This window comes from Diceros bicornis, chromosome 17, assembly GCF_020826845.1.
Source record: "Diceros bicornis minor isolate mBicDic1 chromosome 17, mDicBic1.mat.cur, whole genome shotgun sequence".
Classification (NCBI taxonomy): Eukaryota; Metazoa; Chordata; class Mammalia; order Perissodactyla; family Rhinocerotidae; genus Diceros; species Diceros bicornis.
The window spans coordinates 56,772,726-56,844,814 of NC_080756.1; the positions used below are offsets into that span (position 1 = coordinate 56,772,726).

The following is a 72,089-nucleotide window of genomic DNA, read 5'->3' on the forward strand; positions in this document are numbered from 1 at the left end:
AGGGCCAAGGAAGCACATCAACACCTTCCTTGTCATAAGTAACAGGCAGCCCTGCAGATCAGAGCAGCTGGAGGAAGCTTGGAACCTCTGGGGAAATGAGGGAGCCCAAGGTGCTTTCTGCCATCCTAACTATGAGTGTGAGAGAATTACACATTTCCCTTAAAGAGTAAGGAATACCACGTTAGATTAAGCAGCTATTGCTGATAGCTGCAGGTTAGCAGGAAGAGATATCAATGCATATCTAGATCAGTATTTTTTGTTTGAGCTTGTTTTAAATCTTTTTATTTTGAAACAATTTCAGACTTCCAGAAAAGTTGCAAACATAGTACAGAGAATTCTTGTATACAGTTTACCCTTCATCCAGAGTCACTTCACCACATTTGTTTTATCATTTCCTGCTCCACCCACCTCTCTGCTCCATCTGTCTATCTCTGTCTGTCTGTCTGTCCATCTGTCCATCCTTCCATCCACTGCTCTGTCTGTCCATCTGGCTATCTATCTATCTATCTATCTAATCTCAGAGATAATGTCCCATCCCCCAACCCACGCAGTGTATATTTTGTAAAATTAAGGACATTCTCTAATATTCTTATATTGCCAGAGTACAATGATCAAAATCAGAAACATAACATTGATACAGTCCTATTATTTAATCAACAAACCTTATTCAAATTCCTCCAGTTGTCCCCTGCTGTCTTTTAAAACCAAAGGAGAAAAATTTCCCCTCAGGCCTAGATTCCAAGCCGGGATCACATACTGCATTTAGTTGTCGTGTCTCTTTGGTCTCCCTGAGTCTGGGGCAGTTCCTCAGTCTTTTTTATTGTCTTTTATGACTTTGACATTTTTGAAGCGTACAGACCATTTTATTTTGAAGAATGTCCCTCAGTTTGGGTTTAATTGATGTTTCCTCAAGATTATAGACTCAGATTCTGTATTTGGGGCAGGAATGCCGTAGAAATGATGTATTCTTCTCAGTGCATCGTACCAGGAGCCACACGACGTCCATTTGTCCAGAAACTGGTGACGTTAACGTTGATCACTGGTTGAGATGTTATCTGACAGGTTTTTCCACCATGAAATTACAATTTTCCCTTTGTAGTTAATAAATATCTTCTGGGAGTTACTTTGATATTATGAATATAGCCTGTTCCTCATCAACCATTAGTTTCAGCACCCATTGATGATCCTTGCCTGAAACAATTTTAACTATGTGGGTTGCCGAATACTTTTCTAATTCCATAATTCTTCCTACATTTTTTCACTTGGCATTCTACTATAAAAAAGAGCTTTCCCTTCTCCCTATCTGTTCATTCATTCATTCATCCATGCGTCCATCCATTCGTTTATTGGTATGGACTCATGGATTCTTATTTTATTTTATGGCTTATAATCTATATAATGAAATCATTACTTATTTTAATGCTCAAATTGGCCCAGATTTGGCCGGATGGAGCCCCTTGAACCTGGCTAATGTAGTTTGTGACACGTCCCCATGGTTCTTTGAGCAGTTCCTTATTTTCTAGCATAAGAAAATGTCCCAGCTCTCCAGCCTTAGAATCAGCTCTTTCTCCAAGGAGCCCTAATTTCTTTTACTGGAAAATATTTAGAAACCAAGATCTGAATGCTGGATGCTAAGTGTGCTCGGAGTGAGTGTGTACTCATTTAAAATAGAGAAATAGGGCCAGCCCCATGGCGTAGCAGTTAAGTGCGTGCTCTCTGCTACTGGCAGCCCAGGGTTCGGATCCCGGGCGCACACTGACGCACCGCTTCTCTGGCCATGCTGAGGCCGCGTCCCACATACAGCAACTAGAAGGATGTGCAGCTGTGACATACAACTATCTACTGGGGCTTTGGGGGTAAAAAAAGAAAAGAGGAGGCTTGACAATAGATGCTAGCTCAGAGCCGGTCTTCCTCAGCAAAAAGAGGAGGATTAGCATGGATGTTAGCTCAGGGCTGATCTTCCTCACAAAAAAAAAAATAAAAAAATAAAATAAAATAGAGAAATATAGTTAGGTTCACTTATCTTTGTATTCCATTTTGAGTTTCCCTCTATCCTTGTGGGTTTTTTGTTTTTATGTTTTGAGCACATGAAATATAACATGGTTCCAAAAGTCTAAATTATAGAAAAAATGTATATTTTCAGAAACGTCCCCCTGTATCACTTCTATCCTCTTCCTATACCCAATTCTTTTCACCCTGTTCCTCACCACCACTACCTGTTGGTAACCAATCTATTAGTTTCTGGTTTATCCTTATGTTTCATTTTGCAGAAATGAACAAATACATATATATCTTCCCCTTATTTCTTACCTAAAAGTTGCATAGCATAGATGTTATTTTCCTTTTTTCACACTGGAAATCACTCCATATCAGTTCAAAGAAATGGTCCTCATTCTTTTTTATAGCTGCATAGTACTCCATTGTGTGGATGTATTCAGGCACTCCCTGATGTCTAAGCATATAGTTTGTTTCCAACATTTTACTATTACAATAAATACTGCAAGTAATTACTTTCTATATACTATTTTCTTATTTTTCGAGTTGTAAATTCCTAGAGGTGAAATTACTGGCACAAATAGAAAATGCACATACAGTATTTTTAGAGGGATATTTGCCAAATATCTCTCCAAAAGGACTCCACCAGTTTACATCCCTACGTCAAAGTATGAGATTGCCTGTTTCCCACAACCTTGCCAACAGAATGTGCTGTCATATTTTTTAATTTTCAACAGTTTAAGTGAAAAATGATTTCAGTACAGTTTTAATTTGTACTTCTCTAACTATGAATGAGGTTAAACATCTTTTCATATGTTTAAGAATATTGTGTCTTTTGCCCAATTTTCCACTGGGTACATGCTTTTTTAAAAACTTTGCTATGAATTGCTTTTTCCCTTTAATTTGCTAGGCAGAAGCTAGAAGTCATACATTTGCTTAATATTTATCCTGTTCCTTAATTTTTTCATCATAAAATCTTATCTGTGGTAATGTTTTAGTTCTTGATTGGGAGGATTCACTGTGAAAATTTTATCAAGCTGTAACTTACAACTTGTACACTTCTAAATGCTTATTTTAAAAATTCTTAGCCAATTTAATTCTGTGCTAAATTATTAGTGTCTTGCCTGCCTAACGCCTAAAGGACGCCTAATGATTCCCAGAATTATACCCAAGCAGCCCTGATGTGAGATTAAGAGGAAGAAGTGGCCCTCTGGAGAAGGAGCCCTGTGAGCACATACTTGAAAGGTGAGCCCACAACACACACACACACACAACACACAGGGTCATCCTGCCTCTGCTCCCACCATAGTGCCCACTCTCACCAACCTCCAAGACCTTGTCAAATCTGGCAGCCCCAGACATCTCTTCCCAACTCACCAAGTAGGGGAAAGGATTTGTCCAGCGGACAGCAGTAAGGACCTCTTTTAAGTTTTTGCCTAGAATCCCTTTTTGTGTCCCAATAAATGATGCCCTTCTGTTTCAAGCCTCATTTTCTCCATAATTTTCAGGATAGTAGAAGGAAATATGTAATCAAGTCTATTAAATGTTATAAGCTACTTAGAGAAAGATTCAGCTGGACCTGGACTTTTCTACCATTCTCTGTTCGGTGTGAGGAGCTCTGATTAGTTGACATGTGTTCTCTCTTACCCTCAGCCTCTGCAGTCTCTTGGGTAAGGGATACATTGGGCAATCCAAATAAAACTGCTGTGGGGGGATGAATGGAGGAATTTTTTTTTAAATGACTTATCTATTTGCTGCATCTTTCAGGATAGTCCAGAAAGGAGAAGTAGGAGCAGCGACACGCCTACAGAGAATTGGTGCCTCCTAATGGTTGTCATACTGCCAGCCTGATGATGACCCAGCCTCTCCCGTGGAGCAGCCCCAAAGCAGTCTGGAGAGTCTCAGAGCAGATGAGCTGGGGGAGGAGGTGTGGGGCAGATGGCAATGGTAGTTGTCAGGAATGAGACTAAACAGCGTTGGCAGAAGTTAAACTTCCATCCTCCTGGTTCTCTCCCCACGTAACAGCCGGATGATGGTGGTTATTTCAAGGAGTTTCCAAGAACGGCATTTGATATATATCATGACCTTCCAAGGGAAGCTGGGACGAAGCATCGTAGTCTCCTCACCTCTCCCCAGCGGGGGCACCCCGACACAGGCACAGACCTCACCTCCCCACATCCTGTGTGTTGCAGGCTGAAGTCACGTAAACACATGCACGCATCCTTTCTTTCTCTCACCCTCTCCCACTTTGAGCAGCATTGAGAGTAGAAGCCATTCCTGTGGCAAGAACTGGTGTCCCAAATCCAGGCTCTCTGGGGATCACTGGATGTTAGTTTGACCCCCAGTTTCGGACGGTATACTGTATTGTCCACACTTGTGAGGTGCAGGTCTGTAGTACAAGCCTATAGACACCTGAAGTGTCCTTCTTCATCTCCAGACATCGTTTAGTGGCTCTGTTTATGACAGCTCTTCCCTGGATGGGAGGAGACACAGAGTCAAGGTACTGAAATGCCCTTGTAGTGCATCACCTCCCCTGCTCCTACTCGCCCTGCTGTGCTCAGAGACATGCTTGACGGGTCTCTCATTCCTCTGCATCCAGAGGAGAAAATGAAGCAAAGTGTAAAATTAGATCACCAGTGCTTTCTCTACGTAGCCCCCTGGCAAACTAACCACAGATCTGGGACTAAGTGATGCTGTGCTGAGTTCCTATGATATCATCTGCCTCTCCTGAGACTGAAGCATCAAGTCAGCATTGACTGGCAAGACATAATGCATCTTGAAAGAGCCGTGGCCCTTCTCTACTTGGCCTTCCTTTCCACGTCTTCACCCCTGAGCCCATGAGACCCATGAGGATTCTCCCTCCCTCCTCAGTGAGGTGCTGTGGTGGGACTGAGCAGAAGCTACATTCAGGAATCTCAGCCTACTTTCTCCACGACTCTGGGGCACAGTTCCTACCTCTCCTGTTGTGGGGGCTTCACCAAGTTTACTACTGGGAATGTTATGGGCTTTAGAGCTAGAGTCTGGGTTGTATCCCTGTTCCACTACACACAAACAGAGAGGCCTTGGGCAAATTATCTAACGTCTCAATTTTCTCATCCATAAAATGGGTTTAGAGTTAATATTACAGTTAAAAGTAATGTTGATATTTATTAAGGATCTTGTGCTGACATGAAAGATGTGCAGAAAATGTGAGTTCATCTCTGCCTCTCCCCATTCTAATGGGGGAAGAGGGAGGAAGGGTCATCCTTCTCTTTGTTCTCATGTGTCATCTCCAACCCTCCTGAGCTCTTCCTCCTTATCTCCTCAGCTCAACATCAGAGGCTCATGCCATCTGTCCTGGGTCTGTCCTCCTCTCCGAGCCCTCCCACTCCCCACATCCCTCTCCATTCTTTGCAGATCACTTGCCTAATGGAGTTTAGTGCCTGGATGAAGTTGTTTTCCCTTTACAGCCCGCCCTCCGGTATCATCCTGAGTTCACAGCCTCCACTTGGACGTCTAGAGAGAAACCCTGATCTCACTGTTCCACTTCAGAAAACCTGCCACCAAGTGTTTTCACACCAAGCAGGGCTGCAAGTCCATGTCCAAATCCCCGCTCCCCCTCTAATCATCGCCCCCTCACCTCTCATCTCTTCCAATCACAAACTGCCCCCACAACCCTGCTCCCCCAAATTCGCCTGCCCCTGGCCACACTGCACTCCCTCTGCCCCCACCTCCCCGGGTCCGCCCATCCAGCGTTTTTAGTCATTCAAGGCACCCTCCCACTCCTTGAACTTCTCCTGTCACCCCCACTGCTCCTCTCTTGGCCCCACTTCCAGACCACAGAGCGCTCCTGGAAAGGGTCCACCCACAGAGCAGGCCTGGCCCACAAACGTGCCTGCAGCAGCCTGGCTGCAGAATTGGCCCACTCCTCAGGGTTCCTCGTCCAGGTCTCCTCAGCACGCTTTATCCTTCGGTCCCCACCTTTGACGCTCACTTTCACTAAATGCCTTTAGTTTTCACTTTGTCAAGAAGACCACGCTTCCAGTCAATCTAGCCCCTCACCTGAATGCCACGAGCAATGCTCGGGACACGGTTCATGGATGGGCTCAACAGAGCTGCCCTGGTTTTGCCTCTACTGCCAGCAGCCCCCTGGGCTCTGAGCCCAGCCATCCTTGATGCTGAGAAACACTCTTCCTGTCTAATATCCTTCTTTTATTTCTCCCTCTTGGCAGATTCCTTTTCTATTGGCTTTAAACATATCCAAATGTCCCAATATTAGAGCGGGAAAAATCCCTTAACTCTACCATTCTCTTCAACCAACATTCAGTGTTTTTCTCCCTTTCAGAATCAAACTTCTCAAGCAGAGAGGCAATAACAAATAGTGGATAAGATTCTGTGTTTGAATTCTGGACATTTTCTATGCTGTGTGACCTTGAGAATACTATTTGACTTCTCTATGCTTTAATTACTTCATAGGTGAGGTAGAGCTAATGATAATACCTCTCTTATAAGATTTATGTAAGAACTAGATTAGATAATGTTTAACCCAGTGCCTGGTACATAATATGTACTCAATAAATCTTGACTATTATAATTTGTTGTGACCTTCTGGACAAAGTCGATTTTCTCTCCACTTCCGTGTAACACGTGTGCTAGCAGTATTCCTCTTCAGACTCCTCTCCTCTGGTGTCTTTTACATTGTGTTCATCTGGATCTTATATATTTTTGGCTTGGTCTTTATTTGAGGGGTGTTGTCTGCCAGTTTTTAAAGGATTTTTGTTTTTGTTTCTTTTTCCCTTTTATAAAAGGAATATGTGCTCATTTTATTAACTTGGAAAACATATTTTAAAAGTCAGAAGCACTCATAATGAGATAACATTGTATATACAGTTTTTGTATCCTGCTTTTTAAATTTAACATTATATCATGTGCATTTTCCAATTTCATTAATTTTTTGAAAATACATTTTTGATAATATAATTTGAATGGCTATATAATATTCAGTTCAAAGGATGAATGAAAATCGCCCCTCCTGTTGGACATTTAAAATTTCCTAATATTTTGTTATGATAAAAATTAAGATATTTTCTATATTATCTTGACCTACATTCTATACTATTTCTTAAATTAAGATATTATCTTAAAAGAGAATTAGTACCTTAAAAACAGGCATAATCAGTTGTGGGGTTTTGATTAGTGTCAGGGTTTTTCCTATAGAGAGCTAAATTGCTTTCTGGAACTATGCCCACCAGCAACGTATTTGGTCGTATTTGGTCTCATCCAAAATGTCCATGGAGACATTGGGTCCATGCCAAAAGGTCCTTGATATTTGGTCCTGTTCCAAACCATTTGGTATGGACCAAATATGCTCATGGATGTTTTGGACAGGACCAAATGTCAAGGACATTTAGAGATGGACCAAATGTCTTATGGACATTTTGGACACTACCAAATGTCCTGCAAGGCTGCAATTGCTACTCTCAATTCTATGTTCCTCATCTCAAAATCTAGATGTCGCCAATAGGCCTTCTCTCTTCAAATTGGGTCCCTTCTCAGTCACTGGTACTATCTCTCTTGTGGTCTTCAGAGGTCATAACCTCTTCTGGTTGACTCAAAATATTAATCATGAAATTGAAAGAAAACAAAGGGATTATCTAGTCTTACATCTTTATCAATTCTGGAAAATATCTTTGGTAATTTTTTAGTATAGTGAATGTTAAGTTGTGTCTACAAAGTAAATAGAGCACCAAAGGGACCCAACATTCAACTGAATATTATTTTCATATCTGAAAGAATTGTGGTCCTAAGAGAAAAGATGAATATGAAAGGCTTAGATAGAATGAATTGACTTAAAACTGACTTAAAATCAGGTAATACACCATGAGCTACATGATCACCTCCCTCTTTAACTTTTGGAATTCTTGACATAGTGACCACAAAAAGAGACCCAGCCTGGACATCAGAGTGGTGGGTACAATTCCCCTGGTGTCCTGCAGCTCCAGATCTCACGTCCAGCCAAAATCCATATTCTATCAGCAACTTCACCCAGTTGAGAAAACAATCTTCCCAAATTCTCTTGGAAAGGCAACCTTCAAAATGTTTGGGATGTCATAATTGTTTCTTTAGCATAAGTAGTATCTTTCATTCCCTGGAGATTTAGGACAAAGTATAGATTTTAAGGGAATCAAACACATGTATTTGTTAAAGATTCTGCATATATTTACTATTTTTAAGTACTTGCTATGTTTAAGAAAAATTTTCTTACAGATTAACCTTGTGATACCAATTTAAAAATGTGTAATTGAATAATTAAATTTGTGATTTTATGTCAAAAGTTTACTAGATTGCAAACACTTTTGAGACATTTAAGAGAACTTAAGAATCATTCAATTTAAAGTGAGATAATTGAGTTCTTAAGAAACAAAATTTAATGTATTGAATTTATAAATACAGTATGTAATGTTTAAGAAAATTTATTAAATTGTAAAATCCCCTTTAAAGTTGCTAAGAGAGTAGATCTTCAAAGTTCTCACCACAAGAAACAAAAATTCTATAACTATGTGTGGTGATGGATGCTAGCTAGACTTATTGTGGTGATCATTTTCAATATATACATAAATTATGTATATTAAATTCTGTATCTGAAAGTCATATAATGTTATATGTCAATTATATCTCAATATAAATAAATGCAGACATAAGTAAATAATAAATAAATAAAATACTACAAATAACTTTATACTCATAAATTTGAAGAAATGGACCAATTCCTCAAAACCATAAACCACTAAAATGCAATCAACATGACATAAATAATCTGAATAGCCCTGGACCATTAAAAACATGTTTCAATTCATGATTTAAAAGCTCCTGAAAAGGAAATCTCCAGGCCCATATGGTTTCACTAGAGAATTATACCAGTCATTTAAAGAAGGATGAACATTAATTTAAGACAATCTCTTCTGAAAATCTCTTCCAGAAAATGCCTCTTCCAGAAATTGGTCTATTCTGTAATTTTTGTCAACCAGACAAATTTTATCAACAGGAAGAGAGAACACTTCCTAACTCACTTTATGGGTCAATGTTACCCTGATACTAAAACCAAAGATAGCATCGGGAAAAAAAAAAAAATAAAAGCTGCAGACCATTATCTCTAATGAACTTAGACAGAAAAATCCTCAACAAAGAACTAGGAAATCAAATCCAAAAAAATATGAAAAGAAGTATACACCATGACTAAGTGTGATTTCTTTCTGGTATGCAAGGCTGGTTCAACATTTGAAAATTAATCAATGTAATCCATCATATCAACAAGCTAAAGAAGAAAAAATATAATCATATCAATTGACAGAGAAAAATGATTTGACAAAAATCCAACTCACATTCATGATAAAAAAAATTCTTAGCGAGTGAGAAATATAGGGAAAATACTTCAATTTGATAAGAAGCATCTACAAAAAAATCTACAACTAATATTATACTTAATAGTGAAAGATTCAATGCTTTCCTCCTACATTTGGGAGCCAGGCAAGGACGTCCACTCTCACCACTCTTATTCAATGTAGTACTGAAATTCTAGCCAATGTAATAAAGCAAGAAAAATAAATAAAAGTCATACAGATTAGAAACAAAAAAAAGACTGTTAAAACTTGCTACGTTTATAGATAAAATAAGATTTGTAAGCGGAACATAAAAGCTTAAAGAAAAACTAGAGTTCTTTACTTATAACTTTAATAAATTGAATATTAAATTTTTAAACCAAAGTAAAGTTGTAATCATATTTTCTGCACACAAAAGATACCATTAAGGACACCAAAAACTCACATTTAGCACACTAGGCCTGCCAGATGCTCAAACACACTATGCTTGGTGACTACCATTGACAGAGAGCTCACTGCCTGCTAGGTAGCCCATTCCTTTGTAGGACAGCTTAAGCTGTTAGACTATTAGAAATTCCTCCCCCTGCCCCTTGCGTTAAGTCAGTCTGCCTCCTTGATCTCCAACCACAGTCTCAGTTCTGCCCTCCAGTAGACACTGAACAAGTCTACCCCCTCTTCCTTATGAAGGCAACATCGTCTTTTCTCTAGGTCTACCTCTCCAAGCTAGGCCTCCAGGTAGACCTCCAGGTCTACCAATCTTTCATTTGCTCTGCAACCATTTACTGCATGCCTGCAATATTCCAGGCACTGTGCTAGATACTAGAGAGAAAACAACAAACAAAACCCAGGCCCTGCCCTTCAGCACACAGTCTAGGGATGAAAAGAAGCAAGTGAGGAGGCAATTAGAAGAGAGAGTGAGACAAGGCCTTTAGGAGGGACCCTGAGAACGCACAGAAGAATCACCCATCCTAGTCCTGTAGAGTCACAGATGGCTTCTCGAAGAAGACAATATCTAAGGCCAGAGGAATACTTTATAGTTGGCCTGGTGAAGAGGTGGGAAGAGAGGGAACAACATGTACAAAAGGGCCTAAGATAAGAGGGAGCATGACTTTTCATAGAATTACATGTAGTTCCCTATACCTGGAGCTTAGAGCAGGGAGACAGGACTTACCCTCCTCCTTCTTCTCACTGACATTGTCTAGTTCAAAAAGGCTTAATCTATGATCCAAAAACCCTCTGAAATTGTAAGCAAAATAGTGCACATAGGTGTATATACATGTTTTCCTGGAGAGGGTCCATAGCTAGCAGCAGACTCTCAAAGGGGTTATTAGCTTTAAGTTAGGAATTACTGAGCTATATTGCCCACATCTCTAAAAATGTGGCTTCTGAACCTGACACACAACAACATGCTCAGAGATATGTTCACAGACAAAGCATCACTTCCCTCCATTAAGACACAACATTCCTGTCAATGTGGCTTAAGAATGCAGCCCCATCACAGGGCAAAATCACGTAGACTGTGGTCAGAAAAAACCCTCACATCATTGTCACGTGAATTCTGCGATATTCCTTCCACCCTGTTCCTAGCCAATTGATGTTGAAGTTAAAGTCAGGGCTTTTATACTAGTCTCTGCCAAATTTTAGCCCAATGCTCCAGACTCTCTGATTATCATTAATAATAAAGCTAATTGCAATGGCTAATATTTATTGAACATTTTCCATGTGCCAGGCACTGTGCTAAATGCTTTACATGCATTATCTCATTTAATCCTCTCAACAGAGTCCTAAAGTAGATAATATCATCTCCATTTTACAGATGAGGAAACTGAGTCTCAGAGAGGGGAAGAAAATTGCTGAGGGTAACTTGAGCTAGGATTTGAACTCAAACCCTTAACTGTTAAGCAATAACAGATTCCGATATTTCTTTCTCTTAACCACCTCACCTTAGTCAACAGACTCAGTGTTTCCTGCCCAGTTCCCTGTTTCCAGTCTTTTCCCTACACGCTGCCACAAAATTAATCTTTCTAAAACACTATCAAATCAAATCTGAACCTCTCAGACTATATTTGAATATACCTATCCTTTAAAATCACATCACTTACTGGCTTAAAATCCCAATATATGTGCAGGTTATTTTTGGCTGCCTTGGAACATGGCTTTAACATGGCCTTCTCCCCATAACCAGGGTCTGTGAGGCAGCGATCATCAGTATATGCTTCTGCAATCAGTGGTCCCACATAGAATTCCCCTGTTAGGTGGTAGTAGACATTCTGAAAGAGAGCAAAGGGACCTGCCATAGACACAGTCAGTGAGGAGGCCCTTGACCTTATAGAGGGCATGGAGACTGCTCTTGGGTCCCCTAGACACTCAATTGCCCAGAGGAGCATGGAACTTTCCTGGGTAACGAGGAGGTGCCTCTTCTTCTTTCTCCCCAACCCCCACTTGATTCTAGGAAGAAGACCAGACACGAGGAGGGGGCACTATTCTGCTTCCTTCTGTGCAAGGGCTCCACCAGAACCATGACTTGCGTGGATGATGGAGCTTATCTTTGAAAAAAAAGAAAAAACCACAGCTGAACTTCAGAAGCTGTCACTATAGACCCTAGCTATGGGTCTATTGTCAGGAAACATTTCAAATCTGACACTGCCTTGCTCAGCGAGCTTGGGCAACTAGGTTGTTTTTGTATCTCAGTTTTTCATCTGTCAAGTGGAAATGCTATCTATCCTGCACACCTCAAAAGGTTCCTGTGAGGGCAACATGCAAAGTAACATGATAGATGTGAATAGTCTCAGGGAAAAAAAGTCCCCTGGCTGCACCCTCCAGTGGTGCTGGGTCTCTTCTATCTCATAGAAGGACTTCCATTCAGCCTCTCTCTTCTCTAGCCCTGTTTCCTTCTCTACAGAAGAAGCCACAGGTAACGTCACCCGTCCACATTCCAGGGCATACAAGGGGCAGTGGGAGGAGGAGAAGAGGAAGGGATTGGAGGTTATTGCATGGAAGTGTTTGGTTACAAGTACAGGTTTGGGTTTCATCCTTACCCATTACCCAGGATGCTCAGCTCCTGCCCCCACATCATCTAACACTGAGTCCCAATCTGGCAAAGGTTGCCCAGGGCTGAGTCACAATAGACTCACTCTGTCCGGGCAGGGAAGATTGTGGAAGATACCTGTGTATTGTATTCATGACAGTGATACATGATGGGGGTGTTGTCTGAAATAGGTCCCTGATCCAGGCAGACATTTTCATCCAATGAGTTTTTCAGCTGAAGGGGAAAAACAGATGACAACGCTATTAGAAAGAGGCAGAGAAAGAGGGCCTTCAAGCCTCCCCAGGCCTTGTATCTTCCCAGTACTACAAGGGTGCCAGAAATTACCAGCCAAAAGGGAGCAGGGGGTTGGGATCCTGCCAGCCATTTTCCAAGCACTACACAAATGCTGAAGTGACGTGCTACTACGATATCCACTTCCTGGGAACACCCACCTCCTCAGACCACCACAGCACACACAGAGAAGGGGCACCTATGCCCCCATTCAGGTGAGAAAGGCCAAACACCCTGGTTGGCTGAGAAACGAGAGGGTGAGAGCAAGGGCTGCCGTTTGCAATAAGGAACCAGAGGCACAGAGAAGAAAAAGAGATGGGGACTGGGGAGCAGGAGACGAGAGGAAACCAAGGGGGTCCAAGGGCAAAAAGTCGAGGAAGGAGGGTAGGAAGGGCATCTTGGGCAGGATGGGTTTTGGGAACCCTTGTTTGGGCAGTCACGTGATTCAGGTCTCATTTGTCTTTTATAGTCAAACATTTAAAATTGCAATTTCATAATACATACTCTTCCGTAGCCCACAATGTTGTGGATTGGCTTCAGGATTGGATAAACATTTTTCAGATACCAGTCAAAACTTTGACATTTCAGTTTCCCCCGGAGCGCCATTCTGGAAGAAATGTCTCCATAATCAATTCCAGAGTTCTGTGAATAAAACATGGAGAGTTTCTCTGTCTTGAAATGTCCTTGACTCCACCAAAGGGTATGGACGACGCAAGAGGGAACTGAGTGTTCTCCTGACAGCTTGTAAGGTAACCTTGATAATTTACAGTTTTCCAGGGAAAGTGGAAAAAGCTTGACCTTAGAAATCTCTGCTTGTTTCAAAGGTACTTGCAAGGCCTGTGTAGTGGGGTCACTCAGGTTTATTTCTTGTCATTAGCAAGCTGATGCAGACGGCTCCTGTTTGAGATAGTATTTCCATCAATAAGGCACAAAATACTCCTCATGCTGGCCAGAAAAGGCTTTAAAAAGGACTATTCTCGCAGCAAGATTTGGAGGTTAAAGGAGATTTTCTAGAAGTGATATCCGTGTGGAATCAAAGTGAAAGAACGCTTGAGCCCAGAGCCACAGTTCAGAAACAGAAGACAGCATATCAGCCACCTCGGGCAGCTGGGGCAAAAGATGTGGCCTTAACCAAGAAGGCCATCCTCATTCATGTGTGTCCAACAGGATTACAGTCACTACTCCTACATCCCACATCCCACTTGCCATGTTTACATTCTCTTCAGAGAGTGAATTCCTGATGTCCAACCCTCCCCTGCAAGGAATCTCCCAGTATAGATGATGAATGAAGAACATGGAACCTAGAAGATTCCTTGGTTTGAATCTTATCTCTGATGCTTACTACCTTGTTACCTTAAACGAGTTCCTTTCAACTCTCTGTGCTTCTGTTTCTTCTTCTGTAAACTTAGAATAGTAAAAATAAAACCCACCCCATAGTTACGTTGTAATGATTAATGAGTGCCTGGAACACAGTATTGCTACCTAAATGCTAAGCGTCCTTATCATTACACCATCAAGACTTTACTCTAATTCTTTAGGGCTGGGATGGCACTTTTGCTCTATCCTTCTCATTTCCCACCATTACCACCACCTCCCCCGCCTTTGTTCTTCTCTGCTTCTGTTCATTTCCATGACGGACCTGGAGAGGTATGTTCCAGGCGAAGTAGACCATATCTTTGTACTCATCCATCCAGATTTCAGCCACTCGCAGAGCATTGCGCTTCAAGACAAGACTCAGATCCAAGGCATAGGGCTTGTGGTGTCTTTCTAGGTGAGCAACCCGGCAGCAAGGCAAGACCTCGATTCTCCCTCCACACTGCCACACCTGCAAGAGAAGAAAAAAAAATCACCTGGGCAGCTGGGCCCCATGGCCAATAAGTGGCATAGCTTCTTGACTCACAGAGGCCACATTTTGGAACCATTTTTTAAAGAAAGTAAATTCAGTCCTCCCACTCCCATCTCTATGTTGCCTCCCAATCTACTTATCTAAAACAATTTTCCATAGAAGTCTACCAAACTGCTTCTTTCCTGTCATTCAGACAGTTCCAGAAATCCTACCTCCTTCAAGAAGTCCTCCTGAATGGACCAAAGGAGGGGCTCCCCTGCTCCTTTATCCCCAAGGAAAGTGCCAAAATCCTGAGGCACCATGTCCTGAGCCAATCTCACTGGACTTAGCTTCCCATCACTCCTCTCTGTCCTGCATGCTAGATGTAAAGCAACGTGGTAGACAGATTCTTAGGTGGCACCCTGCCTCCTGATGTTCACACCCTTCGCTGATCCCATCCCCTTGAGTGTGGGCTTGTCATCTCCATCTAACCAATAGACTATGACAGAGGTAGCAGTATATACACGATTATGTGAGTGTGATTACATTACATAAGATTGCAGTGTCCATCTTTCTAGGAGACAGGCTGTCTTGCTGGCTTTGAAGAAGCAAGCCACTATGATGTGAGCCACCACATGGAGAGGGCAAGAAACTAAGGGCAGCTTCCAACTGATAGCCAGCAAAAACCTGAATGCTTCTTCAGTCTGGAAGACGTCAAAGGACTGAATGCTGTCAACAACCACATGATCTTGGAAGCAGATCCTTCCCCAGTCAATCCTAGACAGAACCCAGCCCTGGCCAACACTTTGACTACAGAGACCCAACTAAGAGAGGCATGGACTCCCGACCCACAGAAACTGTGAGATAATAAATGTGTCTTGCTTTAAGCCACTAAGTGATAATATTGTTACACAGCAATAGATAACTAATATAGGTAATGTTTTGTTTTTGTGTGTGTGTGAGGAAGACTGGCTCTGAGCTAACATCTATTGCCAATCCTCCTCTTTTTGCTGAGGAAGATTAACCCTGAGCTAACATCTGTGCCCATCTTCCCCTATTTTGTATGTTGGATGCTGCCACAGCATGGCTTGATGAGCGGTGCATAGGTCCACGCCCAGGATCCAAACCTGTGAGCCCCGGGCTGGGCTGGCCCCAAACACAGGTAATTTTTGACCAAGAGATACCATGACTTATGATTTAATTATAAATATTCTCCCTTGTCATCCTAATGAGTACAAACATACTTATCAGACCATACATTCTAATATTTGGCTTAAAAATACGGTCTTTATCCCAATAGATGATAGAACTATCTAATGACATTATTGTAAAATATAATGGCTCCAGTGTCTTCTCTTCATAGTTGCCCAAGTGAGTTGCAGTTCCTGGGAGATAATTAGTTCATCTGGTGGTGATTAGCAACCTATTGCACTCATGCCCAGGTGAGCCCATGAGATGAGGGTAAGCAACTTATGTCCTGCTGGTTCAGTTAACCACCTGAGCGGTCAGTCCCCTTATCTGACTTTCAAAATTTTTTCATTCCTTCCTCCACTTCTGAATGCACAGATTCCCCTCCCTCACCACCTCCACAAAATCCAAAATAGCAGAGTGACAAAAAGCCAAGCTCTGAAGTCGAACACAGGAGTAACCTGTGTTCGAATGTTGACTCTATCACTGCACACCTGGCAACTAGGGCAAAACCCTCCCCGTCGCTGAACCTCAACCGGCTCATCCACAAAAGGGCACACCTGTCATTCGGGCTGTCAGGAGGACTAAATGGCATAACAAGTATCATAAACGGCAGCTTCCACAATTATGAACTTGAAGCGAAGCTTTTCTTCCATTAGCCTCCTCCATTTCTCCTCGTTAGTTCTCAGAATCATGTGGAGGCTACATCTAATTTGTTTTCAGATTTTATTTTCTGCAGCCCAGCATTTAAAAATCCAAATACAATGTTACTTCAATTTTCCTAGTTGATGGATATTTCCAACCCACAGGAATTTAGAGGAGAAAAATTAACTCTTGGCACAAGAAACCTTAAATTTGAGTGAAAAGATAAAGTCAGGATTGTCATTTGTAAAATAATGTTAACTGCTATCCTTGACCAGCAGTTTTCAAATTTTACTCTCTCAATTTATTCCCACTTGCCAAATGACCCCCCATTCTCTCTCTCTCACTCTGTCTCTCTCTTTCTCTCTCTCTCTCTGAAACACACACAGAAAGAAGTTTCTGCTTACAATAACAGCGACTTACTTTGTGCCACACACTATCCTAATATTTTTCATGAATTTCACCCTCACCGTGTAGGTATTATTATTATCCACATTTAAGTAACTTGCCCATGTTTGCCAGCTAGTAAATGACAGAGCTGGATTCTGAAGCCAGGCAGTCCACGTGTTAAGCTCTGACAGTGCCAGGAATACACAAGGTGCCCAACAAATGCTGGTTTCTCCTTCTCAGCCATCAGCCCCAACACTCCCTCTCCATTTATACACACCCATGCACACCATCACTGCCGTGGCCTCTAGATGTCAGAATAAAACACTCCATGCAGCTCCGACGTTCTCCAAGATCTATTATTGGAGAAAGATAGATCCTAACAGGGGCTTAGAGGTTTCAAAGGGCAAACATCCACACACACAAATCAAGGAACCTGGTCATGGGTAGAACTGTTTTATCCGAGAAAAGAGAAGGAATGACCCTTCCCCAACACTCCCTACATTTCTAGCAAAGTCTATTTTAAAAAAATCACAAAATGTTAAAAGAAAGGATTTCTTGTGAAAATTGAAATGGCAGAGTTCACATGCGGGGCGGGGGAATGGAAACAGAGAGAGACAGCTTAGATGCAGAAGACGAGAACAGAGAAAAGTGCAAGGAACTCAGAAATGGTGAGAAGAACTTTGGGTCCGAAGTTAGGGAATTGGGGTTCCAGCCAAATTCATGGGAAGCTCTGGTAGGTGGGAAAACTCCAGCCACAATGTAACTAGGGTCATCTTAGGACTTTGGTAAATACTATGCATAAAATAATTATTTCTGCATTTATATTTTGGCGTTAGAGACTAATTGCACCCCCAATATCTATTCCCCTCTATATCTATAGTTATGGAAGGAATAATTGCTTACATAACCCACTAGCTGAAATCTACATTTCCCAGATTCTTCTGCACGTAGATTTGGCCATATGACCAGTAGTAGAATGTGAGGGGAAATGATATAAACAACTTTCAGGTTAAGCCCTCAAAAAGAAAGAGCATGCTCTCTCTCTCCCCCTTGTCTCTTCCTACTGACTAGAATACAGGGGTGGTGTTGAGTGTGGCAGAACCACAAGACGGAAGAGTCCTGGGCCCCATCGCCCTGGAGCTGTCTTCTCAATCCTGAACTGCTTATGTTCAAACTGTTACGGAAGAGAGAAATTAACTTCTATCTTGTTTAAATCTGTTATTCTGGCCTCTGTCACAGAAGCCAAACAAGGATTCTAATTAATATTTTTATAAATCATTTCAAATTACTTACTACATTTTAATTGCACCATCATCCTTATGACGCAGATAAAACAAGGATGCTTCTCTTCCGTTTCACAAATGGGAAAACTGATTAAGACCACTACGAAAAAAAAAGTTTTCTCTTCCAAAGAATGACTGTGGCTTAAGGTATAACCCAGACAAGAACTCAAAGTCCTTGTTAACATATAAATGTGGGGTCCTGGGTGGGTCCTAAGTGGGTATAATACACGGCTTTAGGGTCATCAGTCTCAGTTGGAAAGAAATTGAAGAGAGTAGGCCTGAATAAGTTTTAGACAGAAAATTATCTTGTTCTTCCAGACTCTGCAACGGACCAGCGATCGCCAGGTCTTAAACAGAATTTCAGAGCTGGGAGGGGGAAAAAAGCCATTTTGTAGAAGCTCAGTCCACAAGGAGTTAGCAGAGCCAGGATTAGAACCCAGGTCCAGCATTTTTTGCAGTGCTACCCCACATCCTTATTATGGTTATTTTAATCATTAACCATCTACTGAGTGTAAGCCATGTTTCAATCACCATACTAGTGCTTGATATAGCAGGTATGACTTAGAGGGCTTGTATGTTGCCCAAGATAATACAAACTTTCGAGTGGTGTAGTAGGATTTGGACTGTCTGTCTCCAATACCTGTGTAGTTTTCACTACTTTCTGCTGCCTCTTTTAAGACTTCAGCCTTAGGATAGAAGATGAAAGAAAGACAAATTAACAAGAACAACCACAAACCCAAGGTCCAGGGCCTTCTAATGAAGGCCTTGTTGATTACACGGAAGAGGCTTAAAGGGATACTATGGAAGGGATCTTTTATACATGAAACCTGCTTGAAACTGATTGTGATGGGTTGAATTTATTGGCCCCAATTCTTCATACATCTCTTCATGGCTTCATTGTAGACTGAAGATATCCCACCACCCCTTGACTTTGGGCTTGACCACATGACTGACTTCAACAAATGATATAGGGCAGAAGAAATAATGTGCTAGTTCCAAACCTTAAAAAGCCTCACATGGTCCCACTTGCCCTCTATTGCGTTATAAGAAGAGCTTTACCAAGGTAGCTGCTGTCTCATCAGCATGGGCCTCAGAATGAACATGTGTGGAACAGAGCCGCCCCATGCAAGCCCAGCTGGACCAGCAGATCTTTGAAAATAAATTATTGTTGTTTGTAGTCACTGAGTTTGGGGTGGTTTGCTACACAGCATTTTTGTGGCAATATCTAACTGATACACTGATGTAATGGGAACCTGCACTTGGGATTTCTCCAGGTGTCTTAGTTTGCACCCTGAATTCCCTTACAGAGCACAAAAATTCAGGCTGTTCATTTGACCTGGGAAAGCATGAGAAGCTGTCAGGGGCAGAGAAGAACGATCATTGCTGAGTATGAAGCCGGTGTTGTTCCAGACAGACAGGAAGTTGGTCAGAACTAGAACTGGTTTGAGGATTTCATTTCTGTACAACACGTCACTAGCTATTTGTCTTAGACTAGACTATATCTCAGCAAGAATTTATGTCATCATGTCAGCTGCTCTAGCCATCCATACAGGAGCAGGCTGGCTGCCCATACATCTGTGTCCCCTGGTCCCTCTGCTCATTCCAGTTTCTCTTTGACTGGTCTTGAGGACAGCTATCTGCCCCAAAGTTGATTTATCCCAGGAGATGCTTGGAAAATGCCAGGAGTCCTCAACAGAAATAGGGTCACTCTCTGCTGAGCTTTAATTCTACCCTCCCCACCCATATCTCCCAGATTATATAGACCTGTACCAGAAAGCTCTACTACAGAGGTCCTATTGCCTGCCCCTAGGGACATGGAAACATGAGAATTTGTCCACCACTTGAGCCAATGACACTTAGCTTTGTTCCAGGATTCCAGAGATCCTGCTACCCTTCTATTATTTCCCCTTCTGCTTTGTCCCATGACGAGAATGGAAGCATACCCACCCGCAAGCTAAGTTCCACATTCTCTCCTCCGTAGACCAGCATCCCACCATCCAGAGACCCGATCTCTCCCAAGAAGAGCCTGTTGGCAGCCAGGATGCCCATGATGGAAGGACTCCTGCAGAGCACACAGCAAGAGTCACTAACCCCTCAATGAAGAATGGGTCAGCGTGGAGGTGAGGGGTAGGAAGCCCAATGATGGTTTGGCCTTCGAAACTCTACCCAAGCCTCTTCTTATCCTGAAGACTTTCCCTAAATTCTCGTTGTGGACTAAGTGCAAGTAGTCTTCCCTCACCCACTGTGCTGTTACAACCCTTCTCAAATTTTACTGCGATTACACATTCTTCATGTTGGTATCCCTACTTCATAGCCTGATAAACGTTTAAAATGGCCCAAATGTTTTCTAAAACATTATATACTTTGCTTTATTTTACTTGAAAGCCTTTAAATAGCGCAAAGCTTCTGTGATTTCTTATCTGGGATCAGCTTTTTTTTCCCTCTATCCTCTGTCCTTCACCTCATCTCCTCCACTTCTCCCACCCCCCTCCCATTACTATCACCAAAGATAAACAAAGCCCACAACTTCCATTCCCGACTTCCTGTGTGCTAGTCAAGTTTCCTGAGCCCACTCAGACTTACTTCACTGGAGCGGTGACGTCATGCAGATCAATCCAGGCCTTTGGCAGTGGATCATAGCGGCACCATAGTTCCCAGTTAAACCCATCAACTGCCAGTTCATACTTAGTCAGTTCAAAAGTGTCAAAACGAATGTTGTCAAACACAGGAGACACAATCACAGTGCGGTCTTCCTGAATCCGAGCCAAAATAGGTTCTGCCCTAGAAGAAGAGTGTGTGACAAGCCCAGGTTGGATATGAGGGTAAGCAGCAGAAGAAAGCAGACAAAGGTGCTCCAAGCTCCTTGCCCTGACACAGAGCACATTCTTCATTTGGGCTATGCTGTGTTGTGAGCAGGACTCTCCCGAGTCCAGAGAATCTCTGCAGCTTTCAGGATAGCTGGGGCTGCTAGCAGCTGACCCAAGTCAAGAGCAGATTTGAAATTAATTCCTCAAAATTAGTACCCACCCCTAAGCTATTGTGAACACGGACTATCAGTATTCAGCCTGAATTTACAATATCTCTTGGCTTTCCCTGTTTCCAAAATGATATCTCTTTACTACCTGATTCTCCACATTCTCCAAAGAACACAGCTCTCTTTGTATCCTGTAATTCAGGGCTGAGAAAAACCTTAGGAAAGACCAAGAAGATGATCTCTTCATTTTACAGATAAGGACATAAATGTCTAGTTAGGTGAAGTGACTTATTCAAAGTCACAAAGTATTGGCAAAGTCAGGGCTGAGATCCAGTTGTCAATACTCCAAGCCCATTGCTTTTTCTCTAGCACTAGACTACTTTCCTTAGCCAACCAAAATCCCTGAGTAAAATCATTCTGTCTTTGGAGCTTCCCTTTGTTTAAGGTTTGGTGTTGACTTTCCCTATTTCCACAATATCCTGCCATGTATTCGGTACAAGTACTGTGTACGATGTCTCCTTTCTCCCCTTTCCCAGAAGAGAAAACCTCCTGGAGCCTTACCACCCAACGTTCACTTCAATATGAGCATCCAAGATGGCGACCACATCAGCCGTGGCCGCTTCCCTGCCAGCATTGCGTGCTTGAGCCAGACCTTTTCTCTCGGTGTGCCGTATTATTTTCAGTAGTCCTGGATACTTCTGGTTGTAAAGCTTAATCTTCTCTTCCAAGTATGCCTTTAGTTCTTCTGCCAACCAAACACACATCTATAGGAATTCTGAGTGCAATAATCAACGTAGTACAATAATTTCACATTATTATACAGTAGTGGTTGGACTACCTCCAGTTTAGGATGAACAATTCTACAGCCTTGACTGAGAAAATACCTAGCGTTTCCACTGCATACTTGTCTTTTCCCTTCCATCCTTAGGCTTAACGTTACCATTCCTAATCTCCTTTCCCTCGAAGTTAAACTATCTTAGAATAATAATACTGTTTACAATGTGCCAGGCACTGTTACACTTGTTTTATGTATATTGAAAAATTTTTACGAGAATGAGTAGGACAGACCTAACTGAACTAAGGTGGAAGTGCTGTTGGACGGACATTGCAGAGACAGCATGGAATGTCTTCTCCACACGTAACTCTCAAGATTTTCTGGAGAATCCATAAGCAACTGAAATTGTGTCTTATTTTAGATATTCCTACTTGGTCAACTCAAGGACAATTGAGACAGAATGCAGAGACTAATCTCTTTGCCAGTGTCTGGCTAATGAGTTTATCCCCAAATTATGCAAACAGTATTCACTCTTCCCAGATTGTATACAGTTCTTTTCTTCCCTCTCTCCCCTCTCTTTTATGAAGTCTGTCTATGTATTTGTTCTTTGACTCAGCCTACCAGTTGACTTCCTCATATATTTGAAAACAACTTGAAGGCAAATTTCTAAGCAGTGTTTAAAATATCTAACCAAATAACTCTGGGTTATTCATTGATAATATTAATTCATTTAATTCTCAAAGAATCCTATCAGGGAGGCACTTCAGTATCCCCTCTTTACAAATGAAAAACTGAGGCACAGAGAGGTCAAGAAACTTTCCAAGTCACACATCTAGTAAGTGGCACACCCTGGATGTGAACCCATTTTGTGCTTACCCACCATGCCATGCTGCCTCAAGAGCTATGTGTGTACTTGATTGGATTTATCAAGACCTCCCTCCTCTCCCACCATGACCAAGAGATGAGATTCTTGCTGGTTTCTTTCTCGGAAGGAGAGTAGACTTGTGAGTCCTGAAGTGGTCAGGACCTGGAATCAATACCTACATGACGACAGTACTAAAATTTGCCCAATTTTAGAATTTTCCCAGCTGCACTCCAGGGTGACTGACTCAATAACTGAAGGTGTTAAAGAGAGCCAATGGATCTGAAGGCTGTTTACTCCCATTGGGGGAAACCAAGTTGGAAAGTCCCCACACTCACCCAGTCACCACTTTTAGAGAGTAATCAGAAGAGTTTGCCATATTGTTTTCTGCCTGTGTTGCCACCATGGTGCCCATGAAAAAGCCTGTGGTGCAGCGGGGCAAAAAAAGAAGCAGGTTCTGAAGTTCATCCTTGACTGCATCCACCCGGTAGAAGGTGGGATCATGAATTCTGCTAATTTTGAGCAATTTCTTCAAGGTCAAAGTGAATGGAAAACTGGAAATCTCAGTGGAGGGTTGTAACCATTGAATGAAACAAAAGCAAAATTACCATAACTTCTGAGGCACCTTTTTTCAAAAGGTATTTGAAATAGCTAACCAAAAAATACCTGAAAAATAATCTATGTGATTGGTTGCACATAGTTGCTAAGAGGAAAGCGAGTTAGGAATGACATTACTTCGAGATTAACCAGGATGAAGAAGAGGAGGAAGATGAGGATTAAGAGTCATTTATCTGGAATATTTTGCATGAGTTAATAAAACTAAGACCTAACACTTGCTGAGCAGTTACTATGTGCTAAATGCTATTCATAATCCATGTATTACATCAGTGAACACAGTAGCTAGAACTAGGGCTCTGGACTCTGAAGTTTATGGTCAAATTTCAATTCTGTCACTTACCAGCTGTGTGATGTTGAGCAAGCTCCTTGACCAGTCTATGCCTTAATTTTTTGCATCTATGTAATGGGCAAAAAAGTGGTTACTTCCTCATAGGTTGTTATAATGATTAAAATAGTTAACATATACAAGGTGCTTAGAACAAACAGTGTTAGCTACCATTATTATCTCATTTAAGTCTAGTTATAGTCCATGAGATACTTATTATTATCAATATCAATGTCTTGTAGATAAGGAAATGGGAGCAAGGAGAAGTTAAGTTGCCCAAGGACATAATGCTTATAAGGGAGGAACTGGGATTCCGAAATCCATAAAGCGAGGACTCAGGTCCACTATCTCCCACTTCTCTATGTGTCCTTCTTGGGTGGGCTAGACCAGGTTGGGGAGAGGGCATGATGTGTGCAAGAGACATTGCCATCGTGAAGTCTCAGCACCCAAATCTCCCTTTTCTCCGGACTTAATTACCCAGAATTTTTTCCTCATAGAGAAAGATTCCAGATCTCTTCTTGGTGTCTGAGATCCTCCTTTGGACCCTACCTCAGTCCTCAGGTATCTCTCATGGTGCATGGAAAGGGCACAAGCGGCTTTGGAGTCATGTAGGCCTGGGCCTGACTCAGTTCCACCACTGATTCATCATGCAATTTGAGTCTTAGTTTCTTCATCTGTGTAATCGAGATGAGGATCCTCTGTCTTGACTTGGAGAAGATTAATGTACCCAATACAAACAGGCCCTCAATAAATGATCCCTTTCTTTTCCCTACTTGAGAAGCCCAAAGCATCCTAAACTTTAAGCTAAAACCCCTTTTCACTCTAGCACAGTCAATAAATGGTTGTTTTTACTATTATTCCTTGAGGAGGTTACTCACCATTTGAGCTAAAATCATCCACCAAGATGATCTCCTTCAGCAATCGAGAGGGGGTTCGGTTGATAATACTAGTGATGGCCCGTAGTATAATGGACAGAGCTTCGTTCATGAATATGAGAATGACACTGAGGGATGGCAGTTGTGAAGAATATGTCTTCAGAAGACACCTATAAGAGACCATTTTTTATAACCATATTACTTTTTTAAATTGCTTAAACATTACTCTCCAATCTACTCCTTCACTGTATATCATGTTACATCAACCAACTCATCAACCCCCCCAGACTCATTAGGAAGGGAAACTCTCAGTTGCTTATCACAATAGCAAGAAGATTTTATATTTGTTTATCAAAAATTCTTCTAATATGGGAATAAAACATTTCTTTTGATTAATCTTCAGTAGATATTTCCATTTGAACATTCAACATGCTCCAAAGGGAACTCCTATTCCTCTCCATCCCCAAATTAGCTTCCTTGCCAGAGGCCTTCTTTCTATCATTGCCACCACCCTTTCCCCATGTTCCCAGACCTTCAGTCATTTTTGACACAACCCTCTACTTCACCACTATAGACAGGTGGCAAACTGTACAAAGAATTGTGCTTGACACATTTTTTAAAGTCATAGTTTACATTTATTAAATGCTTACCATATGCTAGGCACTGACTTATTCTTCTTTTTTAACATCTTTATTGAGATGTAATTCATATACAATAAAAGTCATCCATTTAAAAATGTACAATTCAATGGATTTTTTAATATTCACAGAGTTGAGCAACCATCACCACTATTTAATTTTAGAACATTTTCATTACACTGACAAGAAACATTGTACCCATTACCAGTTATTTTCCATTTCTTCCCAACTCATTCCACCCACACGTCCCTCAGCCATAGGCAACTACTAATCTACTTTCTTTCTCTATAGAATTGCGTATTCTGGACTTTTCATACAAACGGAAATACACAGTATGTGGTCTTTTATGACTGACTTCTTTCACTTAGCATAATGTTTTCAAGGTTCATTAGTTATAGCACATATCAGTACTTCATTTCTTTTTATTGTCAAATAATATTCCACTTCATGAATATGCCACATGTTTATCCACTCATCAGTTGCTGGACATTTAGGATATTTCTACTTTTTGGCTATTACTAGTGCCATCATGAATATTCTTGAACAAGTTCTTGTGATGGAATATGTTTTCATTTCACTGATGTACACAACTAAGAGTGTAATTGCTAAGTTGCATGATAACTCTATGTTTAACAATTTGATGAATTGCCATACTGTTTTCCAAAGTGACTGCACCATTTTACATTGCCAGCAGTAACAAATGAGGGCTCCAATCTCTCCACATCCTGGACAGCACTTGTCATTGTCTGTCATTTTGACGATAGCCATCCCAGTGAGTGTGAAGTATTATCTCATTGTGGTTTTGACTTCCATTTATCTAATAACGCATGATGTTGAGCATATTTTCATGTGCTTTTTGGTCATTTGTATATCTTCTTTGTGGAAAAGTCTGAGTCCTTTGTTTATTTTTAATTTGGTTGTCTTTTTATTATTGAGTTGTAAGAGTTATAATATATTCTAGATTCAAGTACCTTATCAGATATGTAGTTTGCAAATATTTTCTCCCACTCTGTGAGTTCTTTTCACTTTCTTATTATTATTGCAGCAAAGAAAATTTCAGTTTTGATGAAGTGCAATTTTTCAATCTTCTCTTATCACTTATGCTTTTGGTGTCATATCTAAGTAATTCATGATCTAACCCATGATCTCTAAGATTTACTCTTATGCTTTCTTCTACGAGTTTTATAGTTTATCTCTTACATTTACATCTATGACCGTTTTGAGTTAATATTTATGTATGGTATGTAGGGTTCCAACTTCACCTTTTTGCATATAGACACCCTGTTGGCCCACAAGTGTTTGAAGAGACTGTTCTTTCCCACACTGAATTGTCTTCGCACCTCTAAAGGAGAAAAACTGTCCTGTGTGTCTCTGTCTACTCATAGCACTACTCACAGTGGAAACTTCAGTGACCAGCTATGTGGGGGTTTTTCCCACATCAAACAATTCTGTGACACCAGCTGGGTGTCCCACAATTTAATTCAATTCTGACACTATCTACCTGGAGTTAACATCACATTCCACAGGTTAAGGGTTCAGGCCCACAAGACTGCCTCCCCCACTCCGGAGGCCAATCCAAGTCCAGGTTGTTATCTGTGCTTCTGACCCACTGACCACATACGTTGGAGGTTCCCACAACCCCTTCCTTAGGTTAGATTAATTTGCTAGAGCAGCTCACAGAACTCAGGAAAACACTTTACTTACTAGATAACTAGTTTATTACAAAGGATATTAAAGGATACAAATGAACACCCAGATGAAGAGATACATAGGGCAAGGTCCTGAAGGTCCTGAGCACAGGAGTTTCTGTCACAGTGGAAACTACCTACATACTCCCAGCATATGGTTGTGTTCTTGTTCACAAACCCAGAAGCTCTCCAAATCCCACAGCTCAGGAATTTTTATGGAGGCTTCATTACCTAGGCATGAGTGATTAAATCATTGGAAATTAGTGATCAAGTCTATCTCTACCACCCTCCTCTCCCAGGAGGTGGAGTGGAGGGCGAGGTGGGGTTGAATATTCCAACCCTCTAATCACAGGATTTGTTCCCTGGCAACCTATCTATCTTTAGGGGATTTCTAAAAGTCACCTCACTAACATAAACTCAGGTAATATTGAAAAGAGTTTGTTATGAATAACAAAAGACCCCTTTCTCTCTCTTCTCACATAGGAAATTCCAAGGATGCCAGGAACAGGGGCTAAGACCAAATGTATATTTCTTATTATAAATCACAATATCACAGCACTCTTGTCAGGATCAATTGACCATAAATGTAATAGTTTATTTCTGGATATCAATCCTGTTCCACTGATCTGTATATCTATCCTTAACCAACAACACATTGTCTTGATTACCATAGCTTTGTGGTAAGTTTTGAAAGGGAAAATGTGAGTCCTATAACTTTATTCTTCTTTTTCAAGATGCTTTGGCTATTTTGGATTGATTGCATTTTCGTATGAATTTTGGGATCAGCTTGTCAATTTCTACCCAAAATCCAGCTGGTATTTTGATAGAGACTGTAGATCAACCTGGAGACTATTGCCATTTTAACAAAATTAAATCTTCCAACCATGAATATGGGGTATTTTCCATTTATTTAAATCTTTAATTTCTTAACCAATGCTTTGTAGTTTTCCATTTACAAGCTTACACTTCTTTGGTAAATTTATTCCCAAGTATTTTTTCTTTTTGACAGTATTATAAGTGGACTTGTTTTCTTTTCTTTCTTTCTTTTTTTTTTTTTGTTTGGTGAGGAAGATTGGCCCTGCGCTAACATCTGTTGCCAGGCTTCCTCTTTCTGCTGAAGAAGATTGGCCCTGAGCTGTGCCCATCTTGACGAGCAGTGTGTAGGTCTGCACCTGGGATCCAAACCTGCAAACCCCAGGCTGCCGAAGCAGAGTGCACAAACTTAACCACTATGGCCATTGGGCTGGCCCCCTGGACTTGTTTTCTTAATTTCATTTTTGAATTGTTTATTGCAAATCTATTGAAACATAATTGAATTTTGTGTATTGATCTTGTATCCTGCAACTTTTCTGTTTTCATTTATTAGCTCTAATAGTTTTCTAATGGATTTTTAGGATATTCTGTATTTAAAAGCATGTCACCTATAAATAGAGATAGTTTTACTGCTTCCATCCCAAACTGGATGATGATTTTTCTTTTTCTCGCCTGATTATCATGGCTAGAATTTTCAGTAAAATATTAAGTACAAGTTATGAGGTCAGACATACTTATTTTATTTTAGATGATGTGGGGAAAGCTTTCAGTCTTTCACCATTAGGAATGATGTTAGCTGTGGGCTTTTTGTAGATGCCCTTTATCGTGTTGAAGAAGCTCCCATCTATTCTTTGCTTATTAGGTGTTTTAATAAAGGGTCTTGGATTTTTTTCAAATTTTTTTCTGTGTTTATTGAGATGATAGTGTGTTTTTTGTCCTTTATTCTATTAAAATGAGGTATTATATTAATTGATTTTCAGAGGTTGAACCAAATTTATGCTCCTGGCTTAAATCCCACTTGATCCTAGTGTATAATCCTATTACTATGCTGTTAGATTCAGTTTGCTAGTATTTTATTGAGGATTTTTACATCTATATTCATAAGAGATACTGCTCTGTAATTTTCTTTTCTTGTGATTTATTTATCTGGCTTTGGTATCAGGGTAATACTGGCCTTATATAATGAGTTGGGAGTGTGGGGGATCAGAATTGGCCACCTCAAGATGTGTCTTTTTGGCGTGAGGATTATTTTGGGCTGGTTACTTTTAAGAAACTGCAGACAGGCAGAAGCTCTGAAAACCAAGTAGAAGTAACCCTTTGTAAGAGACATTTACATTTGTAAGGGAAATCTCCATTTGTAAAGATGTCTCCCTCTCTGTACCAGGAAGAGGGGGGTGACCATATCTCTAGAAACTCTTATCAAAGAGGAAAGCAAGGACTTAAATCTGCATAATAACCTTACTCTTGTTTACTGTGCTTTTCTGGTAATCTCCCATAACTGACTCCCTGCACCCCCAACAGGCCCCCACAGTGAAGGCTAACAAGACTGGGTTTTGTCCTAGAAGTATTGAAGGATTTTAAGCAAAGGATAGGTATGATCAAATTAATACATTTAAAAGATCATTCTGGCTGCCAGGAGGAGAACAGATGAATGACAATCAGCCACACGTGGTCACCATAATCCAGATGGGCAGGTATGCAGACCTCAGCCACGGCATGCCCTGAGGGAAGAGAGGAGTGAAACGAAGAGCAACGGCTTCAGTCTGATTTCCTAGTCACCTGAATGTGGTGGGCGAGTGAGGGACTGGAAGGAGGATACTACCTCACAATGCTTCTCAAGCTCCAAGGTGCACACAACCCACTTGGGAATTGTGCTAAAGGGCAGATTCTGGTTCAGTAGGTCTGGGTGGGGTCTGAGATTCTGCATTTCTCATGGGATCCAAGATGATGCCAATGCTGTAAGAGTGTGGTACTACATGTAAGACAAAGTCTTCAGACAGACCTGTACCCAAGTCACAGCTCTGTCACTTTCCATCTGTGTGATCTTGGGAAAGCTACCTAACCGTTTTCTGCCTCTTTTTCCTTATTTGTGAAATGGTAGTAGTGGTAATAATAACAACACTCACATCAGAGTATTATTGTGAGGGTCAAAAGCAATAATGTGCATGAAGTGCTCAGAATAAAAGAAGTACTCGATAAATGTTAGCTGCTATTATGACTACTTTGGTGGCTATTGCTGTTCTTACTCTTGTTATATTTATTACTTGGACAATGAGACCATTCACTGAGCTAGAGGAGAAAGAGAAATTGATACATTTAGGTTTGGCCAGTTGAGTCTAAAGTGCCTTTGAATCATATCATGGAATTCCACAGCAGATCATTACATTTATGGTCTCAGGGCCTCAGCTAAACAATCTGGATTGCAGATGTGTGAATTTGGGAGTCATTACCATGTAGGTGGTGATGAACTCATAAGAGTTGGATAAAATCACCTCAGCTACATGCAGAAAAGAGCCTTGAGCCAAAGCCCAAGGATCATCCATATTTAAAGCAGAGGCAGAGGAGCCTGACAGAGATGAACTTTAATTCTTTCAAGCACAGTGGCAGTTCTTCATGTCTAGTATAGACTGGTTATATAACAAATATGTACTAATTGAGACTAAGAAGAGGTAATTATGTTAAATAGAAGATGGATTAAAACTCTGTTCATCTTCTCTTCCCTCTAATCCACATAATCTGATCAGCCACCCTCAGATTTTCTTTCCTCCACCCAGTCTCCCATGCATTCTTTTGAATAATTTCTTGGCTATAATCCAAATGCTTTCACAATGCTTCTCTTATCCACACCCCACATTGTCTTCCCCACCTTATAGCAAGAGACACAGGAAATATGGTTCCTGCAGTTCCAAAAAGAATGATCTCGCCTTCGTCCTCACTCCCCAGCACCTGACCTGGAATGTGTAGATCAGCACTATCCAAGAGAGTTTTCTGCAATAATGGAAATGTTCTATATCTGTGCTGTCTATTTTGATACTCTCTAGCCACATGTGGCTATTGAGCACTTATAATGTGGCTATGTAACCAAAAAACTAAATTTTTAATTTAATTCAATTTTAATTAATTTAAATTTAAATAGCCACATATGACTAGTGGCTACCATATTGGACAGTATAGCAGAAGATAGTGAAAAATATTTATTGATTGGAGGACAGGTAGAGGAACTGATCTTTAGCAACTCCTTCCAATGTAGAACAATGGTCCCCCATCACCCCCAGCAACAGGACGGGACAATGGGAGAAACAGCTAAGGTGAGTAAGTTCCAGGTGTTAGAGCAAGAAAGATAAACTTTATGTATATCACAACTTTGCCTGAAATTACTGTTGTATAGAACAAATAAACTGATATGTACCCATGCAAACAGGCTTGAAGCAATTGCAAAATGTATATTTACATTGAGACTTCTTAAGGTAAATTATGCCAGTAACAAGGCCAACTTCCTGCAGTGACACAAGACTCTACACTTAGTGGGTTAAGTTAGCTAATACTTTGCTATCACCATCTTGAAATTCTTACTAATTTTTTTTTTTTAACAAAGGGCCTCCCATTTTCATTTTGCACTGGTCCCTGCTAATTTTGTAGCTGATCCTGACCACAGCATTTTAGCGGACCACCTACTAGAGGTTAACTATTGTAGCTATGCCTGTTCCTGTGTTTAATTGTTTGTTGGTATTTAATATCTACCTAAACTCAATAAAGTGACTGACCGGTTCTCCAGTTCCTACAACTCTCTCCTGAGTAGCCTTTCTCTGGTCTCTGAAAGGTAAAGAGAGGACAGACAACATGAGAACTGCCAAGGCTGGTGTCTCTCTGGTATCAGACAGTTATCCAGAAAGCTGGGGAAACCTAGTGACTACAAACACTTTGGCATCTTGCCTAGTAGGAAGCTGGACTCAATGACATAGAAGGTCTATTCTAAATTCAAGATTCTATGTGATGGCTCTCATTCACTAAATTATTTCTCTCTCACAGGAAGTCAGTGAAATGGTCTTCCTATAGTTCCCAAGCCATGGCATTCTCAAAGCCTTCCAGAATGCTTTAGCTCTGAAATCTGAGAAATGTGTCTGAGCCACATGGATTTTTAATGACCAGCAGAGAGGAAGAGTACTCCTTCGGTTTATTAGTATCAGAGGTGATTCAGATGCTATTCAAGCATATATGGATACTTGATTCATACATATTTTCTATCCACAGTAATACTTTCTGACAAGCAGTTTAATGAATTAATCCCTATGGAATTAAACCTGAAGAGATTAAATAAGTATAAGGCAGCTTCAACTACCAACTGATCCAAGCATATTATACTCATATTTCAAAACCTAAATCATGCAATCAACCCCAAGAAAATTTATTAGGTTCTATTTGCCTTCTGATTCACAAGTGGCAAATATTGACACATATGCCACCATTTTCCCCTTGTATGATAGTAGGCATCACTAACAGATCACGGCACTAATGACCGTGGCCTCTGACCACATGGACTCAAAAGTCCTCCCACCACAATACTCTAGGTAGTCATTATCAATCAATTGGAGCTGGCATGAAAGACGAAATTTTTTTACCATCCTTGCATATGCTGATTGGGTAGAAGTTTTCTCTAAATACCTTAGGGGCAGAAAATCTCAGGATAAGGCAATCTACATGTTGAAATGAGTGGGTCTTAATGAAGAAGTAGCTTCTCACATCTCCATCTAAAGCTACACCTGCTGTCCTCTGACTCAGGGAATCAGGGGATGCTGAGAAATTATCTTTTTAGGGTGATGTGATACAGAATACTAATTCATCAGTCAAATCATGCATTGGGCCACTGTCATGCACATGGATTATAGGTCACATCTTGAATGATGACTCTTGCTCTCACGATTAAAAGTACAAATGGAAGGAAACTTATGGAAAAAATTTCTGGTCACAATTCCTTGTTAGTTTGATGTCCAATCAATTCAGCTACAAGATCTTAGCACTCAGAGGCTGCAACTTATGATATATTTAATAACCCCAATAAGAAATCTTCATACTCAAAAACTTCTAGGCACATCCAAAAGCTCAATAAACTTCAAGTAGGATAAATGCACAGATATACACATAGACACATCGTAGTCCAAATGCTGAACGTTAAAGAGAAAATCTTGAAAGAAGCAAGAGAAAAACGACTCACCGCATGCAAAGGAACCCCAATGATATTAACAGTTGATATCTCATAAGAAACAATAGAGCCAGAAGGCAGTGGGATGACATATCAGAAATGCTGAAAGAAAAAGTAAACTATCAAGCAAGCATCTTTTATCTTATATCTTTCAAATATAAAGGCAAAATAAAGACATTGGCAGATAAACAAACACTGAGAGAATTCATTGGTAGGAGACCCACCTTACAAGAAATGCTAAGTTCTTTAGGCTGAAAGTCAGAGAGTAATTCAAACACACACACACACACACACACACACACACACACACAAACACACACACACACGAGCACCAGTAAACATAACTGAGTAATTATAAAAGATAGTATAGATGACTATTTCATCTCCTTTCTTCTCTTAAATGATTTAAAAATCATTAAAAGACTTATTTTTTAAAAGTGTGTATAATTGTATTGTTGGGCCCATATTATATAGTAATTTCATATACTTGACAATAACAGCACAAATGAGGTAGGTGGAAGCAAAGCAGTATTGAAGTAAGGAAATGACACAGATGGTAAGTTGAATCCACAGGAACAAGTGTAGAGAATCAAACATCATAAAAAAGAAGATAAATATAAAAAATTCTATAAATTTAAACTTCCTCTCCTTTTTTCTCATCTTCTTTAATAGAGAAAAATTATATAAAGTAATTATAACAGTATATTTTTTGGTTTGTACCATACATACATGTAATATGCATAGCAATAATAGCAAAAAAGTAGGAATAGGAAATAGAGCTATATATGAGAAACTTTCCTATATCTCACTTAAATTAAGGTAGTATAAGTTTAAGTAGATTCTGATAGGTTAAGATGTATGCAATAAGCCCTAGAGCAACTTCTAAGAAAATAACTCAAAAATGTACCAAAAAATCATTCAAAGATTTATACTGTTATTAGAAAATATTCTCTTAATGTAAAAAACAAGCAGTAAAGAAGAATTAGAGGAAAAAGACATGAGACATTTAAAAGCAAAAATAGAATGGCAGACACTATACCAACTATATCAATAAAAACATTAAATGTGAATGAATTAAACAACCTAGTAAAAAGGTAGAGATTGTCAGATTGTACAAAAAAAAAATTCAATTATATACTGTCTACAGGAAACATACTTTAGATTAAAAAATACAAATAGGTTGAAAGTAAAGGATATAGCAGGCAAACAACAACTATAAGAAAGCTAGAGTGGCTATATGAATATGAGACAAAATAGATGTTAAAACAAAAATGTTACTAGTGATGAAAGGGGAGATTTTATAACTATAAAAGGATCAATCCATCAGGAAGATATAACAATTATAAACATATACACCAAGCAACACAGTCCCAAAATACATGAAACAAAAACTGACAGAATTGAAGGGAGAAATAGACAATTCAACAATAATAGCTAGAAACTTCAACACCCAACTTTCAATAATAGATACAACAAGTAGGCAGAAGATAAACAAGGAAATGGAAGACAAACAACACTGTAAACCAACCACACCTAATAGACATCTATAGAACACTCTATCCAGCAATAGCAGAATACAATATTCTTAACTGTACATACAATGGTCTCCAGGAAGGATCATATGCTAGGTCATAAAATAAGGCTCAGTAAATTTAAAAAGATTAAATTCATACAAAGTGTGATTCTCTGGTCACAGTGGTGTGACATTAGAGAGGACCACAGAAAAATGTTTGGAAAATTCACAAATATGTGGAAATTAAACAATACATTCCTAAGTAACCATTAGATAAAAGAAGAAATCACAGGGAAATTAGAAAATACCTTAAGATGACTGAAAACCAAAACACAATACACCAAAACTTATGGAATACAGCAAAAGCAGAGCTTGGAAGGAAATTTATAGCTGTCAACACCTCTATTAAAAAGAATAAAGATCAGGGGCCAGCCCAATGGCATACTGGTTAAGTATGCATACTCTGCTTCCGTGGCCCGAGGTTCACAGATTCAGATCCTGGGCATGGACTTACGCACCACTTATCAAGCCATGCTGTGGTGGCGTCCCATATACAAAATAGATGAAGATGGGTAGAGATGTTAGCTCAGGGCCAATCTTCCTCAGCAAAAGGAGGAAGATTGGCAATAGACGTGAGCTCAGGGCCAATGTTCCTCACAAAAACAAAAAAGAAGAAGAATAAAGATCTCAGAGGAGTGACATCAGCTTTATGGAGGAGTGAGCTCTCCCCTTAGACTCTCCTTCCTAAGACACAACAAAAAGGACATTCATATACCAAGAGAGAACATTCACACACCACAAAAGATATCTGAGAGACCCACGAAGCCATCCGTCTGAAGGTGGAAATGCTGAACCCCCAGGAGGAGGTGGAAGGTGGTAAGGAGAGCTCCTCTCCCTCCCCAAGATCAGCGACCATGGGCTCCAGACCACACCTGGTCTGAGAGGAGAGGGGGGAGGGGCGGCCCTCTACAGGAACACTGTCACTCTCCAAGTTCCCTCATAACCCATGAGAAAGCCTCGCACAGAGGTGACTAAGCTATTGTGGGAGTGTCTTCATCAAGCAAGCACCCCAGCAGAGCAGATAGCAGGGGCAGAGCGAGAAGCCCCCAGGATCACGCAAGCAATACTAAGCACCCCTCTCCCTCACCCAGCACTCCAGCTCAACTGGTTGGCCAGAGCGCCCATGTAGAAGACAGAAAAGCAGCAGCTGTGAGTGAGTGAGCCAGGGATGGCAGTGGGCTCAGGATGCACAGCTCTGACACCCGGCCAGGGGCAGCAGGTGGAAGATGTGACCAGATACTATCACAATGTGGAGGCACAAATCCACACCGTCAAACAGTATGAAAAAATATATTAATACTCCAGACCAGAAGGAAAATGACAAGCACCCAGAAATCAATCCTGAAGGCACAGAAATATATAATCTAAATGACAGAGAATTCAAAATAGCTATCATAAAAACGTTCAGTGAGTTAGAAGAAAATACAGATAGACAATTCAATGAAATCAGGAACTTCTTCACAAAAGAGATTGAAACTATAAAGAAAAACCAATCAGAATTATTGGAAATGAAAAACACAATGGATGAGATAAAGAAATCTGGACTCCCTGAATTTAGAGCTGATATTATGAAGGACAGAATCTGCAGTCTGGAGGACAGAAATATAGAAATGCTTCAGTTGGAGGAGGAGAGAAAACTAACACTAAAAAGAAACGAAGAAATTCTCCGAGAAATATCCAACTCAATTACGAAATACAACATAAGGATTATAGGTATTCCAGAGGGAGAAGAGAAGGAGAATGGGGCAGAGACCTTGTTCAAAGAAATATAGCTGAGAACTTCCCACACCTGGGAAAGGAGCTGGAAATACAAGCAAAAAAAGCCAATAGATCTCCTAACTATATTAATGTATAAAGACCTTCTCTGCGGCATATAGTAGAAAAGCTGGCAAAAGTCAATGACAAGGAAAAGAATATTAAGGGCAGCAAGGCAGAAGAAGATAACTTACAAAGGAACCCCTATCAGTCTTTCAGTGGATTTCGCAGCAGAAACCTTATAGGCTAGGAGAGAGTGGAATGATATTCAAAATTCTGAAAGACAAAATCTTTTAGCCAAGAATACTCTATCCAGTGAAAATATCCTTCAGATATGATGGAGAAATAAAAACTTTCCCAGATAAACAAAAGCTAAGGGAGTTATCACCACAAGACCTCCCCTATAAGAAACACTCAAGAAAATCCTCATAACTGAAAAAAAACAGAAAGAAAGGGGTTACAAAGCCTTGAGCAAAGAGAAAAATAGGTAGACAAAAACAGAAAAATTGCAGCTCTCTATCAGAACAGCTTAGCAAACACTTAATTATAACATCAAAGATAAAGGGAAAGGAAACACCAAAATTAAATATAATCTCGTTATTTTAACCATGAACTCACAACACAAGATAGAATAAGTTATGACAATAATAGCTTAGAAGGGGAAGAGGAAACGGATGGAATCGACTTAGTCTAAGGAAATAAGAGGCCATAAGAAAATGGACTACCTCATCTACAAGATTTTTTATACAGACCTCACGGTAACCACTAAACAAATAATCAGAACAGAGACAAAAATGATAAAGAGAAAACTAAGAAAACCATCATAAAGAACTACCAAACTGAATTGGTAGTCTGAAATACATGGGAAGAGAAACAAAGGAAATGCATAAGAACCAGAAAATGAGTGATAAAATGGCAGCATTAAGCCCTCATATATCAATAATAACTCTAAATGTAAAAGTATTGAATTCTCCAATCAAAAGACACAGAGTTAAGAAAGAAGATCCAACAATATGCTGCCTCCAGGAAATACATCTCAGCTCTAAAGACAAACATGGGCTCAGAGTGAAGGGATGGAAGATGATACACCAAGCTAATGGCAAACAAAAGAAAGAAGGTGCTGCCATACTTATATCAGACAAAGCAGATTTCAAGATAAAACAGGTAGTGAGAGACAAAGAGGGGCAGTATATAAATGATAAAAGGGACACTCCACCAAGAAGACATATCACTTATAAATATATATACACCCAACACAGGAGCACCAAAGTACATAAAGCAACTAGTAACAAACCTAAAAGGAGATATTAACAACAACACAATCATAGTAGGGGACCTTAACACCTCACTTACATCAATGGACAGATCATCCAGACAGAAAGTCAACAAGGAAATAGCAGATTTAAACGAAAAACTAGACCAGATGGACTTAGCTATAGATAGAACACTCCACCCATATACAGCATAATACACATTCTTCTCAAGTGCACATGGAACATTCTCAAGGATAGACCATATGTTGGGAAACAAGGCAAGCCTCAATTGCCTCAGTCTAGCTAGACTGGTCAAGAAAAATAATAAAGAATACTAAAATTACTAAAATCAGGAGCAAAAATGAGACATCACCACTGACCATACGGAAGTAAAAAAGATTATCATGGAATACTATAAACAACTGTCCACCAAGAAATTAGAAAACAGATGAAATGGACAAATTCCTAGAAAGACACAAATGATCAAAATTGACTGAAGAATAAACAGAAATCTGTATAGATCTACATCAAGCAAAAAGACTGAATTAGTAATCAAAAATTCCCTATCAAAAAAAGCCTAGGAAGAAGGTGGCTTCACTGGTGAATTCTACTGAATATTTAAAGAGGAATTAATACCAATTCTTCACAAACTCTTCCAAAATATAGCAGAGAACTAGACGCTTCCCAACTCATTCTACGAGGCCAGTATTGCCCAGATATAAAACCAGACAAAACTATAACAAGGAAAGAAAACTACAAACAATATATTTTATGAATACAGACACAAAAACCCTCAACAAAATACTAGCAAACCAAATCCGGCAACACATAGAAAGAATTATATACCATGACCAAGCAGTATTTATGACATGAATGTGAGATTCATTTGACATCCTAAAATCAAGTAATGTAATACACCATATTAATAGATAACAGACAAAAACCACATGATCATCTCAATAGACACAGAAAAAGCATTTAACAAAATATAACAACCTTTCATGATAAAAAAAAAAAAAGGAAAGAAAGAAAGAAAAAGAAGGCACTAAACAAGCTAGGATAGAATAGAATTTGTAGTACAGGGCATCTACAAAAACCCACAGCTAACATCATACTTAATGGTAAAATGTTATATGCTTTCCCTGTATAATGAAGGACAAAACAAGGATGTCCTCTCTTACCACTTCTATTCAGGTTCTAGCCGAGCAATTAGCAAGAAAGTGAAGTAAAAGGCATCATGTTGAAAAAGAAGTGCAGCTCTCTCTATTTGCAGATGACATAATCATATATATAAAATCCTAAAATATCCCTTAAAAACTATTAAAAATAATAAATGAATACAGCAAGGTTACAGGATAGTAAGATCAATATACAAAAATCAATTGTGTTTCTGTAGACTTGCAATGAAAAATTTGAAATTTGAAACAAAATTAAGAAAACAATTTCACTTCCAATAGCATCAAAAAGATAAATACTTAGGAATAAATTTAACCGAAGAAGTGCAAAATGTATACTCTGAAAACTCAAAACATTGCTGAAAGAAATTAAGGAAGACCTAAGTAAAAGGAAAGATTTCCCACATTCATCGATTGGAAGACTTAATTGTTAAAATGGCAATACTCCCTAAATTGATCTACAGATTCAATGCAATCCCTATTAAAATCTTGCTGGTTTCTTTGCAGAAACTGCCAAGCTAATCCTCAAATTCATATAAAAATTCAACGTCCCATGGGGCCAGCCCGGTGGCGCAGTGGTTAAGTGCGTGTGCTCCGCTGCGGCAGCCTGGGGTTCGCAGGTTCAGATGCTGGGCATGCACCAATGCACCACTTGTCAAGCCATGCTGTGGCAGCGTCCCATATAAAGTAGAGGAAGATGGGCACGGATGTTAGCTCAGGTCCAATCTTCCTCAGCAAAAAGAGGAGGATTGGCTTTGGATGTTAGCAAATCTTCCTCATAAAAATAAATAAATAAACAAATAATTCAAGGTCCCAGAATAGCCAAAATGATCTTAAAAAGAAGAAGGTTAGAAGACTCACACTTCTTGATTTCAAAACTTACTAAAGCTACAGTTATCAAGATAGTGAGTTACTGGCATAAGGATAGACCTACAAATCAATAGAATAGAATTGATATCTAGAAATAAACCCTTACATTTATGGCCAACTGATTTTGATAAGTGTACCAAGACAATTCAACGTGAAAAGAGTAGTCTTTTCAACAATAGGTGCTAGAACAACTAGATAGTCACATGCAAAAGAATAAAGTAGGACCACTGTGTCACAGCATGCACAAAAATTAATTTAAAATGGACCCAAGACCTAAATGCAAGAGTAAAACTATAAAACTCTTAGAAGAAAACATAGACATAAGTCTTCATGACCTTGCATTAAGCAATTTTTTCTTAGATATGACACCAAAAGCACAAGCAACCAAAGAAAAAATAGATAAATTGGACGTCATCAAAATTAAAAACTTTGGTACTTCAAAGAAGACCATCAAGAAAGTGAAAAGACAACCCATACAATAAGAAAAGACATTTGCAAATCATATGTCTGATAGGAACTTGTATCTAAAATATATAAAGCACTCTTGCAACTCAATAATAAAAAGACAAATAACCCAATTTTAAAATGAAGAAAGTCTCTGAATAGACATTTCTTCAAAAAGGATATACAAATGGCCAATAAGCACATGAAAAGATGTTCAGCAATATTAGACATCAGGGAAATTTAAATCAAAACCACAATGGTATACCACTTTACACCCACTAGGATGGCTATTATCAAAAGACAAACAATAACAAATGTTGGTGGGGGGCTGTGGAAAAATCAGGACTCTCATACACTGCTGAAGGGAATGTAAAACGATGCAGTCACTTTGGAAAACAGTCTGGCAGTTCCTTGAAAGATTAAACGTAGAGTTATCGTATGACCCAACAATTCTACTCCTAGAATATAACCAAGAAAAATGAAGACATAAATCTACACAAAAACTTATACATGAATGTTCATAACAGCATTATTCATAATAGTCAAAAAGTAGAAACAATCCAAATGTCCATCAACTGATGAATAGATAAATAAAATGTGGTATATCCATATGACGGAATATTATTTAACAATAAAAGGAATGAAGTATTGATACATGCTGTAATATGAATGGCACTTAAAAACATTATGCTAAATGAGAAAAGCCAGTGCAAAAGACCCCATATTATATGATTCCATTTATATGAAAGATCCAAAATAAGCAAATCCATAGGGACAGAAAGTAGATTAGTGACTGCCTAGGGATAAGGAAGTTGTGGGCAAATGGGGAGTGGCTTAATGCGCCTGGGGTTTCTTTTTGAAGGGATGAAAATGTTTTAAAATTGATTATGGTGATTGTGCAAAACACTGTGAATATACTAAAAAACATTATATTGTACATTTTAAATGGACGAATTGTATGGTATGTGAATTATATCTCAGCAAAGTTGTTATTCAAAAACCTTATGAAGAAGAGTGGGAGAAGTGATGGGCAGGGGAAACAGAAGGAGAAAGAGAGGGAAGGCTCGTTAAACTAGAATTAATAACAGAGGAATCCAGCAGAGAATTTGAGGGAAACACTGGGGAGAAAGTAGAGCTATTAACTTTGGTTTGACTTGCACAAGTCCTTTCTATTTCTCATCCTCAGTTTACTCATCTGGAGAATTATGAGTTAGATCCATCCTATCAGAAGTCTCAAGGGTCTGTGTTTTTCTGACATCTCTGCCCATCTCCAAGGGACTGTAAATATTTGGATCAGTCAGTTATCTTCTTGGAGCTGCCATTATAAAATGAATTAAAAACAAGAACTCTTGCTCAGTCAGCCTGCCAGAACTTTCTATGCCCTGAACCCCTTCCCCAGCAATTTCCCACTCCCCCAACTCTCTCTCCAACCCTTGATTTTTGCTGCTCCCAAAGCTCATCCTCAAATTAAACTGAGGTCCCTAGGAAGCCCAAACTTGGTCCATCCTACCTGGAATCTCGCGTGTCTGGGATGGCGCGATCGAGGGGCAACTGGTTACTGAGGTAAACATTGTAACCAAACTTCTGGAAGAGGTCCTGGGCCTCTTTCTGCTGGGCCTCTGAAAGACCCTCGCCCCACCTCTTGAAAAGCTGTGAGTCTGGGAAGAGCGCTTTTTGGGGTTTGTCCTTCTTTGTCTCATTCGCCTTGGATTCCACTGCCTTTTGAACAGGATGTTCTCTATCTTTCATCCTTTCTTCTTTCAGACTTTCTTCTGCAAATGAAGAACAGGGGAGAAAACATTTCAGCCAGCCCTTAGTTACCTGGGTATTGTTTACATCCAAACTTCCTTGAAATGTTCTCTCTCCAAATTCTAAAATCTACAAGCTCTTGTCCCAGAGTCTGTGATATGTCACAGGAACTTGTCAGAGCCATGCTAGGCTGTCCTGACAAGGCATGCACTAGAACACACCTCTCCTCTCAGCCCCATCAGAACTTATCTACCCAGAGTCCCACACCTTCGAGGATCCTCTAGGAACTGTGATCTGAGAAATAGATTGATAATAACCTAATGTTTTTCAGAATAAGCCCCAAGAACCACTTACATCAGAATCATCTATTATGATTATTTAAAAATGTAGATATCCAGGCTTATCCTCAAATCAACTAAATCAGAATCTCAAGGTCAGGTGGGGATAGGGGTAGGAGAAGTCACCAGAAGCTGCATTTTTCACAAAATCAAGCAGCAATTCTTTTGTACAATAAAATTTAAGAAACATCATCCTACACTATCAGTGGCTAACAAGAGTGAATCTACTCCACCCACCACCTCCTGTCCCTTCACTTCTCATGTATTTGGTTTACCAGGAACTTTTAAATTGGAGATGTCCTAATCTTTTTCCAATTTGCTTGATCATAAGAATGTCTTCAAAAGTTTGCTAAAAATACAGAATCCCAGGACTCCCCCAGAGATTCTGATTCAGTAGGTCTATGGTGGAGCCTGGGAATCTGCATTTTTAACAATTGCTCCAGATGATAATCTAATTTGGTCATATTAATTTGAGAAACACTGCCTTAACTAAAAAAGAATGAAGAGTGACAGACCCAGGCAGAGGACACTTTTATGCAGAGGAGGCCTTCCAGGATCCATGACATCAATAGTAATGATTTTGGAAAATGGCCTACAAATTTCAGAGCACTTTCCCATCCATTATTTACTTCACCTTTACCACAACCCTCTACTATTTCTACTTGGAGAGTCTCAGCATATGTACCTTGAACTCCCTCAAGCTCAATTCTGTGAACTCCACAGAGAAAGAGAAAAAAATGTAATTATTTAGTGCAGGTGCTTCTGCCTGCCAATCCACTCAAAGACCCAATGCCTTTAAGTTAGGGCTGAACATATAATTTATCCATCAAATTGGGACACTTTTCAGAGTGGATGGGGCACTATTAATAATTATGCAACAGATGTGACCAGGACAACAGGAGTAAACCAGGACTATTCCAGGCCAACCAGGACTTACCATTATCCTACCCAAAGGAAGCAGGAGAATCTGTTTGTCTCTCACAGGATGATTCAGCTTAGCTAAGTCTGATTCTGGTATTAAATATATCTTCCCCTCAGTGCCATCAAAACCAGTGGCCTTGTCTCCTGATACAAGGCCCATGATACGGCTCCATCTTGGAGCCTGGGCACATGACCGTACAGCTGGGAATATTGTCAACAGAAGGAAGAGAAAACAGTTTTACCTGACTCTGCCTCTGGCTGCCACTGCCACTTGTCCCCAGCTAGATTCCCCTCAGCTTGCCCTGGCTCTGCTGCTATCAATTCTCTCTCAGCGAGTACGTTCTTTTCTTTTTTTTTTTTTTTATAATTTTATTTTATTTTTTTTCCCCCAAAGCCCCATTAGATAGTTGTATGTCATAGCTGCACATCTTTCTAGTTGCTGCATGTGGGACGTGGCCTCAGCATGGCCGGAGAAGCAGTGCGTCCATGCGCGCCTGGGATCCCAACCCAGGCCGCCAGCAGCGGAGCGCGCACACTTAACCGCTAAGCCGCGGGGGCGGCCCGAGTACGTTCTGCATTACAGAATTACAGACAGACTCCAGCAAGCTCCTCTGTCCTGTCCCCCAAACATAGGCACCCCTCTCATGTCCTCTGTCCTCTCTTCTCCTGATGATCTCATTGATTCCTTTCCCCTCTAGGCAACTGTCACCCCCTGACACACACAATCTGTGGCTCTAGACTCAGACTGCCTGAATTTGAATCTCACCTCTGTCACTTACCAGTTGCAGGACCTCGGCAAAGTATCTTATCCTCTCCGTTTCCCCATCTATAAAACGGGGACCATAGCAGCACTTGCCACATAGATTTTTGGGAGAATTAAATGGGTTTGTTCACATAAAGCATTTAAAAGTGTGTCTGTCACTTAATACTCAGTCAATGTTAGTTATCATCGTCACCGTTATTACCGTTGATAAATAAATGGCAAGCAATAGGATATATTGGAACATATGAGGAAGCCATTTGGTGTAAAACTAATTCGGCCTGACCTTGTTTTTCCAAAATGGGGCCTGCGGCCTCTGAACATTCACTGCATATCTGCTTTAAGCAATTAACATGTTCCAAAGAAAAGATTAAATGCCCTAAGATAAGGATGCAACTTCCCCTGCACTGGCATTTCCTTGAAGATAAGCATTTCTCCCTAGGATAGGACTTGATTGCTGAGCTCATCCTGTGACCACCCAACTCGAGACAACAGACCTGCCACCAGCCATGCCCATCAAGACAGCAGACCTGCTACCGGCTGTGTCCATCAATAGCTATTCTGGCAGGACAATCTGGCAGGGTGATCTTGTGGCTATTGTAAAAGGGACATTGCAATCATATGTGATACATGCTCTTTGATGGTATGTAACCACTCTGTACACCCCACTTCTTTGGTGTCCTTCTTTCCTTGAGGGAGGAAGGCCCTGGGCTATGGTCTTCAAAAGTTGGCTCATAATAAAATCACCCCAATTTTGATTTATAGATTGATTATGGATTATTTATGTCGACACTGTCCAAATTGGCTGTTGGAGATATCTCTCATTTTGCTGTTTTCCAAGTTCTCCAAATTCCTTAACAACTGAACACAACACCTTCCCCTCCAAGTCTCCTGAGGCTCCTTCCCTATTTCTACAAATAGTACCAACTACTCTTCTCCCACCTACCCAGCCCCCAAACCTCAGGTCTCCTTTGACTCTCTGTCCCCAACCTCCATTCAGTTGTCTATTCGTGTAGGGTCTATCTCTCCAGGGTAGATCTCATCCTTTTCTTTCCATTCTATTCCAGTTCAATTCCTTATCGACTCTTATCTGGACTATTCATTCACTGAAGAATTATTAAGCATTTACTCTGGCTGCTTCCTGGGTATGATGGCAACAAGACAGGCTGATCCTATCTGACAACTTGTATTCCCACAGAGATGTGAAAAGTCCAGGCTCCTTAGCCAGGCTGCCCTTCCCCTTCCTAACTACACCACCTTGGCCAGAGGATTTCTCTTCTCAGTGCCTTAGATTTACCAAGTACTCCAGGGGGTTTCTGTGATAACTAAGTGAATTAATACATATCAAATGCTTAGGATAGGGACTGACACACAATCAAGTTTGGCTCTTATTCTGGTTTCTCTGTTTCCTCTGCTGGGAGGGGTGGGGAGAGATGAAGAAGGGTATTGAGAAAAGAGGAAAACTTTTTAAACTGTTATGATAAGAAATGGGAGTGAGAACTGATTTGTAAAACATGGACACACTGTGGGGGTGGGAGAGGGCCAGCTGAGGAAAATGACCATGAATTTGTAGTGGTTCAGTTATGGAATTTTTTCAGTAGTGCTTAGCACTTGGGTGAAGGCACAGAGAAGATGGGCAACTGATTTCACACGATGTTGGGGGTGGTTCTTAGGAGGATGCAACACAGCAAGTGTGCATCCTTATGTGCACACTCACATAAACAGAAATCTTTAAAAGATTTTGTTCTTTTTATCTTTAACCTGAATCAAGGTATAGGACATTGCTCCAGTCTCTAACGCATATCCACTCTCCAAAACAGAAACATCAGTCACAAGGGAGGAAAAAAAAAGATTATCAGGAACAAAGACTAGATATCTGCCCCACCCAGAGACCAGATGTCTGCCCCACCTGGAGACCAGCCCCTATATAACTGGCCTGTAGTCTTTGTTCTGTAAGATGGGCTTTAAGGACACTAGTCCACCATCTTCTGTCTTTGCTGGCAAAAACAAATAAACCTTTTCTATTCCACTGACCTGCCTCCAGACTTTTTGGCTAGTCTTACAGGAAGCAGAATGAGCCTGTTGCTCAGTAACACAACAGAGTTGTGGATAGCAGCAAGAGAAGAGTTGAAGAAATGGTACTGTTATGAAGGAAAATTGAATGAGTATGCTGCAGAGTCGTGAGGATGTGATCAGGAATGGATGGCATGAATTTGTCATTTCAGAGGTGAGCAGTTTTGGGTGATGACAAAGTCCAGTGTGCACCATAGAAGTGTCATGTGGGATGGAGGCAAAGGTCTTGACAGGTGGGAAGCCCAAGGAATTGAATGGGTCATCCACAAGACACTGCAGTGTCCCAGGGTGATAGCAGGATTTGGGGCAGAGATGAAGACTGTGAACGAGGAGCCATTATAAAGCCTGTAATGAGTGAGAAAACTTGTCAGGGATGAATAGAAGAAATGTCAACAGAGGAAAGAGGGCAGCCAGGTTTTCCTAGTAGGGTAAAGGGCTATTACAATAGCCTTCCAACTCTCTCCTTTGTCTTCAGTTGGACCAAACCTAGAGCCAATTAATATTTCCCAAGCCCCCCAACATTGATTATGACACTCTTCAGCCTTAAAGCCCAAAATGGTAATCAAGACACTCTACCATAGGGACCCACTTAGTCGCCACTAATCCTCTCCTAAACTCACACTAGGTTCCAACAGACTGATAGGATCGCCTCTAGCCCATCTAGTAGCTTCTTGCAAGTTAGAAGAAAAAACCCCTTTTCGGGTGATTACAGCCCAGGGGCACCATCTTGGTGAGGGGACAGTCCCATTGTGTTTCCTCTGGGCAGAAGCAGCCCAGGCCACAGCACATGGCTGGTGAGCAGAACATGGGCTGAATTTCAGCTACACGTACAGTCCCTAAAAGGGAAGCAGTAAAGTCCTGCAACTGGGAGGAGGCCATGTTTGGAAGGGGGCATAAAACTGGCCCAAGGAGGACAACCAACTATGGAAATGCTTAAGGCAAAAAGAGAAGGCCAAAGCAAACTCGGAAAGAAAAATAAATGGTGAGTCTTTCAAAGAAGACTATGTGAATACCATGCACATTTGCTCTGGTGGAAAATAAAAGAGAGCAGAACTTTTACGGTATTCCAAATTGAATAGTATTTTTAATCAAACTCTTCTATACTAAGCATATGGGGGTCACAGGGTGGTCCCGGGTTCTCTGTGCCCTTAAACTCCCCCATGTTCCTCTTCGGGCATCTCTGATTTTTCTCTCTCATTCACTGCTGTCAGTGGGAAGTCATTTGGACCTGGACACCCTAAAGTCAATTTGAGGATGTAAGTGCAGAGTCCAGCAGGATGAAAACAGTGTCATTAGTCCATCCCCATGACTTACATAGAAACTTTCCAAGACCAAGGGGACACAACCAATGGCGTTGATCTGGTGGTGCCTTTAAGTACCCCTAGGGAGGTTCCAGAAAATTGGTTTAGAGCCATCAACCACTCCCACAATTATCGTTATGTGTTTGCTTTTTCTCTCGATAGTTTACCTAATATGCCTTGGTATCCTTGTTGACTTAGGATTTTCTTCAATCTTTTTGAAGGCAATGAGCAACCAGGATGATTGGTAACTGAACAGGCTTTCAATTTCAGGAAGCCCTTCAGGAAAGAAGAGCATTTGTGATCTGGAAGCAGCCTCCAGAAGACATTTTGAAATTGATCTCAGGTAGTAGGTGGTCCCTAACACCACATCATTTTAGAGTGAATAAAATGTGGGAGCACTGAGAATAAAAGAGAAAAGGAGGAACTGGTCATTGCAAAGAAGGAAAGGGAAGTAAACCCAATGGCTCTGGATGGCTTCTAGAGGCATATTCTGTCCCAGCTGAAGGAAAGAATAGCCGGGCTTTAGGCAGAACACCTGCTATTTCAAGGCCTGAGCAGGGTAAGCTGGTAGGATGACCAGAGAGCTGGTGTGGTCTGGGTGCTCTGCCAAGGAGTGACAGCGACTGCCCAGGTACACAGGCATCCTCAGTGAACCTGCACTGACTGAGCGTATTTGCATAGCCAATGTCCCAACCAGCCGGATGTCCTCAAAGCCAGGGCTTCTGCAGCTGACAATCTTCTCTCTGTTTCATCTACCCTCCTTGCCCTGTGTCACTCTTCCCTGCATCCCTATCTGCCTGTCCTCTGTCCTCTCCTTCCTACACTCATTCATTCATTTATTCATCCACTTAATCTCTAAGTGCCAGGCACAGGGAATAGAGTGGGAAGGCACTCTCTAAGACGCTCTTTAAACCAGCCCTTACGAAACTTGCCTTCCAGAAAGTGGTACCACAATAAAATATGCTGACTCTTATGCGGGAGGATGTAGATGGTGCTGTGGTGCTTATGCCTCCTCTCCCTTCCTCATCTCATTTCCCCTTTCTTCCTCTTGTCACCATATAAACTCTTTCATTCTCTTGCCCTGGACTCACTTCTTTGCTCCTTTTCTGTCCTCATCTCTTTGGCCCCATGTCATCCCCTCTTTCTCTCCCTTTTCCTGGTTTCCTCTCTTCCTTTTTCTCCTCCTGTCTGTCCTTCCTTCTATCCCTCTGCCTCACCCTGAACCCTGACAATGCTCAGCTCTCATTTTTTTTTTTTGTGAGGAAGATCAGCCCTGAGCTAACACAGATGCCAATCCTCCTCTTTTTGCTGAGGAAGACCGGCTCTGAGCTAACATCTATTGCCAATCCTCCTCCTTTTTTTTTTCCCCAAAGCCCCAGTAGATAGTTGTATGTCATAGTTGCACATCCTGCTAGTTGCTGTATGTGGGACGCGGCCTCAGCATGGCCAGAGAAGCAGTGCGTCGGTGCACGCCCGGATCCGAACCTGGGCCGCCAGTAGCAGAGCGCGCACACTTAACCGCTAAGCCACGGGGCCGGCCCTCAGCTCTCGTTTTAAAAGACACTTTCCCCACCTCTAGCCCCCGTGTACACACACCTGCACATCTGTGCAGTCACTGCCCTGCTCACACTTTCAATACCGCAGTTCAGAGGCATGGGAGCAGGGGAAACATGGCTGCTTCCCCTCACTGGAGTCAGATGCTGAGACACATAAAATTCATAGGGGTTAGAGTTTCATGGTGAGGTGGAATCAAAAACAAACCCCAAAATTTGTGTAAACAGGTTAAAATTTGCTGGACTTTGAGGGTATTATACTAAGTGAAATAAGGCAGACAGAGAGAGACAAATACCCTTTGATCTCACCTGCATGTGGAATCTGAAATAACAGAAAGAAAAACCGATCTCAAAGATACAGAGAACAGCTTGGTCATGGCCAGGGACAGGTGTGGAGGGGTGGGTGAAATGGGTGAAGGAGGTCAAAAGATACAAACTTCCAGTTATAAATAAATAAGTCATGGGGATGTAATGCACAGCATAGTGACTATAGTTAATAATATCTATTGCATATTTGAAAGTTGCTAAGAGAGTAGATCTTAAAAGTTCTCATCACAAGGAAAAAAAATGTAACTCTGTATGATGACGGATGTTAACTGGACTTACTGTGGTGATCGTTTAACAATGTATACAAATATTGAATCATTACATTGTACACCTGAAACTAATACAATGTTATACGTCAATTATACCCCAATAAAAAAAGAGGTTAAAATGAGGTACACATCAGTTTATAGAGCACTTTCTGCATATATTTCACAACCCCCACTGTGTGAGGTCAGGAGCCTGAGGCTGAGGGAGATAAACACCTGCTCCAAGTCACACCACCATCATAGGCGTATCAGGATTCCATCTGAGGTCCTCTAACAGGCCCGCATTAGATAGGAGCTCATAGCAAAATGGAAGAGAGGCCTTTGCCCCAGAGGTTGTCACTTCTGTTTAACAGCCCCTGCCACACAAAGGCCTAAGGACACGGCTAAGCCTAGATACTCCTGAGCCTCTCAGGGGTTCTTATTCTGAGCCTCAGTCTCCCTGCCTGCATGTATGTACTTGTGATCATGCAGGTGTACAAGTGTAGACACACACATTCACACCACTTACATAGACACACTCTGCTACCCTCCCCTCAACTGCTTGCTCTGATTCCCCCTAGTTCTCAATACTTACCTCGCATTTGGAGGCATAGAATTCAAGGCCAGATGCTTAAATGGAGCAAGTGAGAGATGAGAACGTGACCTCTCACTCATTTTTTCCTCTACATTGCTTTTTTCTGAGTCCCTAAACACACACGCACACACACACACATACACACACACCATCCCCTCCAAGTCAGTGTTATGAACTTACTCAGATGCTGCAAATCCACCTCCAGGTGAGAGAGTCTCTTGATCACTGCCCCGTTCCATTCAGACAGAGGCAAGTGAAGTTCCTTTTGGATACTACCCAGAATCAACTTTTGTAAAGTCCCCTTGGTATAAAATACCAGGAATAGATTGACGGCAATGACGAGAGTCAGCCCAAGGCAGAGGACTTTGGAGACATTTCTCCTGAGCATCATCCTCTGCCTCTGGCTCTGCCCTTCCTGCGGGGCTGAGTGCGTCAGTGCCCAGGGACGCTAACGATCAGAATCAACTGAGCTTCGTCTCCACTGGCTGGATATATGACACCCTGCCTGCTGAGCCAGATGTTCTTCAGCAGGAAAAGCTGTCACAAGCTGTCTGGCTTCTCCCTGAGCAGCGTCAGGTGTGTGGAGTTTGCCATGGCAGCCACCCAATGACTGGCGGGTCACCTGGGCACACGTTGCACTGTCCCAGAAGTCAGGTTAATGCTTGCTCCCGGAGCTAGCTCAGACTGCAGGGTGTCCAACTATGTATGTGACGCATGTTCTCTCTGTTCTGTTTGGTTTTGGGGGGGGGGGTTAATATTCCCTCTCCCTGGTAAAATCACCTGGGAGACTCTGAAAGGCCTTGTAGGGTCTGGTCCTGTAAGCGGGTAAATAGTAGCAGAAAAGAATCCACAAGGGGGAAGCTTCTATACCACATGCTTTTTGAGGGCAAGGATCACGTCTCGGATGTCTTTTTATCTAACCCTACAGGGTCTTGAACACAGTAGATGTGCAACAAATGTTGGTTCAATAAACTTGAGGAGAACATTTCCTGCTGCTTCTACCTAGAAGCAAGTGGATGAGCTGGAGGTGGCCCCTGGAGGTGAGCCCCAGGGGATGGCCCTGCTTCACTGGTCTCTGCTAGTCATCTGCACAGCTCAGCACACTGAGGTTCCACCCTGCCCCAGCTTCCAGTAACTCTTCTGCCTCCTCACGTCACATTCACTCTATGTTTTGGACAAATCACCTAGTTATCATCAATGAGGATTAAACACTTAAAATTGTTCCCCAGAGACAAAAGTTTAAAGTTCTCAATCTAGTGTTGGGTCCCTCCATAATCATATCTCTCACCCTGTCCCAGCCCCTAGGACTCCTCACTAGGTCCCCAAACACAGAATATGCAGACAAGAGCTGAGGCAGGTATGTGGATTAAAGTAAAGAAAAGTGGCTTTAGGAAAAGCAGGTAGAATGAAAAAGAACAAAATGAAAAATAATTGTTTTCTTTTGAAAGATCAAAGTCTTTCCCAAGCTCTCACCTACAAATTGGAGTCAAAATAAATCAAAAATGCATGATTGCTTCCCTTTCTGGCACAAGATGGAGTAGACTCACTTATCTCTATTCCTCCTCAGTAAAGGCAACTAAAAACTCTGCACACTATACACATAAAATAAATATAAGAAGACTCTGAAAGGTCGAGAAAAGAGAGCAGACCACCTAGAGATCTCAGGACCCAAGGAATAACACAGCAGTGAGTTCCCTGGGTTTTCTTTTTGCCAAATATGTCCTAAACCAGATGCTGGAGAAGCTGCCAACCTGTAAATGCCAAGGGGCAAAGACAATAAAAGCCACAAGAAAAGCCTGCTCTCCATAGCCAAAGGAACAGGAAAGGGGCAGGCTAGCAAGACAAAAAACATTCAGACAATAACTGCCCTACTCCAGCCAAACACCACTAAAAACCTGCTGTGCCATGCCCATCCCATCAACAAAGGCCACGTGGGGAGCCTTGACTTCCACCCTCACCCCTAGCTGTAAGGAGGTGCCCCTTCCTCCATCCACCTCCAGGATGGTGTCAGAGAAAGTCCAATAGGGAGCCATAAATTTTGTCCTTGTGCCCCCCATGATGTCAGTAAAGGAAGAGTAATGAATTGGCTCTTCCCCTCTTAGCCACTGTGGTGTCAGCAGAGGCCTAGTGGGGAACCTGAACTTCCTACCTCAGCCAGTAGTGACGAGGCACCCCTCCGCCCAGGTGTCAATGAGGTCAAGTGGGAAACCTGGACTTCCACTCCCACCTGGCAGTAACTAGGTGATCACCCTTTCCCCACCAGAGCAGTGTCAGAAAGGCCCGCTAAAACAGGAGATTTAGATCAGACCCAGAGTCTCATAACACAATACTCAGAATGTCCAGGATGCAATCAAAAATCACTTGTTATACCAAGAACCAGGAAAATCTCAACTTAAATGAGAAAAGCAATCAACAGCCATCAAACCCAATATGACACAGATGTTAGGATTGTCGGAAAAAGATTTTAAAGCAGACATCATAATCAGCAAGCAGATATGAACATGCTTCAAACAAATGAAAAAAATAGTAAGCCTCAGAAAAGAAACAGAAAGTCTCAGGAAAGAAATAAAAGACATAAAGTAGAACCAGATGGAAATATTAGAACTGAAAAACACAATAAATAAAATTTTAAAATCACTCGAGGTGCCTCAGCAGCAGAATGAAGAAGATAGAGAAAAAAATCAGGGAACTTAATTAGCAAATAGAACAATAGAAATTACCCAATTGGAACAACAGAATGAGAACATAGCAAAAATATGATAACAGAGTCTCAAGAACCTAAGACTACAACAAAAGATCTATTATTTCATCACAGTCCCAGGAGGAGAGGAGAAAGTGTGAGGCTAAATAAGAGTTCAAAGAAATAAGGGCTGAAATTTTCCCAAAGTTGACAAAAGACATAGATCTACAGACTCAAAAAGCTGAGTGAACTACAAATAGGATAAACTCAAAGAAATATACATCAAGACATGTCATAATCAAACTTCTGAAAACTAAAGACAAAGAAAAATTCTTGAAAGCAGAGAAAAAAAATGAGAGCTCACCTATCAGGGAAAAACCATTCAAATGACAGTAGGTTTCTCACCGGAAGTCACGGAGACCAGAAGGAAGTATCGTAACGTTTTCAAGTGCTGAAAGAAAAGAATGGCCAACCCAGACTCCTACATCAAACAAAAATATCCCTTAGGAGTGAAGGAGAAATCAAGATATTCTCAGACAGAAAATTAAGAGAATTTGTTGCTGGAAGACCTACTCTAAAAGAAAGTTTACAGAAGATTTTCAAAATGAAGAAATGACAAAAGCAGGAATCTGGGAACATAAGAAGAAAGAATAAATATATGAGTAAATACAAAAGACTTTCTTTCTCCTCTTGAGTTTTCTAAATTAAGTTTGACAGTTGACATGAAAAGCATAACGTTGTCTGATGAGGTTCTCAAAGTATGTAGAAGAGATATTTAAGACAATTATACTATAAATGGGAGAGGCTAAAGGGACTTGAAAGAAGGTAAGTTTTCTACATTTCCCTTGAACTGGTAAAATGATGACACTAGTAGACTGTGATACATTACACATGTATAGTGGAGATGGAATAGTTCTAAAGTATCCTGACTGTAGAGATGGTTGCATGAATCTACACTGGTAATCAGATGGCATAGAAGTGTACACACACAAATTTCTGGCTTTGCTGTTGCACAATAGTTATACAAAATATATCCATTGGGGGAAACCGGATGAAGGGTACACGGAAGTGCTCTGTACTATTTTTTCAAATTTTTGTGAATCTATAGTTATTTCAAAATTAAAAGTTTTTTATTAAAAAACTATGATCCCTACCCTAAACAAATGTACTCCTAAAGTAGATCACTTCCTTGAAACTATAAACCCTTTATTAAAAACACACAGAAAAATGGTAGTTACCTCTGGGGGTGGCAGGGTCTAGGGAACTGAGGGATGGAAGTGGGAAGGGGACTGACTTTTCACCGTACAATTTTCTATATTTTTTAAATTTTGTATCATGTCACATAAATTACCTATTAAAAATAAATAGAATAATTTGATTAAAATTTGCATCATAGTCTTTGTCACTTTATTGCTTTGTAGAATAGGATAGAAGTTCACTCAGCTAGAGAGAGCAGCAAGTATTTCTTTCCCTGTGGTCTTCATCTACACCAAAGGGGCCACGAGACTGTCTTTTGGGGAATACTGGGTGCCCTCTCATGCATCCCATCACTGCTCAGAACACTGGGGCAGTGTTCCTCACATGTTCAAGTTCATAAAAATCACCTGAGTAGCTTGGTAAAAATGCAGATGTCTAGGTCCCAAGCCTACAGATTCTAATTTTGTTGGTCTATTATGGGACCTGGGCATCTGCATTTTAACTCTATTATGGGACCTGGGCATCTGCATTTTAACAAGTGCCTCATATGAACAAGCTTACATCTCTGCTCCAGGAAGCTCACAAATCCATGGAGGAGATGGACTGATCTACAGTAGAGTGAATGTGATTAGAACCCTGTATGTAGGAGGCACCAACATGGGCTAAGGGCCACGAAAGGGCAAGTGACTGTTCTGCCTGGATATGTGGCATCTTGAAAGGTATGTAAGTTTCAGTCCCTCCAGTAGAAGGAGCAAGTTTAAGGAAGGTTACAGAGACAAGAAAGTACAAATCATTTTAACCAGGACAAATATTTCAAGGTGGTCAGAATGTAGAGGTGGGGACTAGGATGAAAAAAATAAGAGCCGTTCATCTCATTTTTGTTTGTAATAGCAAAAAGTAATAATAATAAGTTGACCCAAATGTCCAACCACAGAGGAATGGTTAAATAATTTATGATAAATTAATGGCTAAGTATATTATGGTACCTCCACTCCACAGAGCATTAGAATATTATTGGCGGGGCCGGCCCCGTGGCTTAGCGGTTAAGTGCGGGCGCTCTGCTACTGGCAGCCCGGGTTCGGATCCCGGGCGTGCCCCGACGGACCGCTTCTCCAGCCATGCTGAGGCCGCGTCCCACATAGAGCAACTAGAAGGATGTGCAACTATGACATACAACTATCTACTGGGGCTTTGGGGAAAAAACAAAAAGGAGGAGGATTGGCAATAGACGTTAGCTCAGAGTCGGTCTTCCTCAGCAAAAAGAGGAGGATTAGCATGGATGTTAGCTCAGGGCTGATCTTCCTCACAAAAAAAAAAAAGAATATTATTGGCAGAAAGGAGAGACTGTCGGACAAAGTATGGATGTTAGGGTAAGATCGTGATTCTGTTACTTGCTAACCAGGAAAACTCAGACTAGTTGTTTTACCTCTTTCAACCCTGTTTTTCTTATCTGCAAAATGGGGGTATATAACACTCTCCTTTGCAGAGTTGCTGTGAAGTTTAAATGAGATAACCTTTGTAAAGGGCCTGGCGTAATCAGTAAACATTATATATTATCATTACTGTACTTTTTTGTTAAAAAGATTTTGAAGGCCATATTGAAACATGAAAAACTGCTTATAAGAAAATGCTAAATGAAAAAACAGCCTAGAAAAGTCCTAAACAGTGCACAGTGTCACTAACAGCCCAAATTTATTTGACCGTTACCGTGCCTGCAATTACAGGATTCCAGACCTCTACAAAGTCTCCTTAAGTATTTCTGAAAGTCCTCTGAGAGATCTCAGAAGTAGTGCAGCCAGGATCCATGTAGTATCTTACGGTTTTCCTCCTCAGCCCAGACCACCAAACACAGCAGCCTCTTACAGCCAACCTGCTCCTTCTGTGGAATACCCAGGCCCCTACTGCTTCAGAGGATGTGATCACAGGCATCTCAGAGGTGCCAAAAACTATGAGATATCCTGTGCCAAAGCTGGAAGGGAACTTATCCCTACTTTTCATGCTCCCTACTGTTGGGGATGGGGACCACCAAAGCCAATCTATCTGGTATCCCATTGCCTTACCAAGTTTGTAGTGAAAATAACTCTTTCCATTTTTACCCATGGACAGTCTTTTTTCTCTCAAGGACACAAATCCAATGGTCAATAAAGGGAACGCTGAGTCAGAGATAAATCCAAATCTCACCTACAAACTTGGTCAGAATCACATCTCCGTCAGATGACAAGGACTTTACATTTGTCCACATTTGTCTGCCTGACTCCTTTCTTTAGCATGAGTTCTCTCCCAGGAGGCACCTGGTCCTTAGTAGACTCCTGGTTACCCACTTGTTCACTCTGCCAGATGTACCCAGAGATGGCTAACCCAAGCAATGACCATAGCTTAGAATCCAGATGGGAACCACCCCCTACCCCAACGTATGACTATGATTACAGCAATGTTTGAAAGAAAACCAATACCCAGTGCCCAGATTCTCCAATACAAGGAACCAGTGTGCCTTAGAGAAATGGCTGATTCTGGGGGAGGGAAAATACAAGATGACCCTGAAGCATCTCGTAGTACCAGAAAGTAAGGAAATGCTCAAAAAAAGGGAAGAACAAAGGTAAAACAGGAAAACTGAACAGAAGTACAAAAAAAAAAAAGACTGGAAGGAAATATGCTGAAATGTTAAGAATGGTTGTATTAAGGTAGTAGAAGCATAGGAAATTAATTTTCTTTTTCTATTTTTTAACTATTCTCTGATATGGTCCTATCAGCTTCATAATGGAAAACATTTATAAATTAATCATATTTTAAAGTAGAATCCCCAGATATGGTAGCCATCTGAAAACAGAGGCTGAGAGGAGAGAAGCAGTGAAAATGACTCTGAAGCTTCTAGCTTCAGCAATCGAGTGCTTCATGGTGCCCATAATGGAGGGTCTACTAAGGGGGAGAGAAAATATGACGGGAAATACTTAGGTCAACTAGGCATATGTTTCATTTGAAGGGCCTCTGTAAGATCAGGGCGTCCAGTGAGAAAAGGAAAATTTGGCTCTTAAGCTCTAGGGACAGATCAAGGGCAGAGTATTTGCTCAGAAGAAATAAATGAAATTTTTGAAAGTAGAAGTATATTGGAATTAAACATAACAATGGAACATTCAAGCATGGCAATTTTATGTTTTTAGTGTCTTAGATCCTACGTGGGAAAAAATGGTAATTAAATCATTAATAATGTCTATCTTTTCTCTCCCTTAGCATAAAATTTCTAGACAGACAGTGAATATTTCAGAATAGATTGCTTTTGTTGATCATAATGCTGACTTTTTTAAGGGAAAACTCCTCCCTCTATCATATTTCATCACTAAAATTTCTGTTTATTCTATGCTTATTTGGGGATAATATATTCTCAAGAGATTAAACTGTACACTGAGTGAGTTACAAATATTTGTGTAATTTCAGAAGGTTCATTCATTTGACAAGGAATAGGGTTGATAATAGTGGCTAAGAAAAGCTTTTATTTGTAGATTGGGAGTATGTGTTGAAGGAAAAGAAGAAAATAAATATTTTGTAAGCACCTTCTACGGGCCAGCCAGTGTTAGGCATTTAATACTTGTGATCTCATTTGGTATTCATAACCACCCTGGGATGCAGGGATTATTAGCCCATTTCACAGATAAGGAAACTGAGGATCAGAAGGTTAAGTAACATTCGTTCTGGATCAGGTTGTATTTTTTTCTTTTCAGTGTTTTAATCACACTTCTTTATGCTAGAGTTTTGGGGGTTAGTACAGATAACCTGGAGATAGTGTTCCTTTTGCAGATATATCTATTTCCTAGTGTTCTTCCTGACCTCCTGGATTAGTTGCCGATATATTTATCTTTGTCTTGAAGTCTATATATGACACAGAAGCAAGTGTTCCAAGACAATAGTTTTGTACTCCAGCAGGAGTAGGAATATGAGACAGTATGACACAGAAAGAAATCATAAGGTAAATAAGAGGGATGAGTAAGAAAACTTTCTGGCAAAACTCACTTTAAAGATGGTTTTTCCTGGGCTGGCCCAGTGGCCTACTGATTAAGATCAGCACGCTCCACTTTGGCAGCCCAGATTTGGTTCCTGAGCACAGACCTACACCACTCGTGAGCAGCCATGCTGTGGTGGCAACCCACATACAAAACAGAGGAAGACTGGCAACAAATGTTAGCTCAGGGTGAAATCTTCCTCAGCAAAAAAGAATAAAAAAGACAGTCTTTCCCACCAATAGTCAAGAGGCTTAGACAAATCTCTCCCACCATAGCAATAGAGGAAAAAGAATTCTATGGCAGAATTAAAAGCATCATAAAACCTAATGCATTTGTACACAATTAAGAGTACAAATTAGGAAGAGCCAGTGGTGTAGTCAATTGGTAAACATTTAACTTTGAGAAATGGCAGAGTAACAGAATTTTTTGCAATTAATTCATCAGCCCTGAGTACCTATAAAAGAATAGAATTGCCCATGGAAAAATATAGCCTGAAAATAGACTAATATAGACTGCAGAACAAGGCAACCAAAGAAGAGGAAAACTGGGACCACAACCAAAACATAGGTTTTATTTTTTTACCATACCCGGTTGTGAGTTTCATCAGTGACCTAGCAAGGAAGACTTGGCCATTACCACAGAGCTAGAACACATGCAATTTTTGTACAGCCCACACTTGTCCATGTAATTTGCTTTCATAAGCCTTTAAACTCAGTTCTTCAAGTGTTATCTGATGGATGATCATTTGAAGCACTACCTTACATACCAACTGCCACCTGCCAGCCAACAGCTCAGTTTCTGTGTCATTTAGGCATTCCAGTGAGACCTTAAATAATTCAAGGTGAAACTATCAGTTTGAAGGCAAATTGGAAGAAGCACTTAGGAAAAGATACTCTGGAATTGCAGGCAAGTAAAAGTTAGTTTGATAGGTTTGAGACAACGATATCTCTACCTTATCTTAAATTGGCTGAAGAAGCAGCTGATAACAGATGAAAAAGCATCATAATACTTTTTTAAATTTTCTGGAATCAACTTCCTCTTCCAGCTATGATGGAGTAACTGCAATCAGATTTGCCTTCCTGCCAAAAACAACTATAAAACTGAACAGAATATATGAGACAACTGTTTTCAGGTAATAGGCAGCAAAAGACTGTGATCCCTGAGACAAGGGAAACATGAGGTGAGCCCTATATTTACCCCATCTCTTTACCTGGGGACAATTTCATAACCATAGCAGGGGATGTTGAGCCCCAAGAAGAGCATGATTGTCCCCTGAGCTGGGGAGTCAGAGAGCAGAGTTTGGAAGCTTCTAAAGATTCTGGAAATTTCAGTGCAGGGTACCAAAGTTAAAGGAGCTACATAGAAAGAGACAGCTTTCTGAGGATTTCCTCCAGATTCCCAGACAAGGGATAGGCTGAATGGGCCGGGGGAAAAACTCCACAAGGTTAGCCTAGAGCAACTGCTATAGGGTTGAGAGCATAACAGAGACACTAGAGGTCACACAGTCTTGGGGGACACAGAAATTCTGGCTGAGTCACAATGGAGACACCTGACTGAACACCCTTGATTTTCTGCTAAGACATCAAGAAGACCACTGCTTAGGAGTAACAACCATGGCCTAGGGTAAGGGCCACTCTAAACCTACTCTAACAAAGCCTAAAAGCAAGTCTCAACTGCATCAAAATAAGTTACCGGTACATTAACAGTCTCAAACTCAAACAGCCTCAAAACTCAACATTCTTTAAAGAAAGACAACATTGACCGATGCTTTACAAAGATTCATTTACAATGTCAAGGATACGATCACAAATTACCGGGCATGTGAAGAAGCAGTAAAATGTGACCAATTGAAAAAGAAAAGTAGTCAGTAGAAATTGACCAGAAGATAAGCAAGATGTACTAATTAAAATAAGGCCTTAAAATGGGTATTATAAAAAGGTCCAAGGATTTGAAGAAAAAGATGGACATAATGAATGAAGAGATGGAGAAATCTCAAGGAAAAACTGGAAACTCTTAAATATAACCAAATGAGAATTCTAGAACTAAAAGTTAAAGATTTACTGAAATTAAAGATTTACTGGATGGATTTAACAGATTGGCAACTTCAGACAAAAAGGTCATGAATTTCAAGACATATCAATAGAAATTATCCAATGTGAAGAAAAAAAAGAAAAGAATGATTTTTAAAAATAGACTCTGATTTACAGGACCGTATCAAGTGGTTTAACTAATTGTAATTGGAGTCACAGAAGTAGAGCAGAGAAAAAATTGGGCAGAAAGAATATAGAAGAAATAATGGAGAAAATTTGTTAAATTTAGTGAAAACCATCAACCTACAAATACTAGTGGCTCTTTAACAGAATACATTTTTTTAAATACACACAGGCACCTCAGAATCAAACTGCTGAAAAAAAATCTTAAAAACCACTATAGGAGCAATAGTGTGAATGACGTGGAGGCTAGAAGACAATGGAGTGACATCCTTAAAGAAGTGGGGGGGGGGTGTCAACCTAGTATCCTACATCGAGCAAAAATATTTTTCAAAAATAAACACATTTTCAGATAATTGAAAGCTAAATCAGTACATTTGCACTACAATAAGTGCTAACGGCAATTCTTCAGATAGAGGGGAAGTATCACTATAAGGAAACTCTAATTTATAGGAAGGAATGAGGAGCACTAGAAATAATAAATATGTGGCTAAATATAAAAGATTATATATTTTTTACTTCTCTTAATGTCGTCAAAAGACAAATGACTGCTTAAAGCAAAAATAGCGACATTGTAAGATGGAGTTACAATGTATGTAGAAGTTAAATATTTGACAATAGCAAAAAGCAGGAGGAGATAATGGAATTACACTGATGTGTGGTTCCTACATTTTAAAAATATTAAGTGTAAAAGTATACAATATTAACTCTAGGTAGACTATAAGTTAAAGATACGTATTGTATTCCCTAGAGCAACCAATAGAACATAATAAAAGTGTATACCTCAAAAGATAATAGAGAAATTAAAACAGAATAATAAAAATTTGATCAAACCAAAGAAAGAGAGGAAAGGGGACAACTGAGGAACATAAAACAGGTGAGATAAATAGAAAACAAATAGCAAGATAGTAGACTTATACCGAACCATATCAATAATTATGTTAAAATAAAGGGACTAAACATACCAACTAAAAGGCAGAGATTATCAGACTAAATCAGGCATCACCAAATTATGACCCCACAAGCTAAATCCAGCCTGCTACTTATTTTTCAAGTAGATTTTTATTTTTTAGAGCAATTTTAGGTTCACAACAAAATTGAGCAGAATGTACAGAGAATTCTCATATACTCCCCAGCGCCACACATGCATAGCTTCCCCCTCTATCAACATCCTGCACCAGAGTTTAGCATTTGTTTAAACGTTAAACACTTAATGTTAAACATTAAATTTAATGTTAAACATTAAACATTGATTAAATGTTAAACGTTAAACATTTGTTTAAATGTTCACTTGATGTTGTACATTTTATGGATTTTCACAAACGTATGATGACATGTATCCACAATTAACTCTCATTCGGAATAGTTTCACTGCCCTAAAAGTCCTTTGTGCTCTGCCTCTTCATACCTCCCTCCCCCTAAACCCCTGGCAACCTCTGACCTTCTTACTGACGCCATAGCTTTGTCTTTTTCAGAATATCGTATACTTGGAATCATACATTATAAAGCCTTTTTATAGTGGCTTCTTTCACTTAGTAATATGCATCTAAGTTTTCTCTCTGTCTTTTCGTAGCTTGATAGCTCATTTATTCTTAGTGCTGAATAATTCCATTGTTGGATGTACCACAGTTTATTTATCCATTCACCTATTGAAGGACACTACATAGCTTGATAGCTCATTTATTCTTAGTGCTGAATAATTCCATTGTTGGATGTACCACAGCTTATTTTTCCATTCATCTACTGAAGGACACTGAAAACTTCCAAGTTTTGGCAATTATGAATAAAGCTGTTATAAACATCTGTGTGTAAGTTTTTTTGTGGACATAAGTTTTAACTCATTTAGGTAAATATCAAAGAGTGCAGTTGCTGGATAGTGTGTAAAGAGTATGTTTAGTTTTCTAAGCATTGTTTTATCTTCTTGGAGAACTGACTCTTTTATCCTCATGGAATGCCCTTCATTATCCCCAATAATTTTTCTTACTGTGAAGTTTGCTCTGTCTGAAATTAATATAGCTATTTCTGTTTTCTTTTGATTAGTTTTTGTATGGTGTATTTTTCTATATTCCTGTACTTTTAATCTTATGTGTTTTCATAGTTAGAGTCGATTTCCTGTAGACATATGGTCTAGGTTTTGATCCACACACAATCTCTGTTTTTCACTGGTGTATTTATACCACTGATGTTTAAGGTGATTACTGATACAGGTGGATTAATATCTCCCATATTTGGTAATGTTTTCTATTTGCTACTCTTGTTTTTTGTTCCTATTTTTGTCTTCCACTCTTTTTATGCCTTTTGTGTTTTAACTGAGCATTTTATATGATTCCATTTTCTTTCCTTTTTTGGTATATCAATTTTACTACTTTTTTAAAAACTTATTTTAGTTGTCTTAGAGTTTGCAATATATATTTACAGTTAATCCAAATCCACTTTCAAATAATACTATAATGCATCACAGGTGCTGCAAGTACCTTATACTAACAAAATATTTCTAATTCCTCCCTCCTATCCCTTGTATCATTGTCATCATTCATTTTACTCGTATAAAATACAATCATCAAATACACTGTTGCTATTATTTTTTTAACAAACTGTTATCTGTTAGACCAATTAAGAACAAGAAAAATAAGTTTTTGTTTTACCTTCACTTGTGCCTTCTCTAATACCTTTCTTTATGTAGATCCTGGATTCTGACCTATATCATTTTCTTTCTCTCTGAAGAACTTCTAACATTTCTTACAAGGCAAGTCTACTGGCAACAAATTCCTTGGTTTTTGTTGGTCTGAGAATGTCTTTATTTCTCCTTCACTTTTGAAGAATACTTTTGCAAGATAGAGAATTCTAGGTTGGTGGGATTTTCCTCTCAGCACTTTACATATTTCTCTCCACTTGCCTCTTTCTTGCATGGTTCCTGAGGAGAAGTCAGATGTAATTCTTATCTTCCCCTATAGATTTTTTTTCCTCTGGTTTCTTTCAATATTTTTTCTTTATCTTTGATTTTCTGAAGTTTGATTATGAAATGCCTACGTGTAGTTTTGGGGTGTTTTGGAGGGTTTTTTTCTTGGCATTTATCCTTCTTGGTGTTCTCTTAGTTCCTGAACCTGTGGTTTGATGTCTGACATCAATTTGGGGTAATTCTGAGTTGTTATTGCTTCAAATACCATTTTTGTTACTTTCTCTCTTTCTTTTCCTTCTGGTATGCCTATTATGTATATATTACACCTTTCGTAGTTGTCCCACAGTTCTTGAGTATTCTCCGTTTTTTGGTTTTTTCCTCTCTGCCTTTGTTTTAAAAATTTCTGTTGACATATCCTCAGGCTCAGAGATTCCTTCCTCAGTTGAGCCCAGTCTACTAAAGGGCCCATCAAAGGCATTTTTCACTTCTGTTACAGTGGTTTTGATCTTTAGCATTTCTTTTTTATTCTTTCTTTCTTAGAATTTCCATCTCTCTGCTTGCATTAGACATCTGTTCTTGTTTCTTGTCTACTTTGTCCATTAGTGAACTTACCATATTAATCAGAGGTATTTTAAATTCTTGATCTGATAATTCCAACATCCCTGACATATCTGAGTCTAGCTGTAGTGCTTGCTCTGTCTCTTCAAACTATATGTTTTGTCTTTTAGTATGCCTTGTATTTTTTGTTGAAAGTTGCATGTGATGTACTGGCTAAAAGGAACTGTGGTAAACCGGCCTTTAATGATGTGGTGGTAAGGAGTGGAGGGAGGGGAGGTGTTATGTAGTCGTATAATTAGGTCTCAAACTTTTAATGAGACTTTGCCCGTAGGCTGTGAACTTCATAAGTGCTTCTGAGTTTTTTGTCCCTTCAAGTGGGACAAGATGACTACAGGGGGCTGGAGTTGGGTATTTGCCTCTGCCTCAGGTAGGTTGTGCTCTGATGAAATAGTTTCAAGACCTGAGGGCAGATCTTTTTAAGAAGAACAGGATGCTCTGGCATATTTCAAAATGATCACTTTTCTCTTCCTCCTGCCAGAAGTTCAAGAAGATTTTTCTCCAATATTCACTGTGAAAATCTGGTCAAGCTCCTGGAGGTGAGTCTCACAAAAGTGTGGGCACCCTCCTAAGACTGAACTCCCAGGAGTTTTGACCTCAGACTTGTCGTCACTCACAGTTGAGATTTTCCTACCCCAGTCCTCGTTCTTGAGGAAGTTTCTACTCCTGGGTTTCTGCTCCAGTGAGCTGTGGTTCTCTGTACCTACCTGCCTGTCTCTTCAATTTTGGGGGCAGTGGTCTGCCCTGTGACCTCAACTCTCCAAAGGATCTTAGAAGAGTTGTTGATTTTTAGTTTATTCAGCTTTTTACTTGTTGTTGGGGCACAGTGACAACTTCCAAGTTCCTTACATGTTTGACCGGAAACCAGAAATCCCACCTATTTTTGTAAATAAAATTTTGCTGGAACACATAAATGGGTGGTCAACAGCTGCTTTTGTGCTCCAACGGCACATTAAGCAGTTGTGACAGAGACCATGTGGCCTGCAAAGCCTAAAATATTTACTGTCTGGTCCTTTACAGAAGAAGTTTGCTCATCCCTGGACTAGACTAGATAAAAAGGCAAGACTCAACTATATTATATCTCCAAGAGACACATTTTAAATATAAAGACACAAATATGTTGAAAGTAAAAAACTGGAAAAATAAATACCATGCAAGAGTAAGCATAAGAAAAATGGTGTAGCTATTTTAATATCAGACAAGGAAGACTTCCAAACAAGGAGTATTACCAGAGATAAAGAAGAAATTTCTACAATAGTAAAAGGGTTAATCAGTCAAGAAGATATAACAATCTTAAACGTATTATGAACCTTATAACAGAGCAGATATAAATATGTGAAGCAAAAACTGACAGAACTAAAGGTAAATAGACAAATCTACAATCCCGGAGAGAATAAGTGATAGAACAATTAGAACAAAAGTTAGTATGTGTATTAGTTTTCTACTGCTGTGTAACAAATTACCACAAAACTGGTGGCTTAAAACAACATGGTTTTGTAGGTCAGAAGCCAGAGTGGTTGTGAATGGGTTGTCTGCTAAGTGTCTCACAAGGCCAAAGGCAAGGTGTCAGTTAATGTGGGCTCTGCAGCGTCTGGGGAAGAATTCACGTCTAAGGTCATTCAGGTTGTTGGCAGAATTCAGTTCCTTGCAGCTGTAGGCCTTAAGTCCCCAATTCCTTGCTGGCTGTTAGCCAGGGCCACTCTCAGATTCTAGATGCTACCTGCATTCCTTGGCACCTGGCCACCTCCATCCTCAAAGCCAGCAATGGTGCATTACATCTTCCTCATGCTTGAAATCTCTCTGATTTCCTCTTCTGCTGCCAGCCAGAGAAAACTGTCTGCTCTTAAAGTGTTCATATAAATGGAGCAGGTCCACTAGGATAATCTCCCTATCTTAAGGTCAACAGATTAGTAATTTTTTTTTTTTTGTAAGGAAGATTAGCCCCAAGCTAACATCCGTTGCCAATCCTCCTCTTTTTGCTGAGGAAGATTGGCCCTGGCCTAACATCGTGCCCATCTTCCTCTACTTTATATGGGACACCGCCACAGCATGGCTTGACAAGCAGAGTGACAGTCGGCACCTGAAATCTGAACCTGCTAACCCCGTGCTGCCGAAGCGGACTGCACTAACTGAACCGCTATGCCACTGGGCTGGCCCCCTGATTAGTAATTTTAATGGTGTAGAGGAGGGAAAAATATCTTCCCTGTACTCTTCCAAGTTCTGGAGTCCCTATAACAAAATACAGATTAACAAGGGAAAAACAGACAGCAGTTTTTTAACACGTATAGCTCTTAGAGAGATACCCAGAGAAATGAGTAATACTCAAAGACCTGGCTTAGAATTCATGATTAAATATTATCTTCAGCTAAAAACAAAGAAAGAAGGGTGTGGGGGAGGCCAACTGTGGGAGCGATCAGGAAAAGTATGGTAAATAAAAATAAGATTTGTTATGCAGATTTAAGTTGGTGCTGTCTCCATTGATAAGTCTCCTGTGATTTAGTCATCCTCTTCCAAGTACAGAGAGGCGATACCCTTACAAATGGAGATTTCCTTTATAAATGTAAATTTTCCTTACAAAAGGGTAACTTCTACCTTATTCTCAGAGCTTCTCCTGTATCTGCTGCTTCTCAAAATAATACTTATGCCAAAGAGGCATATTTGGGGGTGGCATATTTTGGTCTCTTACAATTGCTTTTGTAAAATTCTCTTTTGCCATGGAACATAATTTAATCAAGGGAGTAACATCAGGGAGTGGAGCTCATAGGGCCCATCTTAGAATTCTTCCTGCCATAGCAATGATATAGAAGATCTGAACAACACAATCAACCTGGCCTAATTGGCATTTAGAGAACACTTGCTTATAAAGTTAATCATAGACCTACACTCTGACCCAGCTATTCCACTCCTAGGTACTGACCCAGGAAAAATGAAAACTATGTCCGTAAAAAGACTTTTATATGAATATTCATGATATTGTATAATTAACAAAAATAGAAGATTTTAATGATACAATTAAAGCATATGCCTCTTTATAATAAAAATAAAGGCAATTAGAAACTCCAGGAAATTTTTCTTTTTCTGAAATTATTGAAGAAATGTGAGAAAGCCAGAGAGGCTGCTAAATAAGTGTTTGAAATGATGTCCTAGTGTTCTCTTTCTTTTCCTCCTTCCTTGGGACCTTTTAGCTACAGACTTTGTCTGCAGTGGCCAGACAGGTCTCTGTTTCATCCAAATCATCTTCAAGGCAGGAAAGGTGAGAGAAGCATCCACAGATGATGCAGGAACTCCACATGCGTGTGGTGGTGGTGGTGTGCACATGTTTCTGTGTGATGAGGTGAGTGGAGATGCTATTTCCATGAAAGGTTGGAGGCAGCCTGTGCTGTGGGATGCTTCCGGGGGGGTAGCTATTACCACTGCTGTGACTTCTCTTAGCCTTTTTTAATGTTGCCACAATGGGATTATTCTTGGCAGTGGGGAGGGGGGTAGGAAGAGAAATGTTTACAAAAACATAATTAGGAATTCTGTCATATTTCTAGCTCTCTGGGAATAGATTCCCCCTCCATCCCTCCAGAGCTACAACACACAAATTTTCTCACACCTCTTCAAGAAGGCAGTATGAACCAAAATAGGAGACAGCCTATTATGCATATGTTTTAGTTGTGTGTGTGTGTGTGTGTGTGTGTGTGTGTGTGTGTTTATGATTGGTATCTCAGCTTAATTCTAAATCTAGTTGATTCATTCAGGCAAGTAATGGCATGACTTTCAAACTGGTAGAGCAGCTCCACTAAAGGCTCTGTGCTTCAGGGCTGAGGTGGATCCTGAGAAAGAATTCAGCTCTCCTTCCCCGTGTTCCTTTCCCCTCTCCACACAGCTAGAGGTGAAGCCTTCCTGGCCCTTTCTTCCCTATCCTGGGCAGCGTGCCATCAGAACACTCTCCTGCCAGTTACTAAGGTTAGTTCTACCTTTCCAGGAAGCTTGGCTTTTTATCCCTACTGTTCTAAGCCAGGGTTTTTTCCCATTATCTTCTGAGAGGTCTAGGGACTCCATACATAAGCATTTGGCAGTGATGTAAAGGTCAGAAAATAGACAACAGGCTAGCAGAGCACCAGACCTTCTGTTCTCATCACTTCCTGCTTCCACAGAGTATCTTGCTTTTACCTGTTTCATATATAAGCTACTCGAAAAAGAAGATTTCAATTGAAAGTGTTAGGCTGCTCAAAAAAAAAATTAAAACCAATAATCTTCTCATGTCTGGAGATGGTCTTCCTAGAAGCCTTGTGAAGAGAATTATATTTCCAGAAGCTTCTGCACTACAGCTTCTCTCTCCAACCATATGTGTTTTTTTGCTTATGTAAAGAATCTTTACGTACCGTTGGACATAAATACTCAATTGTTATCTGAAGAACAACTTTTGATTAGAGCTTTGTCACAAAAAATACACAGATGTATATTCATACATGTGAAAAATTGTTTACAATTTCAGTGGATTGGTGGGTCCCTTCCTTTGCATTTCAGGCTTGTCCTTCCTTTCTCAATTTACTACGCCCACACTGGCAATGGTGTTTTAACACCATCCTACTCTGGCAATGTAAACTTTTTTTAATTTAATTTATTTGTTATTATTTATTAGTTTTATTATTATAAAAGTAAAACATGTTCCTTATAGAAAGCTTATAAATTAGAAGCAAAATCAAATATTTAAAACACCTATAATCCCAACACCTAGGGAGAACCAGAGATGACCTTTTGATTATGTCCTTCCAGTCACTTTTTTAAACATTATCACAGAAAACAGTCACTTTTCAAAATTTTTTACAATAAAAATGAGATCATGTGAAATTTTAACGTGCTTTTCAAAATTTAGTGATATACTTGAATATTTTTCCATGTCATTGAGCACTCTTCAAGAACATTATTTTGAGTGGTAGAATGGAATTTTATCACAATCATTCATCCAAGACTTGATTATTAGCAGTTATTTCCAATTTTTTACTACAATGAACAATGCAACAATAAACATCTTTGAAGTAAAATTTAACTCTGTCTAAATTCAAGATTATTTCCCAAAGGTTAATTCCTTGAAGTGTTATTTTCATACTAAACTGTTATTTTCATTCCTAAACTGCTCTTCATTACATGTTATATACCACCACCCACACTCCCAGCAGTACAGATTACCCAAATACCAATCTTTGCAGACCGTTTTACTATTATTATTGTCATTATTACTATTATTTACTAATATGATAGAGAGGAAATATCTCATTGTCATTTACATTTGTATTTCTTTGGTTAGTAATTATAGTGACTTTTTTCATAGGTTTATTAGTCAAATATTTTCTGCTTTTTGGATATTTCCACTTGGATGTTCCACAGGCACCTCCAATTCGACATACCCAGAAGTTAACTCATCTTCTTCCCCCCAAGAATCTGCTGCTCTTCTGGTGTTCCATGCCTTGGTCAATGGTACCACCAACCATCCAGGTTCCCAAGCCAGAAACCTTGGAAGCATCCTCGATTCTTCACCTTCATCTTCAATACACCAAAGTGTGTTGCTTGAACTTCCTAGATATCTTTCAAAGTGGTCCACTTCTCTCCCTCCGCTCTTCCCAGCTATCACCACGTCTTGCTTAGATGACTTCCCCAGAGCCAGCTGATCTCCCTGCTTGTGGTTCTGTCCGCTTCTGATCCCCTCTACACGGTGCAGTCTGAGTGATCTTTCCAAAACACAAATCTGATATTGCTGTTTTGCTTCAAGCTCTTCAGTGGCTCCTATGTCTAGCTAGATGAGGTCCATGTGTCTTAACACATTGTGCAAGGCCTGCATGACTGACTTCTGCTACTTGTCCAGCCAAGTTTCTTCACAGCCCTATGTCTTTTTTCTGTTTCTCCTGCTTAGAATGTCCTTCCTCCATTCGCTCACTTCATGGTGTAGAAAACTCTTACTCATCCTTTGAAGTCCAGTTAGAGCATCATCTTTCATGTGATGTTTCCCCAACTCTCCATTTAGCCACTGAAGTGATCCCTGTGTGCCCATGGTATTTTGCTTGCATCTCTGAAAGAGCTTTACCTGGCTATCTTTCAACGCGTCTCTTTACATACCTGTCTTCCCAATGAGAATTTAGCTCCTTAAAGTCAGAGAAAATATCTCCTTCATCCTGCTTCATATAACCTAGTATAGAGTGGGACCATAGTAGGGTCTCAATAAAGGTGGGATAAAAGAATTATCAAATAAACAAAACAATACAGTGAACAGATGAGTCTCCAAAATGTTTTCTTAAGGAAAACATGTTCTTCCTTCCTTCCTTTTTTTCTAACTTTTTTTTAATTTAACAAAGATTTATTGAGCACTGATGTAATAGGTATAGGTGCCAGGGATTCCACAGAAAATAAGACAAAGTCCCTGCCTTCAAGGAGCTTGCTTGTAGACATTATTTTACCTTTAAAAAATCTAAGTGGGGAAAATGCGTCTCTATTTTTGACCGATACAACAGAACTTCCACTGTCAATTCATGAAAAAGAAAAGCCAATTCACAGATCCTCAGATTTAGACTACTGTGGTCATTTAAATAACATTCTGCTGTGAATTTTACTACCACATAAAACAACATGCTTATTATAGTGAAAACAATAGAAGGTATCCTAATTAACTAATTTTCTTTTCAACTATCAACTTTTGAAGATGGAGAAGGGAGAGGGAAAGAGAATAAAGTGAGGATTGAATTAGGAATAATATAATCTTGTCCAGGACATTTTCTTTTCTACGAATTTCAGAAAATGACTCCTTCCCATGAAGTTAATTTTACACCATTATAAACTGGGAATATCTACCACATATGTATCAATAGCTTTGTGTTCAGAAGATGACAGCCAGTTTTATTTTTACTGAGCATCAATGTCCAGTATGTTGTATAAATCATACACATTCTTTGCTTCCTAGGAGTTTATGTATAGTCTATGAAGATAAGAAATAACATAAGGAATAAATAGGTACACTTCATTTTTTTTAAACCTAGGTAGCTTGGAGAATAGTCATTACTCACTTATGCCTGTGTTTTGTGGTTGACCGCTCACACACTAGGACCTCTATAAGAAGACAAAGAATGGTATTTTGCTAATAATTTATCACATCTTCATCACTCCAACTGTTCTTTATTAGGTACCAGCAAAATGTCTCCTGCTATTGATTGCCTTCTCTTTCTGGTCTTTCAAAACCTTCAACCTTGCCCTTCACAACGCCAACGTTGAAATTTAAAAATAGGCAACAATTGGCTTTTTTCTGCAGTAATCACTTATTTTGTCAATTAGGAGTAAGCTCTCTAGAGGCAGATACTTAGTCATGAGATATTTGCTGCAGAGCTACCGGTTATCGCTGAAGGTAGACCAATGGTGCAAATGAGTGCCTCCTCTCAAACTAAGATACACAGTTAAAACTTCTAAAAATTGTTTGGCAATAAAATAATTTCCTAAGCATTTTCCATCAAATATTGATTTTATCATATTTGTAGCACCCAGGCTACCTCCTTGAGAAAGAGCAACTTATCTGGCAAATTATCCACCATAGTGAGTGTTTGTTGAATATTGATAGTATGTGAAACATTGTCCAAAGATACTAAGAAGTGTGCTCAGTGGACCTAAATGACAAACCCAAATCAGGAAAAGTAATCTCAGATGGAAAGAGATTGTTGTGGTTTCCTCATTGTATTACTTTTTGTATCTGAGTTTTAATGCCCTTTCTAACTTAGATTTAAATCTCCAGGGTGAATACTCTGTTCTCTGGAGTACTCAGTGTGTACTCAGTAATGAAAGTCATTAAAATTAGCACCTTTATATTGAGTTTCTCATTTTCAATGTCCTTTACCAAACATAATCCAAAGGAAGTTTAAAGGTATAAAGTAGGTACATTAATTGATGTAGTCATTATAGGAGTACCTTTAGATCTTACAAGCCATGGTATTCTTTTTTCCTTAGGAGAGTTTTTACATAAAATAAAATTTTACATAAAAATATCGGAACTTTGGCTAGATGGTCTAACCTATCAGGAGCTACATGCACGTCCCACAGGCCTATTGGATTTAAGCTAATGATCACACTGTCCTGCTCTCCTAACATGGCTAAAAGGCACAAATATTACTGGATAATTACACTTTGGGGACTGAACAATGGTTCTTCCAGTTTTTTATGTCACCTACCCTAACAGTGACCACACAATGTCTTAAGTCAACATGCAAAGGATGCACTATGGGTTTTTTATTGTTGTGAATCTCTAAGCCTTCCTGTGACGACTAAAATACTTTTTTAAAGGTCAGTATCATAACTCTAGCTTATTCTACCAGGAAATATAGGATTAGCTAGTTTGTAAGAGCAGCAAATGGATTTATCCTTAAAATTGTCAAGACTTTCGTAGACAAGATATTTCCCAATAACTATCTGGGCTTTCAACAGGCCTCCAAAGCCTCTAAGGTAGGAACTGAGTCATGGCAGCAAGCAGGGTCCTTACAGCAGGTCTGCTTCTCAGGGGCTGGTCAGAGGGAAGGGCCTTCGGCCAGTATCCATTCTTTGCCCAAAGGTATTGGTGTCCAGTCTGAGTCCATAACCCAGCTGGGGAAGTTTCTCTGGCCAGGAAACATACACAAGCCACTCTCCATGTACTTTTTTATTTGCGTCTAGTGCAACCACAGGACAACCACAAAAACCTGTCAGCACTTAAATACTTTTGGTCCCCTCAGTGGGATCTTAACACAGTCTCAATTTGGAAAGCAGTGATGAGGTTGGCCCCTGGCAAATCAGGGT

General features: G+C 40.1%; 1 protein-coding gene and 1 pseudogene across 1 annotated transcript; one reads left to right on the plus strand and one right to left on the minus strand.

Annotated features, from left to right (window-relative positions):
- Positions 1–4,298: 4,298 nt before the first annotated feature.
- On the minus strand, positions 4,299–50,091 carry GALNT8 (polypeptide N-acetylgalactosaminyltransferase 8). Its single transcript, XM_058557609.1, has 11 exons — positions 49,881–50,091; positions 41,349–41,610; positions 24,433–24,599; positions 21,536–21,719; positions 20,584–20,781; positions 19,948–20,062; positions 14,312–14,497; positions 13,177–13,314; positions 12,520–12,615; positions 11,456–11,623; positions 4,299–4,468 (listed from the first exon to the last, which is right to left on the minus strand). Exons 1-11 carry the CDS (start codon positions 50,089–50,091, stop codon positions 4,325–4,327), a joined length of 1,869 nt encoding a protein of 622 aa, XP_058413592.1. The 3' UTR covers positions 4,299–4,324.
- On the plus strand, positions 23,016–23,391 carry LOC131415796 (large ribosomal subunit protein eL22-like; annotated as a pseudogene).
- Positions 50,092–72,089: the final 21,998 nt, after the last annotated feature.

What these genes read in the sequence shown, in the direction of transcription:
- GALNT8 (XM_058557609.1), bottom strand. Translation starts at nt 50,091, where the DNA reads ATGATGCTCAGGAGAAATGTCTCCAAAGTCCTCTGCCTTGGGCTGACT. An exon ending in ATGTGGAACTTAGCTTGCGG is followed by an intron (nt 14,498 to 19,947) that starts GTGGGTATGCTT and finishes CTTCTCTTGCAG; the next exon opens with GTGTGGCAGTGTGGAGGGAG. An exon ending in CCTGGAACATACCTCTCCAG is followed by an intron (nt 13,315 to 14,311) that starts GTCCGTCATGGA and finishes TTTTATTCACAG; the next exon opens with AACTCTGGAATTGATTATGG.